At 37.2% G+C, this 72,089-nt stretch overlaps 2 protein-coding genes across 4 annotated transcripts; both read left to right on the top strand.

The window, feature by feature from the left end:
• Window positions 1-25,745: 25,745 nt before the first annotated feature.
• On the top strand, window positions 25,746-44,424 carry LOC109475889 (homeobox protein Hox-C9a-like). The gene is made up of 3 exons (XM_019776706.1): window positions 25,746-25,774; window positions 41,122-41,747; window positions 42,283-44,424. Exons 1-3 carry the CDS (start codon window positions 25,749-25,751, stop codon window positions 42,546-42,548), a joined length of 918 nt encoding a protein of 305 aa, XP_019632265.1. The 5' UTR covers window positions 25,746-25,748; the 3' UTR covers window positions 42,549-44,424.
• A 2,490-nt stretch (window positions 44,425-46,914) lies between these two features.
• On the top strand, window positions 46,915-57,337 carry LOC109475781 (homeobox protein Hox-D8-like). Of its 3 annotated transcripts, none has more exons than XM_019776538.1 (3): window positions 46,915-46,991; window positions 54,416-54,909; window positions 57,050-57,337. In XM_019776538.1, the coding sequence occupies exons 2-3, from the start codon at window positions 54,537-54,539 to the stop codon at window positions 57,313-57,315; spliced, it is 639 nt and encodes a 212-aa protein (XP_019632097.1). In that variant the 5' UTR covers window positions 46,915-46,991; window positions 54,416-54,536; the 3' UTR covers window positions 57,316-57,337. The 3 variants fall into 3 exon arrangements, with proteins under 3 accessions (XP_019632097.1, XP_019632098.1, XP_019632100.1); XM_019776539.1 differs by lacking the exon at window positions 46,915-46,991 and adding an exon at window positions 52,402-52,460; XM_019776541.1 differs by lacking the exon at window positions 46,915-46,991 and adding an exon at window positions 52,503-52,574.
• Window positions 57,338-72,089: the final 14,752 nt, after the last annotated feature.

Raw genomic sequence — 72,089 nt, 5'->3', positions numbered from 1 at the left:
ATGAGTGAAACCACGAAGATAGCTCACGAGCGACGTAACGATTGGTTGATTCAACTTGATTGGAAGAAACGGCTGATACAAAAGCTCAGGAGATATTCACAGGGACGTCATCTTTTGAAGCCTGATTGCTCGCTATCTATCAAGGAGGTCACCCACGCCTCAAGACAACATCTAAGAACAAGAACGCAAACGAAGACACAAGATTTGCAGGAAGTACATTTATCTGTACTAAATGACAGTAAAATTTCTTACAACAAAGTGTTGCAGTGAAAAAAATATTATTTTGATTGGATGAAAATATGATGATTTTTTTTTCAGACATAAGCCTTTGTTTACTCATGATTATAATCACTTTTCGAAACTGAAGCGAATGACTTTCATCATCTCACTTCTACTGGAAGTAACCTTGAACTTGTAATGCCAGGTACCACTCTTAAATCAATTATATGGTTCAGGTTCAAAAGTGCACCAGAATTGTGGACAAGAATAGCATGAGAATCAGTGAAAAAGTACCAGTGTATGTTTTTGTATGTTGCAGGAAAGGGCATGATGTTTAGGTTTATTAAATTCATAGCAAAGAGTTAACGTCAAAAGATATCATTTTAAGATTTGATAGTAGATAATTGTGATAAATGATAGCTTCTTAGCAAATTTTTGTTTACCTAAAAGTTGGTCGGAAACTAGACAAAACCTAATTCTGTCGCCTGTTTTGATAAAATGACTCAAGAGCCAAAATGCCAATCATATTTTGCTATAAATTATAAAAAAATAGCCTACGCTCATTTATTTCATAACCAACGGAGCTTTTTTATGGATGGTATTAACACCGAACAGTGCTCATATGATGGAACCCTTCTTTGTACCAAAAAGCAACTATTTTTAGACCTGTCCACTACATCTGTTCTGAAAATCCGTCCATCCTTTTTGTCAGTCATGGAAAATCCCTTCTTTGTGTCTTCCCTTTCCTTTATACACCTTTCAATCATGTGACAGCTTTGCTTAGCAAAAACGTCGGAAGTCCCTCTTACAGCATTTACGTCTTGCTTCAACTTTAGACACGGTGTCTCGCCAGTGCCCTTACAAGACGCGAGAACATGGTGATAAGTGTACGAACTTGCCCAAGAGGTCAATTCAAAGTCCGTTTTCCTTCATGCTAAGGTGTTCCGAAGACAAGCCCTGCGTCGTGTCTACATACACAAGTCAAGTGCTTTTAAATCAACAAGTATCAAAGTGTTTATTCTGGTTAGGATACGTCAAAGTCAAAGTCATGGTATTCAGTGGATCCAATTTAAACAATTTGTCTCGCCTGGTGGAGAAATTGCAGGATAGGTGGCGCAGGTGAGCAGCAGTTGTGTGGGAAATGTTGGAAGCTGTAAGCAACTGCATATGTTGGATAAAATAGTTTAAACTGTTGCACACAGCGATTTTTGGAACTCATAAGATAGCTCAAGTTTACGATTCCTTCACATGTCGATAATCTTAAAGAATATAATAGACAGACATTTAAGTAAACTTAATTAATCATATCTATTGTATCTATTGACTTTTAAAATGCCTTGCTTCTTTTGGAAAAGATATACCATTCCAAAGTCAGGAAACATTTGTTTATTTTATTTCAAACTCTTGTAAACTATTGATTTGAACAACTGCTGCATGTACAGTATGCCAGTACCAAAATATACTATAAGGCCAAAGGTACTGAATATCATCAAGTTATCACTAATATGGAAATTTGGAAAGTTAGTTTAGTAAACTATGTTGGGGTAAAAATGTTAAAATGTTTTTGTATAGCTTCTTTTTAGATTAATTATCAAATTTATTAAAAGAAGTGTGTTTTAGCTTTAAAATACACTTTCAAGAATCCAGGAACAAAACTGCTAGGAACAGCATTAAAGTTGCTTCTTTTCATTTTATTTAGACATCGAAAAAAATAGATGTCTACTTCGGTGTCACAGTGTATAGCCAGTCAAAAAGACGAAAATGGAATATCAGTAGGTGACAATTTGCCCAGTCCAATAATAATACTTTTGTAAGCTAAAAGTTACTTGAAAAGTTCACGTTCCTTACTTGAAATAGAAGATACGGAAAACGAAATCATGTTTTCCTGCATTTCAAACTGTGCCCATGTTCATTAGCTGAATCCATCTGTTCATCTCGTAAAGTTGTTTTCCAGAAAATGTCCCAACGTAACTTTGGTTCTTTTGCCGGGAAAAAAAGAAATACTAGATGATAACATTCGTCTCAACAAAGGAACATTTGGCGTTTTATCACACATTGTGAGAACTTGTCCGATCTATTTTAAAGGCTATACTTATGCCATCAACTTTATTCGCTTCATGTAACAATGGATGTTCCCTTCCTATAAAAATAACTTTTATCGAACCATTTTACAACTTGTTGGCAACACCACCCTTGTCTGATCTGTCTGGCTTTTTTCATTTTGTTTTCTGCTTTTCCGTCTGCATGTTTTGGTGAGTTTTACCGCTCTGTGTGCCCGCATGCAAATGTCTGCTAGTATAAAAACGAATGTGTGTATGAAAGTCACATCAAAACGAAGTTGAATTTAACGGGGAGAGGACTAGTGTCATGTAAACTCTGAGAAAGAATAGAGTATATTATGAGGATGCAAATATCGTTACAGACTGGAATATGGCTCTCTCCTAAAGCAACTCTTTCCTAGAACCAACTACGGAAAAGGTATTTCGTTACTTCTGTAAGAAAATGACCATGTTTTACTATGTCATCTTTACTTTAAGATGCGTTTAGCAACAATCTTATTCTCTGTTAGAGAGTACGTAGGTAGATACCAAAGCAATATATGAAAGAAATAATAGAAATTAACAAGATCCTACAGTTTCATGATTGTGTTACTAGCCTAAGTAGTTGTCATACCCCGAATTAGACTTGTACAATAACTCTACATCGAACTTTCAACAGTTCTCTACTTCTCTGTAGATTTCCAACTAAAATATCACAGTCTTTGTATCAGACAATCTCAATGTGGCTAAAAAATTCTAGGTTTGCTTGTCATTGATATACACAAATAGCATTGTGGTCTCAAGATAAGAATTGTGGCCACACATGTCCCTCAAATATTCCTCTTAACTGTATTCGTTTTTTTTTTGTTCATGGCAAACTATGATCTACCTTATCTATTCTATTTCTTGCTTGAACGCTTTAGACAAAATCATAAGGAATGTTTTTGCGCCAGCACAGAAATCCCAGTATCCATCTTTCTCTGTAAAACTGTGATGCTTGAAATATGATATTTTTGTCTTCAAACAGCGTTATAAAAATAGTTTTGGATTTGTGGATTTGTTCACAGATAGTGCGTATAAAACACGTTAGATGTAGGTCAGCATTTGACTGGCACTATTTCGTTTAAACCGTTGCTTCTGACCCACAATGTTAGAAAGATCGCATGTCCACGTGTCTGTATTGTAGCATATTCTTTCTTACATTTTCTCTATTATCTCTCTCTCTCTCTCTCTCTCTCTCTCTGACATATAAAATAATGTTTCTTCCAACCTTATCCTATTCATGGATTTCAATTCTAAAAGTCTAAACGAAAAACGGCCCGACACCCAAGTTCCTACATGACCATACAAAAACCTACTTCACTTCATTCACTTTCTTGATTTGAAGCATGGTATGAGAAATATACCAAATTTATTCTATTTCAACCTCTTTCAATGTGTACTCTTACTGTAGTACTTCATTCATACCTTCTCTATTTTCTAGCATTTTATGACAACGTTTTCCGCTTTTTGAATAGAGTAGAGTAGAGTAGAGTAGAATATCTGTTGTCGTCTGTTATTCGAATTGCGTTTCGCAACAAATGTAAATACAAAATTTAACGAAACATATTCTTTCTGCAGAAGTGTAAAACGATATAATACCAATTGTCATCTTGATAGTTTGTTTTCTCTGCTTTGGTGTGTAAAATTAAAAGAAAACCTTAGGTCTAGTTATTCATTTCTTGATGTTTTCGTTGAATATATATAAACGTCTCTTCTTCTTCTTTCAAGAAGGTGAAATTGTATGTTCCGGACTACCTTTATCTCGGTACAGAACAGAACAGAGCTGAAACATTTAACACCTATGTATTCCATGGACTGTGCATCATAAATTTGCAAAAAAAAAGGTTTAAAATGCAACGAATTTATAGCACAGAGGTGCAAATGATATGCCTTGTGGCATCTGTCACATCATTTAAAGCGTCACCACAAATAGCATACTATTATACTCCTTACTCTTAACTGAAGTCAGTTGTTCTTTTTTGCAGGTTTTTGGATTACCTGAGGTTTGGAAGAAGAGTGAAAGAAGAATCTTAAGTCAGGTTTGTTTTCAACTTATAAATACAGTAGTTCGAGCAGTAGAGTGTCAACTTTAAACGCAACACAAAAGTGATCCAAAATATCTCGGCGCTCGCAGTGTAAGGTGATTATAAAGGTACGTCGTGAAGCTAGCTAGCTTTCTTTCGTTGGGAGCGATGTGGGTAAATGATGTATTAAGCTATAAAACTCGATCAATATATGCTGAATATGCTTTGGGGATTGATATTAATATTCTACAAACGTGTGCCGTGAATTATGATCAGTACACTTGTTAACAGAACCTACCCTTCACTACACTACATGTTAACCTATATGTAAAATTTGGATAGACTCATACCTAAACCTTATTATCTGCCATACATTTTACCTGTTACAATCTTTGTGCAATAAACTTTGATTCGACTTGAGAGCTAATTCTTATCCATTCACAGAATTGTGAAGACATCTGTTGCATGTTGTAGGCAAATATAAAAACTTGAGATAATATTTCTTTGTCCACGCAACAAAAAGCACACTAAACTTTGTAGTAAAGTCAGACTACAGAATACAAATACAAAGTGAATGTTAGGATTCTACCGAATAAGAATAAGGAAGAAGTAAATTTATAATATGAGAAGCTCTGAGAAAGGTGTCTAAAAGACATTGAAACGTAAGCAAGGTAGGAAGAATAAATGGTTGTGTATAAGAAAATCTCAATATCCAATCTATAATATTGCTACATACATATGCGAATGGTTGATTTTCCTCAGCAGACTAACTTTATAACTGCCACGCTTTAAAAGAAATCTAAATGAAAAATTAATATTTTTTCACTTCTGATGAATGAGCAACAACGGGCTATTGTAACATATGGAACGTATCTTTGCAAGTTTGTTGTAGGTTAACTTAACAAGCATAGTAGTCATAGCATGGAAACATGCATGATTAAGTCACTCCAAGTACAATATATGAAGATGTAGATGTAGATATATATAAAGTGTTTGACCACGTTTTTTCGGTCTCCAACAGTTTCATTTAACCAAAACCCAAAACAAACAGTAAAAAAGACCAGGAACATTTCAGTACTGGACAGTCAACCTTTGGAGCAACTTACTTACCACAACACGTCAAAACACTTTCCACTCCATCTACCATTACAAAACAATTTATCAAATGATAAAAATAAATCTGTAATTAGTTTGTATATTATGTCCCTTTCGTTTGTATATAATGTAAACTTCATTTTATGCCATATGTGTGTTCTATATATTACCATCTTGTACGTATGTTTTTATTTTTGTATATAATGAACCATATAAGACTTGCCATTTTTGGCTATTGGGTATCGAAATAGAGACAACAAATTTAATGTTTATGACTTTACTATGAGATGAGACTTACATTGCTTTTGTAAATACAGTAAAGACCTTTGACATCTGCTTGTTTCTAACTAAAAAATTCAAAAACAAAAACGCTCCATTTGCGATGTTTTATACAAATGTTAAGTCTTTAAATAAACATCAAATAATGGTCTATTCTGGTTATAAGGACAGGTGTATCGTATTTGATGATTTTAAGAATATCTGGAGTCTGTTCAAAAGTGCAAAGTGCAGGCTAGGTGGCGTATGTGAGCAGTCCTTGCAATGTAAAGTAATAACACATTAGAAACACACATCAACAGTAACATGTGCAGTAAACATGTTATGGTCATCACTATTTTTCTTCATATAACGTCCTCTAAGTATATAACTGTATTTCATAATGTGTCGATCGTTTGGAAAAATCATAGCGCTGCTTTCAATCCTTGTCAGTTGAAATGTGTTGCAAGAATAGACTAGGTAAGAGTTCAAAAATGCACGTCAGCCTTAGATAGCATACTACAAATATTCTGGATGTGTGCATCGGTTCAAAATTCAATATCATGTATGATAAAAAGTGTCTGTAATATGACAACCAGGCTGTTTCACAAAAGTATGCACCAAAAGAACTATGCTCTGGCAAATTGACAATGTTAAATGCACCACGACATTGGACAAAAATTGTGCAGACCTTTGCATCTGCGTTAAAGGTTTCAAGTTTCCTCATAGATAGTTGAAATTCAAGTTAGAACGTTGTTTGGTACGGTTGTAAGTTATATGGTACGGTTTCGTTGTAAGTTGTATGTACGTTGTATGGTACGGTTTCGTTAACATAATCATGTTAAAGAACAGTTTGGGGGAGGGGCAAATTTCTTTCTCATCTGCTTGACCGACCATAATTTGGCTCTCCAAGCCGATACTGTCAGAATTATGTGTTTCAAAAACACAGTTTCGTCATATTCACTGGCGACACTACATACTTTTCATATTCAGTCTATTATGTCAAGGAAGGGCAAGTGTGTAACCTACTTCAATTTTTGGTTCTGAGTTTGCTGCGAGACGAAGAATTGTGATTTTCTATGTCCCGGTTTTGTCACAAATGTCCCCAAAAATTTAAGAATATTACATACTTGCCCTTCCTTGACATAAGAGACTGAATATGAAAAATAGTATAGTGTTGAGAGTGAATATTACAAAACTATGTTTATGAAACACATAACTCTGACAGTATCGGCTTGCAAAGCTAAGCTATGGTCGGTCAAGAAGATGAGAAAGAAATCTAGCAACTGGGCACTAGATTTCATTGAGAGAAGCAAAGTACCCTCCACCAGGCCTTCTAAAGAGGTATCATAGTAGATAGTAGGTAGTAGATATATGACTTGTAGAATTCTACTCGAAATAGAGAAAGAAAATAAATCTAGGAACTGGGCACTAGATCTCACTAAGAGAAACAATGTAGCCTCCACCAGGCCTTCCAAAGAGGTACGGATTGTAGAATTCTACTAGAAATAGAGAAAGAAATTTAGCAACTGGGCACTAGATCTCACTGAGAGAAGCAAGATAGCTTCCACCAGGTCTTCCAAAGAGGTACGGATTGTAGAACTCTACTAGAAATAGAGAAACAAAGGGATCTAGCAACTGGGCACTAGATCTCACTGAGAGAAACAAGGTAGCCTCCACCAGGCCTTTCAAAGAGGTACGGATTGTAGAATTCTACTAGAAATAGAGAAAGAAATCTAGCAACTGGGCACTTGATCTTACTGAGAGAAACAAGGTAGCCCCCACCAGGCCTTCCAACGAGGTATGGATTGCAGAATTCTACTATTTAAAACTTGAATGAATGTCAGGAAAGTGAACTAGTTAGTTTGTTAGCAGAGAACGGCAAAACTGCGTGATAGTGTGGCCTCAGCAAAGGAACATTTGGAGTTTTATCGTCCCCTGTGGGAATTCGTCTGATGTGTTTATAGGCTGTACTTTTCCCGTCGGCATTACATGCAAAATATCATAATGAATGTTCCCTGTAAAAAATGGAACAAGAAGTTTTATCAATGTAAATTGGTGAACCATTTTACAACTTGGTGGCAACCCCTCCCTTGTTTAAGATCTGTCTGGCTTTTGTGCCAGTTTGTTGTCTGGTTTTCCGTCTGCATCTTTTGGTGAGGTTTTACCGCTCTGTGTGCCCACATGCAAATGTCTGATAGTAGAATAACGGCCGTGTGTATGAAAATCACTTTACAACGGAGTTGTATTTAACGGGGAAAGCACTGGTCTAACACGTAAACTCTGAGAGAGAATGGAGTATATTATGAGGATGCAAATATCGTTACGGACTAAAATGACTATCCGAAAACAACGCTTTCCAAGAACCAACTACGATAAAGGTATTTCGTTACTTCTGTACGAATATGTAACCATATTTTACTATTTCATCTTTACTTTAAGATGCGTTTAGCAACAATCTTATTCTCTGTTAGAGAGTACGTAGGTAGATACCAAAGCAATATATGAAAGAAATAATAGAAATTAACTAGATCCTACTGTTTCATGATTGTTTCAGTTCCGTAAGTTCTTGTCATACCCCGAATTAGACTTGTAAAATAACTCTACATTGAACTTTCAACAGTTCGCTACTTCTCTGTAGATTGTCAACTGAGACGTTCAGTCTTTGTATCAGACAACTTCAGTGTGGCTGAAAAAATTCTGCAGTTTTGCTTTCCATTGATACACACAATATCTGCTGTGGTCACAAGATAAGAATTGTGGCCACAGAAATCCCTAAAATATCAGTCGTCTTAACTGTATTCTTTTTTTTCATGCCAAACTATGATCTACCTTATCTATTCTATTTCTTGCTTGAACGCTTTAAACAAAATCATGAGGAATGTTTTTGCAGCAGGTCAGAAATCCCAGTATCCATCTTTCTCTGTGAAACGGTGATACGTTTATGAAATATGATATTTTTTCTCTTCAAAACAGCGGTATGAAAAGAGTTTTGGTTTTGTGGATTTGTTTTACACGCACAGATAGTGCGTGTAAAACACGTTAGATGTAGGTAAACATTTGACTGGCGCTATTTCGTTTAAACCGTTCATTCTGACACACAATGTTAGAAAGAACGTCTGTTTTCGTGTCTGCAATGTAGCATATTCTTTCTTACATTTTCTCTATCATCTTTCTCTCTATCTCTCCCTCCCTCTCTAATATATGAAACAATTTTATTCGAAAGTATGGATTTCAATTCTAAAAGTCTAAACAAAAAACGGCCCAAGCTGAACACCCAAGTTCCTACATGACCATACAAAAACCTACTCCACTCCATTCAGTTTCCTGATTTGAAGCATGGTATGAGAAAAATCGAATTTATCTTATTTCAACCCTCTTCCTATTAGTACTCTTACTATCGTACTTCATTCATACCTTCTCTACTTTTTCGAATTTTAGAACAACGTTTTCTGACCCTTTGAAAAACTGTTATCGTCTGTTATTTGAATGGCTTTTAGCAACAAATGTCATTTTTGTAAATACAAAATTAAAGAAACACATTCTTTCTGCAGAAGTGTAAAACGATATAATACCAATTTTCATCTTGATCGTTTGTTTTCTCTGCTTTCGTGTGTAAAATCAAATAACCTCACGTCTAGTTATTCATTTCTTGATGTTTTCGTTAGATATATAAACGTCTCTTCTTCTTTCAAGAAGATGAAATTGTATGTTCCGGACTACCTTTATCTCGGTACAGAACAGAGCTGGAACATTTAACACCAGTGTCTACAAAGATTGTACATCATAAATTTGCAGAAAAAGGTTTCATATGCAACGGATTTATAGCACAGAGGTGTAAATGATATGCCTTGTGGCATCTGTCACATCATTTAAAACGTCACCACACAAATAGCATAGCATTATACTCTTAACTGAAGACAGTTGTCCTTTTTTGCAGGTTTTTGGATTACCCGAAGTTTGAAAGGAGTGAGAAAGAAGGTTCTTAAGTCAGGTTTGTTTTCAACTTATAAATACTGTAGTTCGAATGGTAGATTGTCAACTTTAGATACAATACAAAAGTAATCCAAAATACCTCGGCGCTCGCAGTGCAAGGACTATTATAAAAGTCGTGAAGCCAGCTAGCTTTCTTTCGTTGGGAGCGGAGTGGGTAAATGATGTATTAGGCTATAGAACTAGATCAATATATGCTGAATATGCTGTGGGAAGTAATATTCTACAAACGGGTGCCGTACATAATAATCAGAAAACTTGTTATTAACTTCACTACATGTTACGAGAACTAGCATTCTTATCCATTCAAAGAATTGCGAATGAAGACAACTGTTGCATATGGTAAACAAATAGTAAGGAGGTAAATAACATTTCTAAGGTCAAACTACATAATAGAAATACAAAATAAATATCAGGATTAAGGTATCAAGGTATCACGGATTTTACGTAAAAAGAATAAGGAAGACGCTTCTAATACAAGAACCTCTGAGGAAGGTGTCTAAAAGACATTGAAACGTAAGCAAGGTAGGAAGAATACCTGGTTGTGTATAAGAATATCCCAATATCAATCTATGATATTGTTACATACATATGCAAACAGTTGATTTTCCTCAGCAAACTAACTTTATACCTGCCACGGTTTTAAAAAAATCCAGATATACATTTTGCGATGAAAAATTAATATTTTTTCACTCCTGATGAATGAGCAACAACGGGCTATTGTAAAATATGGAACGCATCTTTGCAAGTTTGTTGTAGGTTAACCGAGCAAGCATAGAAACATGCATGTTTAAGTCACTACAAGTACAATATATGTAGATGTAGATATATATAAAGTTTTTGACCATGTTTTCGGATTCTAACAGTTGCATGCAACCAAAACCCAAAACAAACAGTAAAAAAAAGATCACGAACATTTTAGTACCAGGCCAGACAGTCAACCTTTGGAACAACGTACCACAACACGTCAACACTTTCCACTCCATCTACCTTTACAAAACAATTCATCAAATTCATCAAACAATGCTAACTCTGTGATTAGTTTGTATATCATGTCCTTTTCACTTGTATATAATGTATATAATGTAAACTTAGTTCTGTGTCACATGTTTGTTCTATTACCAAGTTATCTGTTCTATGTATGTCTTTTTACATGTATGAACCCTATAAATAGTATACATTTTTGGCTAGAGGGTATCGAAATAATGACAATAAAAACAATGTTCAAGTCTTTACTATGAGATGAAACTTACATTTTTTAGTAAATACAATAACTCTTTGGCATCTGTTTGCTTCTGACTAAAAGAAACAAAAACGCTCCGTGCCATGTTTATACAAAGTTCACGTCTTTGAATAAACAGTTATGAAATGGCCAGTCTGTTTATTAGGACAGGCTATCATATTTAATATTTCATATGTACAGTCATCTTCCACAACAAAGGAGTACCAAGATTTAAACGATTTTAAGGATATCTGGAGTCTGTTCGAAAGTGCAGGCTAGGTGGCGTATGTGAGCAGTCTTTGCAATGTGAAATAATAACACATTGCAAACATGAAGCATATACAGGACCATATACAGTAAGACATGTTACGGTCATCAGTATTGTTCTTAATATAACGTCCTCTAGAGTAGAATATATTAGTGCATATCATAATATGTCAAACGTTTTGGACAACCAATATCTCTGCTTTCAATCTTTGTCAGTGGAAAAGAGAATATATATAGAATAATGCACCACAACATTTGGTACGTTCAAAAAATGTTCTGGATCGTTTCAAAATGCAATATCAGGTACGAAAAAAGTGTACTTAATATGACAACAGGTCTGTTTCCCAAAAGGAAGCACACAAAAAAACCGTGCTTTGGGAAATTCACAATGTTAAATACACCACGACATTGGACAAAAATTGTACGGGCCCCTTGCATCTGCCTTAGAGGTTTCTAGTGTCTTCATAGATAGTTATAATTAAAGTTAGAAGGTTGTATGGTACAGTTGTAAGCTGTACAGTACGTCTACGTTGTAAGTTGTGCACGTCTTAAGTTGTGTGCAAGCTGTATGGTACGATTTCGTATACATAATCATATCAAAGAAGGGGGAGGGGCAGATTTATTTCTCATCTTCTTGACCGACCATAATTTGGCTCTCCAAGCCGATACTGAGTTGTGTTTCAAAAACACTGTTTTGTCATATTTACACGCAACAGTACTTTTCATATTCAGTCTCTTGTGTCAAGGAAAGGCAAGTTTGTAGCCTACTTCATTTTTTTTTATTCCAACATGCAATCACCGTTGAAGATGTGGTGGGGGGACACACTCAAGTTTTTTTCAACTCATATTGATGCCGCCAACAACACATGGGATAATACAATACAATACAATACAATACAATACAATACAATACAATACTCATTTTCACCTGAGCGAAGTGAGTAAAGTCGTGTTAAGTGTTTTCCCCAAGGTCACAAGATCGGTGGCATGTCAGGACTCAATTGCAAACCCGGGACCTCTTGGTTCCGAGTCGAGCACTCTGTCGTTGCGCCACGCGGCCCCAGAGAATGCTTCAATTTTGGGTGGTGAGTTCGGTGTCACATTTGTCACAAATGTCCCCAAAATTTAAGTTGGTTACATACTTGCCTTCCTTGACATAATATGAAAAATATATAGTGTTGCGAGTGAATATGATGCAACTGTGTTTTTGAAACACATAACTCTGACAGTATCGGCATAAAGAGCCAAATCATAGTCGGTCAAGAAGGTGAGAAAGAAATCTAGCAACTGGGCACTAGATTTCATTGAGAGAAGCAAGAAGCCTCCACCAGGCCTTCCAAACTGGTATGGCGTGTAGAAACCTACTAGAAATAAAGAAAGAAAATGAATCTAGCAACTAGGCACTAGATCTCATTGAGAGAAACAATGTAGCCTCCACCAGGCCTTCCAAAGAGGTATGGTTTGTAGAATTCTACTAGAAATAGAGAAAGAAAATGAATCCAGCAACATAGCGCTTGATCTCACTAAGAGAAGCAATGTAGCCTCCACCAGGTCTTCCAAAGAGGAATGGATTGTAGAATTCTACTAGAAATGGAGAAAGAAAAAGAAATCTAGCAACTGGGCACTAGATCTCACTGAGAATAACAAGGTAGCCTCCACCAGGCTTTCCAAACAGGTATGAATTGTAGAATTCTACTACAAATGGAGAAAGAAATCTAGCAACCGGGCACTATATCTAACTGAGAGAAACAAGGTAACCTCCACCACGTCTTCCAAAGAGGTACAGATTGTATAATTCTACTAGAAATGGAGAAAGAAAAAGAAATCTAGCAACCGAGCACTAGATCGATCTCACTGAGAGAAACAAGGTAGCCTCCACCAGGCCTTTCAAAGAGTTATGGATTGTAGAATTCCACTAGAAATAGAGAAAGACAACAACCGTGCACTAGATCTCACTGAGAGAACAAGGTAGCCTCCACCAGGTCTTTCATGGCCATATGAATTGTAGATAGTAGATCCCTTCAGCCAGGTAGGAAGTTTCTTCCCGTTGAGGCTGCTCGTCGCTTCAACGGATCATCTTTCCCGGTCTGTGCGGACAGTCTGAGGCCGTATGGTGGGTGATATTCCATACCCTTGTCAAGTAGAATTCTAGTAAATAAAAGACATCTAGCAACTGATGTCACTGACAGAAACAAGCTTAAGGTAGCCTCGACCAGGCCTTCCAAACAGGTATGAATAGTAGAATTAGGCAAAACTAGAGTGAATAATATGCTAGGAGAGTGAACTAGTTAGTTCTTATGCAGAGAAAGTCAAAACTGCGTGGTAGTGTGGCCTCAGAAAAAAGGGAACATTTGGCATTTTATTGTCCCCTGTGGGAATTCGTCTGATGTGTTTAAAGGCTGTACTTTTCTTGTCTGCATTATATGCAAAATATCATAATGAATGTTCCCTGTAAAAAATGGAACAAGAAGTTTTATCAACGTAAATTGGTGAACCATTTTACAACTTGGTGGCAACCCCTCCCTTATTTAAGATCTGTCTGGCTTTTGTGCCAGTTTGTTGTCTGGTTTTCCGTCTGCATGTTTTGGTGAGTTTTACCGCTCTGTGTGGCCACATGCAAATGCCTGATGATAAAATAACGGCTGTGCATAAAAAATACACCTCACAACGGAGCTGAATTTAACGGGGAAAAGACTGGTATACCGCGAACTCCTTGGGAAAGAATGGATCATAGTATAAGGAGGCAAATATCGTTACAGACTAGAATGAGCATCAGAAAGCAACGTTTTCGCAGGACGGATCACGATAAAGGTATTTCGTTTATTTTGTGCCGAGAAGTAAGCGTATTATATTCTTTCTTTCCTCTTTACATTTAAAAAGTGGTAGATATGTCCACACATACATTTAACATTAGTAGAATAAAACGTAGACGCACTTTATATAGGAAATGATATAGAAAATAAGTCCCTTCCCCCTCACGGCCATGTGAGTAGCGTTAGTAGTTGTTATACCCGGGGGTACCCCGAACGAGACTAGTATAAATAGTAAAATAACTCCACATCAAAACTTAACACGGTTCTGTACATACAATATGTACTTCTGTGTTATGTTTTCGACAGAAATGTTTCAATCTTTGTATCAGACAATTTTAATTTGGTTCATAATCTTTACTGAATTGGTAAGCTTCCAACCAATGATGCCTTGATACCTTGATACGAGTATATGCACAAAAAGCACTGCGATACCTTGTACTGTTGCCAATGTAATGTTGCTAACATATAGCCTCTAGCCTCTGAAGTATTCTCCTAAATGTTATTTTCGGTTGGCAACTATGACATTCTTTATACAGTTCACTTTACTATTACAAGTCAAAGCTTTATTTGCTTTAACTCTTACGATAAAGGTATGCAATTTTGCAACAGGGAACGGAAGACCACAGGAAAACTGGTATACCCACAAAGACCTTTCTTCGTAAAACGGTGATATGGAATATGGCTGATTCACGTTTTCTTGAAATATCATTACAACCAAATCATTTTAAATTCCTTGACAAACATGTACAGATGTATTGAGTAGAATGAGATACATATGTCAGCTATGACTGTCGCCATTTCGTTTAAATCGCTTTTTCTTGAAACAAGGTCTCTAGTCCAGAATATCCGCTTCCATACCCGTCTTGCAGCATATTCTTACATTCTCTTTATTATCTATTCTATGTATGAAACATTCTCTTCTATCGATGATATCAAAATGACGAATTTCAGTTACAATATTCTAGTTGCAGAGAGGCCCAAACTGGCGACCCAAATTCATTCATGACCGAAGAATCTACTCTGTATCTGTATCTGTATAGCCGGTATAACCGCCCTTCGGCGTAACACACCAGCTTTATACTCTATACAATATCTTAATTTGAATCGTGAAGGTATCGGACTTATCCTATTTAAACTTCTGTTGTTTTTTATCTTTATTTCATTTATTCCTTCTCTGTCTTTTAGCATTTCAGAACAATATCTTCTGAATCTTTGTAATCTCTAGAATGCTGCTAGCAACAAATGTCATTTCGTAGCCCAGAAATATAAAAAGATTGCTTGTTCCTTGACAAAGACACGTATTTCTTTTTAGAAATTTCATTACTGCATAATGTAAAGATACAGTTCCAAGTTTAGTTGTTTTTCCTTTTCTTTTGTGTATATAAAACTTATTAAAATATCCTAAGGTCTAGTTATTCGTTTCATGGTGTATATGTTGAATATGTGAACGTAGTTTTCTTCTCCTATTTTAGTATGCAATAGGAGTTAAATTGTAGAGTAGAATAAAGTCTACCGCCATTTTAGCACAGCACATCACACATTGGACACCAAACGCACGTGTGCATGTTTGGTGACGTTGCACGAAAAGGTATGAAATGTAACGAATTAATAGCACAAAGGTGCAAATGATATGCCCTGAGACATTTGTCACATCATTTATAAAGTTGCCGACAATAACATTATCTGCTTGTGGGCTAAATTCGTTTTGCAACTGTTATAAGGCTTAGAAAATGCAAGAAAATGTGGCGGAATGTTAAAAATTTTCGACACTCAATGTTAGGTGTGAGATTTTTACAGAAACCATAGTGTCAGCTGACTACCTTTTTTTGGAAAAAGATATTCTTTTTAAAACATGTAAAATATGTAATGATCAATAATATACAAACCTGTACAGTGTACTATGACCAGTAAAAATATTAACAACAGCTAACTCACTGTAGGGTTGAGCCAAACCAAAAGGCATGCATGAATTGTGAGGGCCTCTGTGCACATGTTTACATGAATGCGGTGTGTGCAACCCAACTCAGATCCTGATGTAGTTGACATAAACCTTTAAATGTATGTGTCATAGTGTAGTAAGTCTGAACTATAATTTCCAACACAAAGAATTGGGCTAGCTCTCCCCAAAATTTCGACTGTACAACTCCAGTCTTTGTCAAGGAATGAACAATCATTGACAAAGACTGGAGAATTTGGGTAGAGCTAGTCCAATTCCTTGTGTTCAAAATTACAGTTTAAACGTACTACATTATAACGTCTACCAACACAGATGAACTTTCATGATATATGTCATATTTTTACACCCCTAACAATACATAGCATCACTAGTACTAGTTACTAGTAGAGTAGAGCTGACATATTCTAGCAATGCATCCTTACATTTTGATATTTGTAATCTCTTCTTTTGCGTTCCACTCAAAAAACTGTATCGCAGTATGAATACTGGTCATCACCAGAATAGTACAAAATCAGGGTCAAGCTATTGACTGTGCTAATTAACTCAAAATAGTTTTGAGAAAATCGCCAACCTACACATTGTTTAAAATTGCAGGATAGGTGGCGCACGTGAGTAGTCTACCTGAAGTAATGCAAAATGACACATGCCATATACACAGTTTTGAAGACATGTTCTGATCATCACAATTTGTATGACCAAAAGTTATAAACTCTGTAGGATTTTTTCAATCGTCCTAAGATCTGCCTTCAACTCTATTTCATTGGAATGACTGTTGAAAAAGGTACTGTTGAAAAAACTGTAAGCCTTACTTGTATACCCATGCTCCATATGTGCATACTGCAAATGTTGCGAATAGTTTTTGTACGTCGTGGATTTTCATAGCCATAGTCAGACACTTCTTTGTTTCAAAATCCGTATGTAAAGTATGGTTACATAGTGATATAATAGATATACACGTATCTTCTTTTTTCTAAATACCCTATCAAAGAACAGTATATATGTTTCAACTGCGTAAAAAACGGTCTTCAATAGAATTTATATGGTGACGTTGCAGGCAAAAAGGTACAAAATGTCACGAATTAACGATGAGTTTGAAACTTGAACTGTTCTCCAACTAAAAAAATTGACTCACCGGAATTTCTGTGTCTACGGGGTCAGAAAGCTAATAAAGACCGAGCATTTCGGTTAGAATTTCTGTTCAGTCAATTTTTTTTTAGTCGGAGAATTTGATTTTGGTGTAATTCGCGAACTCAGTTCAACTTTCATGCTAAAAATAAGTGTTCTATATATATATGCCAAGCTGTTTTTAACCTTGGCAAACCACTGTTATACCTGCTGTGGTGTAGAATTAACCCACAAAGTACGTGTCATAGTCTCTTGACCTGTGCTAAACGGGTACCATCATAAATTCTCTATAACTAACTCGTATGAACATGTTTAACCTACTTGTTGTAACACGAGTATAGGGGTACCAACATTGGTCCTTGTGGCTCAATCACTACCTAATTGATTCTTATTTGATTCTATAGTTTAAATCTTGAAACTATCACATTATATTATCTATTTCACATGTGTACCAGACCGAAAAGACTACTCTACTCTACTCATCACTTGTATTATCTATTTCATCTTCATGTCGTTAGATAACCTTTACTCGTCTACTTATATTAAATGAAAGGTTTTCGGATCTATCATGACATTATATGTTTTAAAGTTTGTTTTTATCTTAATTTTTTGCGGACGCTTCTTTGACTTTGACTTTAGTGGCTTGAACCACTGATAGTGCCCTTTGCTAGTGCCAATATTATAACAACTGCTCCATGTCAACATACGAATGTCAAGTGTTGGAATCAACAAGTATCAAACTGTTTATTCTGGTTAATAGGAAATGGCGGTGTCAAGGTCGTACCGTAGAATATGCCACGTTCAAAACTATGCAAAAACTCAACTCGTACGCTTCAGGCCCTTTTCCACTAAAAGAAGATCGCAAGCACAGCGACCAAGTTTGTGTGTAGTACAATATGTGAAAGTAGTACAAGATGTAAAAGTAATAGACAACACAACACACAAAAACTAGTAAAAAAATCTTTATTTATAAATGATTTGTCAAATATAGTCAGCGGTCGCAGAGTGTAAGGTCCCTTTCATGTGGGAAGTGCTTCCTACATTTTGCCACAGACATTTCAGATCAAAACATGTTAGGAAAAATACAGAAACTCATGATCAGCCCCACTTGACTGTTTTTTATACTAGCACTTGATGTTTTAGTAACCAGGATGTTAAGTTTCATTTTATACTCTTTTCTTTTTGTAGTATCATCAAAAGTCGTTTCCATACATTGTGCCATGTACAACCGTCGTGCAATAAACAGCATAAGTTGTGTGATCTACAACTCTATTGGATCATAGAATTGTTTCAGTGGATTCGAGCTAGGCTTTTAATCTATGTTTCGTGGGAAAGACTGCAGCAAAATTACACACACAAATCCAAACTGAAATATTTGACTCATGGTCTTTCTGCATATTGCAAGTGTAATATCTGTACGTTGTAGATATTTTCATTGCCGTATACGTAGTCTATCACTTTTTTGTATGCAAATTTGTTTTTGTCAAGTATGGCTGTATCTCAATATAATAAAGAAGCATCTGGTTTATGGTTGAATATGACAAAAATGAACATCGAGGTATCTTAGCCTTAGCAACGTCGGCGTCAACAATAGTACTCGTACATGCAACAAGACATTTTACCTGACTCCACTCTAGTCTAGTGTATCGGTACCAGTAAAATGCTACAGATATGCTTTTAACGTATTTGATAAACGTTTTGTGCTAAGGAATTCATAAAAATTTTGCTGCATGAGCAGTAGATACAGTATAGTAGCTGTGGTATTATGTTACGATTTGGATCTATTTTCTATTTTCCATTCTGACTTTACGTAAAATCGCAGTGTTATTCTGTGAGCCCCAGACACAGTGCCCCATAGCATTATCAACTGTTATATTCTGACAGAGAAGAGTACAGATTATCTACTTTCATATTCTATATTTTTCGCCCAACAAGGAGTACACAGCCCTGTATGAAACGCAGGTCTATCCAGCCAACTAGAGCGAATACAGAAATACAACATGCCAGGTTAGAATAATTCTGGGCACAGATTTTTGTTCTTGCTATACAGAATTACCATCTGGATTCAACCTCTGTACATGCCATGTACAAATTAAAAGAGTAGAGTAGATGTCTTTGGCCACGTAGGAGCTTAGTTTCCAGTTTAGGCCGCTCATATCTTTAGTGCACAGACATCTCTGGCTTCTGGGGATGGTCTAGAGCTCTGTAGTTGAACATCAGGGTTTTTTTTTCTTTCATGTGCGAGTCCAGCCTTTCCTTGAAAGGAAAAATCACTGTGTCTTTCGCAAATTCTATGCTAAATTCACATACGTGTCGATTTTAATTGGCTGCCTCCTACTTGTATTGAATCCACAATAACGGCTTATTGTATTCCAGATGCGAACTTTAACCTTTTGCTAGATCCGACAGGTACAGAAATAGACTCATGTATACCCTACAGACCAATATGTTGTGTCAGTGTCCTATTTGATTGGCAATTTTGAATGACAAGAAATAGTCATGCCTTCAAGTACGAGAGTTATCAACCAAGAATTGAGGCGTTCAAAAACTCAATCTTCCCTAGAACTATGAGTGGAACTCGCTGTCACCAAGTACAGTAGAATAATTATCATTAGATTGCAAAGTCTATGTAGTTTTCGTTGTTTTTTTGTGTTTACAGTAAATTTGGCAAGGGTGTTATTTTGTACGATTATTATACCATTTCTTACATAAAGTCCAAAGCTGTTGGTTTTATCTTCTTAGTTTAAACCCACCTAAAATTTAGATAACTAAGAAACTATGCTTGAAACGGACTGCTTCCGACCGTCTTTGAAAGATTCCTATGTGCTATGATTGCCAAATAAAAATACTAAAATGTTTCAGTTTTTGTACAAGCCAAATCTGCTTACATATTTAGTAATGTACAACTAGAAGGACAACACACATGGACTAGAACTGTTTTAAAACGGAAGAGCGGTCCCAACTATGTACACTAATTCCCACAATCCATATATAGCACTATATGCCGAGAAATCCATGTCCACTAAAGTTTTAACATTGTAGTTCGTTTTTATGACAAAAATTCTAAGGTAGTGAACGTAGGTCAGGTCATATGGATATACGTGTATCTTCAGCAAAAATATCAAAAGGAACTTGTCTTGTTACTTCAGAATGTGTCATTTTTGCAAAGACATGTACTGTAGACTACTTTTGTAGACTACCAATTTATAAAAGAAAATTTAAATTGTTGCTGTGAGATTTTTTAAATTTATCTCCAACGTTTGCTAGAGCATTGGCTAGACTCTTAAGATAAAAAGGTTGGATGAAAGTTCTGCACTCCTGCACAAATCCATTTTCATTGCCAAACATAGTCTTTTGCTACACACATGTATCTGTGACCGTATATTGCCTGTTCAACTGGTTAGTAGGATATTTGTGGAAACAATCCCTGTTGTCTCGGTCTTTAGATAAAAGTACAGTCATTCAAGCTTTCAAACCCATGGATAAAATATATCTGGTTCTTTGGAATAGGAAAGATGCCTATATGGAGAAAATGTGGCATTGTTGCTTGTCGTGGACAAGTACATTCACTAGATTCAGGTCTATGTTTCTGCATTGTTCTTTAAATACTATCCTTGTAACACGTTCTCCAATATGTCTAAAAAGAGAATAACCCACACAAATACTGCAAAACCCTGACAACGAGTTTTTAATCTAGTGACCAAGAATTATCAGCGCCCAGAAAGCCTTATATCCTGAAAAAGGCCTCTTTCCTGTTTTCAAGAAACCTGGTATTTCTGTAGCGTTTCATAGAAAACATACTGTACCTTACATCTATGTCCTAGACAATAAGGCTAGTTGAAGCAAAGCTACACTTTGAAATAAAAGACCATACAGTTACAAATGTTACTCAAACTTCTATATGTGTCGCGGTGCAAAAATCGCTTGTCATAGACCTTTGTCCGATGCATTTTAGTTGAAGAGTACAGTAGAGTAGAATAGAACCTTCTTCCAGATATAAATTGTGAATTTCAGTTGGGTTCTCTCTTCAAATTTGGTTTGTGAGGGTCCTGCAGAGCCTTGTAGTTGTGCTTCATATTGGGTGTCTCTCCATAGGTTTGTGCAATTGTATATGTTCACGTTTGTAGCAGCATCTACCTCCAGAAAAACGAAAAAAAGCACATACAGTATCTCCAGGTCTGGCCGTTTTTCAGTAGTTTATCAACGTTTTTTGAAGACATGTGTCTTTCAGAAATAACTCACAAAACAATGCTATCTCTCTAAATTAATAGTTAGAATTTCTATCAAACATAAATCGCTACGGTTTTTGTGGACATTCTATTAGAAAATACATGAATATCTACCACATTTTCGAGTGGAAAATACATGAATATCTACCGCATTTTCAAGCAGAATATACATGGATATCTACAGAATTTCCAGTAGAAAATACATCGATATCTACCACATTTCCAAGTGGAATATACATGAATATCGACTATATTTCAAGTAACAACAAAATGTTATAGACAAGGACTATATGAAAATTTATATAGGGTGATTTCATTTGAACCGTTTCTTTCTCCACATATTGGTCAATTTTTTTAGCAAAAAAGAGCTTCTACCTACATATCTTATATTTTGTGTTAAAAATCTATACGTAATATACTGTCTTTTTACCGGGTATATCTAATTCATGGGCTTCAATTTCAATAGTCATTTTTATTTTGTACGGGGTGTACGAAATATCGGAGATATCCTTTTTAAAACTAGGTTGATCTCAATTCATACTTCTTTACCTAGTTCATAACTTCTCTGTTTTCCAGCATTTTAGAATACAATTATAACAACATCTAGAATAATCACTATTCTTAGCAAATGTCCAGATTGCCACAAGAAAAGTTTTAAATGTTTTGTAACAATGTAAAATATATATGATAGCAAGTTTCATTGATAGATTGTAGATTCCTACCTTCGTACATACAACAATAAACACATGTGAAGTTAGACCTTTTATTCCTTTTCGCAACATGCATGCCTAATATGCACACTCAGAGAAAAAGATGTATCTTGACAAAAAACACTATGAAAACAAAACATTATACACAAGTCTTCAATGGACATGTGTACTAAACTTTCAACGCCAGATCAAATTACTAACTACTTTCATCTGAATTGTACTAAAAGCTACCTTGGAACTCCTAAACTTAAAAAAAAAGAATTTAACAATATATATCGAGAAATTCGATGTAACAAATGTTTAGCGGTTTTTTGCATGTTTCAGGAAAAGGTACAAAATGTAACGAATTTATATCACAGAGGTGTAAATGATATGCCTTGTGACATCTGTCACATCATTTACGAAGTTGCCAAAATCAAAATAAATTGCCCTCTAGATTAATAAAAGGACAAGTGTGACCAGGGATTAGGTGTTTTGCACGTTTTCCATTACCTGAAAGTTAGAAACAAATGAGATGGAGTTTTCAATTGTCAGGATTTATTAAAAATGAATAGTTCAAAGGACAAAATGTCACGTCGTTATTTACTGGAGGTGATGAAGAATTAGACCTCTTAGTTAAAGATTACCGCAAAAACCGAGGTGTCAGCTTACTTTCTGTGGGAGTGAAACAGGTAAATGTTATTTACATTGCTATACGCTGATATGTGCTCTAGACATCAATACACAAAAAATATTAAAATTTAATAGTTGCCTCGCTTACCAAATGTCATGGCATATATCTAGGATGCTAGCTAAAATTTTAGATTTCATTTCACCATTTCAAAGTTATTTCATTGTAAACTATACGTTTTTTAGTTGATAGTTCACATGTGTTATGATCATTTCCTGATAAGGTTGAGTCCTCTGCTTGCTTCTATTTTAAAAGTAACTCTGTTCTTTTTTCATTTGCAAGAAGTTTTCGTTATGTTTTCGTTCACACTTTTTTTTAGTTTACCTGAAAACTTTGTCCATAGACACCGAGCAACTCTAAATCATGTAGTACCTAAGTGCTTCCTGCATTTTGCTTTAGCCACAGACATTTTGTCTCGCCAACGCCTAGAAGGCTGTTCAGCTATGACAAATGCAGCCTGTGTTCAAAAGGTCGAGTGCAAGTAGTTTTTCTTTGCTTTACCCTCATTCTAACTCTTAACAAAAACACTCCTGTGCCTTGTATACGTACACAACTGATGTACTTTCCAAACTGTATATTCTGGTCTAGCTGTGTCTGTATCTGTATAGCCGGTATAACCGCCCTTCGGCGTAACACACCAGCTTCGCAGGCACGCGGCACAGCAGCAACTGGCTACATTACACCGAACAACTTGTTACACCTAACCCTTGAATATCTAACTCTAAACATTGTTTAAAGCTATCTAATGATGATGCCCCTACTGTACTTGGTGACAGCGAGTTCCACTCTGCGATAGTTCTGGGAAAGAATGGTCAATCCTTGGTTGATACTTTTACACTTGTGACTAAACCGTTGGATTGAGTACTGTAAACGTAGGTTGTAGAACTACCAACAAATGCTCTGGATTTTTACATTGTAAGATACCAATATAGAAATCTATCGCGTTCCTTAAAATTCATTTTGTGAAACATAGTTTCGTTGCAAATGAATTCGACGGAAACAATTTAGAGGCGAATTTGATTTCCCAGAATTATATATCTTATATATCTATGGAAACCAAAATAACCAAGTTAAAATGCCATGTTGATTTTTAACAAAGTAGTACAATGTTGGAAATTAGAAGATGTCTTTTATTTTAACTTGGAGGGTAAAATGTACCTGAAGTTCAAATATTGAAAAGTACGTTTAGCTCAGTTCCGTGTATCGAGTATTTTATTTATGGTATATTACATTGTAGCGATTTCGTTCTTTTTATCTACAACACACATTGGCAATTAAACCCAACCCAGCCAAAAAACAACAATATTGCCTGCTTGATATAATTTAGTATACTCTAGGTTCTAGGTATGTCATTACATTTCTGCAAAGTACTAGCTGTATATTATATATGATAAAGAAGCCAAATCTTCTAACGGATTTGTGTTAGAAATAGATATATTTTACTACAGTGATATAAAAGGTACTGAATGTTGTTTTTACCCGTTTTTATTCCTCTTGTAGATATACAACAATATTACATGTTAAATTTATATTATGGTAGAAATTATGGTAGAAACCCTAATAATATAACATCACTTGTAGTTTGCTACATAGAAAAACATCTACCGAACGGTATACTACCCTAGCAATGATTTCATTTACATTTACCTACGATATAGTTTTAGCCCAAGGAAATGTGCTATATAACTTGTGCATATATAACACTAGTATAGTCACTAGCTGTAAAATAATATAGAGTCCACGGGTTGCAGGTTACAATGTTGTACTGTCGTCCCATATGGTAACAACTAACCCAGATATCACACAGGTGGTCCTAATGTTTTCTCTAGAAATAACAAGTGCTAATGACTTGGTATGGTACTCAGATGTTTCGGTTCTTCTCTAGTCCAATCTGTTCTTGACTGGTTGAACATTGCAGGCTTGAAACTGGCTGAATAAGCAACTTAGATACAGAGAACAAACGCTAGTAATTGTATCCAAAGCCTTCAGTTGTCTCCTTTGCATCCGGTATAGGATCTTTTCGTCAAGTTGTTTACCAGACAATGTTCCAACGCTGAATTCCCTGTGGAAAAAAAAAGAAAAACAAGTGATAACATTCGTAACAGAAAATAAAATCTCATCTGTGTTGGTAGAAACCATAGTTATAAAGTTTGAGCTCGGTTCCAACACAAAAGGGGAACTTAAAAGGAAATTTTTTTTCAATCGTAGACTGTGAGAATTCATCCGACCTTTTTTCATGCCTCCACACACACATGCAAAAAAAGATGATTCTGAGACCAAAAAGTTCTTCCACAGATATTTATGAAACTCAAAGAAGTTTTACAGACTTAAACAACCAGTAAATAGGATTTGGACAGGACCAACCATGACAAATACATGTTCATACCATACCATAGCTAGTGACAAGAAAGAAGGCAGTTATACACTCAACAGAAAAACTTAAATTAGATCAATCATATCAACATTATTACTTCATCAATAGTATAGTATTATGTATCATAAGAAAGCGTATTTATCTGCTCTTTACAATGAAACCATATTTACTAAGATCATGGATTCGAATTTGAAGGTCGAATACCTGAACTGACTATGCTAGTGTGTCACTAAACGAAAATGCCAACACAGTGTCTAACATTGGCATGGAAATTTCAGCATTTTCAGTTATGTTGCTCACTGTAAAAACAAATAATAATGATAACATTTCATTTCAATTTCAAAGAAAGATTCCATAAGCTTGTATGACACGTAATAATAATTAGAAAAACAGCGATTTGATCAGCATTTTGTGCATAATAAGATAATATCATACCTCGGCATATTGTTGCGTTTTGTTCGCCATCCCAGAATGTGAAAGATATATATCCACATATACGCTGGTACAATTTATGGTCACAGCAATTGATAGTAATTAAAAGTAAAGCACGCATTCCCAAGACCGCGTTTAAAGTATTATGAACTGTTACATCCCGACAGAGAGCAGTTAAATATATCTACGTCAAAAGGTTGCCAGTATCAGTGATTTATCATATGATTTATCACATACACAAACAGAAATATACACCGGATATGCGTGCAAGAGAAACAAGACATGTGCTGGAATACATACGGTCACAAGTGAGGTTTTTTTAAATAATTTTTGAAAAAGAAAACATAGTGTAGTAGTAGTGCACGTAGGCTAGTTGAACTGAACTCGGTGAAAGCACATTTCACGTGCCTTTTACTCGTACGTTGACATGTACTGTTTTGCTCCAAGTGTTGCACTGTGTTGATACAGAACAGAGCTAGTCTCTACCAGACTAACTACGCTGGCTTTATATATAGGAGAATAATTGCCAGGGGAGTTTGTCCGCCTTGTAGGTTTGATTGGAGGGACAGAAACTACCTCCCCGCGGCCGGACTCCCTTGGCCAATTCTACTCTCTTTTTTTGCCGAATTCTACGATCCGTATTCCCGTAGAAAGACCTGGTGGAGGCTAGCTAGACCAGAGCTTTCTAAGTCCATGTTTAGCATTCTACACAGTCCCTTTTCTAGGCGAGGGCGACTTGTACAAAGTGATGAATAACATGGCATGAATTTTTAAGATAAAAATGTAAAGACGAATGTTTTCGTGGGGAGACATAAATGCCAGAATCCATCTTGCTTTTCAACCCGACGTATTTTGGACATTTTGAATAATATTACGATTTATAACTGTATCTGCTTTCACCGGGTAGTATGATTTTCATAATTATTCTTTATGTTCCATATTTTTTACAAAAGTGTCATGTCTGCTTTTTTTCTGTTCGAAATGGTGATATGAGGTGGCTTAACATCTAGTTTAGTAAAATGCCACGCAATACCTTTGCCATATTTTTGAGGCCAAAGTTGTCACGGTTTGCGTGTGCATGAACTAAATGAAATTCCCAGTACCCAACAGCCGTTTTATTCTATAATTACATGTCTTTTTGTAGTCACAAATTGTGTTCCTCTTTTCAGCATCTGTTAGCTATCCTAGCGTTGTACATATGTAGACTTCTTTGACGTAAGGATAGAGTAGAGTAGAATAGAGTACAGTAGAGTAGTCTTAATAGATATCGACAGGTAAAAAAAACAGCCCTTTTTGCTGCCTTAAAACATGTCCTGCGTTTGATCTTTTTCTAACACAGGCAACAGTTTTTCTATAGAAGAATCCCAGCTTGTTAATACCAACACAGTGTATGTACATGTATATTATCATATGATGTGCGGAACAAGGAATATCTTGAGTTTTCCATGAGTAAAGTAGAGTGGAGCCATTCGATCTAGTAGGACATATCTGACTCTTTTTCCTTTCTCTTCTTCTTTCTCTCTCCTTTCCTTTCTTGTTTCTGACTGTTTTTAGAGTCTAAAATAAGTTTAAAACCTAATACATATTTTGTATGCTATTCGAGGCTGTAGAAATACTTACTGCAACAGACATCTTTTATTGTAGCCATAGCTGCAAAGAAACAGACACACAAAAAAACGAAGGTAGAATTCTGGCCCAGACATTGTTTTGCATTTGGTAGGACGGTTTTGGTGTACATTTTTTGTCTCAGGAACTAACAGTAGGAATACAACATTAACAAATATATTTCATATGTTTGTAGACACAGACATCATGAAATTGACACACAAAAACTTCCAGCAAACATGTTGTTTTAAGTTAAAAAGTTGTGTATTTGGTAAGACGATTTTGCTATACATTTTTGTCTCAGAATACAAATGGCATTTTGCAGGGTCTTGTTAGAAGTTTATATTGTATTATACTACGTTATTCGAGGGTTATTATACTATGGTATTCTATGTTATTCTGTATGTCAATGGAAAACACTACAACAATTTTTTTACGTTCTGTGATATTTGTAGAAACAGCCGCCATGAATTTTAATATGAAACAGACCCACAAAAATAGATTTTAACTTAAAACGTTTGTATTCGGTAACACGGTCTTGTTATACATTATTATGCCAGTTTATTAACGGGATTTTGTAAGACCTAGATAGTTTCTCGCTGTGTTCGTTGAATTAACCGTTAACAGTTTGAAAATTCAAACTCGAATCCGTTAAATTCCTGGGCACGAGAGGACGTCTGTCTGTGTGTGAAATCGACATGTTTGTTCCCCAGGATTACCCTGTAGATCCGGACTTGTGATCACGTCACAACACAAATCCGATTTACAGGTTAGGCCTGGGCAACGCCAAACTACAAAACTTTACCAGCAGATATAGACAACACGTTAGAGTAAGTAGAATAGATCTCTTCTTCCGCCAATGTTTCGTTGTTGTTCTTGTTGCTGTTCCCGTACTGCAAGATTCGTTGAAATATTTCTTGTTTGAAAAGCAGAGCACACAGCGTTACCAGTAGATATTATAAAGAGAATACGTTAAAGTAAGGTAGAGTAGATCTCTTCTTCCGCTTATGTTTCGTTATTGTTGCTGTTCCCGTACTTCAAGTTTCATTGGAATATTTCATGTTTGAAAAGCAGAAAACATAGCGTTACCAGCAGTTAAGAATACTATAGAGAATACTATAGACAATACTATAGAGTAAAGTATAGTAGGACTCTTCTTCCGCTTATGTTCAGTTATTGTTGCTGTTCCCGTATTTCAAGATTCGTTGAAATAAATCTTATTTGAAAGCAGAAAACACAGCGTTACCAGCAGTTAACCACAATACTTTAGAGTAGAATAGACTAGAGTAGATCTCTTTTCCACCAATGTTCTGTTATTGTTGCCATTTCTGTACTTCAAGATTCGTTGAAATATTTCTTTTTTGAAAGCAGAATACACAGCGTTACCATCAGTTAACCACAATACTTTAGAGTAGAGTAGAGTAGAGTAGATCTCTTTTCCGCCAATGTTCCGTTATTGTTGCTGTTCCCGTACTTCAAGATTCGTTGAAATATTTCTTGTTTGAAAGCAGAAAACACAGCGTTACCATCAGTTAAACACAATATTTTAGAGTAGAGTAGACTAGAGTAGATCTCTTCTCCGCCAATGTTCCGTTATTGTTGCCATTTCTGTACTTCAAGATTCGTTGAAATATTTCTTTTTTGACAGCAGAAAACACAGCGTTACCATCAGTTAAACACAATACTTTAGAGTAGAGTAGACTAGAGTAGATCTCTTCTCCGCCAATGTTCCGTTATTGTTGCTATTTCTGTACTTCAAGATTCGTTGAAATATTTCTTTTTTGAAAAGCAAAGCACACAGCGACGGGGGCGCTTTTCAAGCTAGTTGTTTTTCCCCACCAAAGAAGTGTTATTTTTGTCAACACACTTGTCTGCTTTCTCACATGTAGTTTAGCGTGAATTCTCACAGTTGTACCCAGTGTCATAATTGCTTAGTAATAAGCTTTCATACTACAACCCTACTGCGTTTTCCACTGTGCACCGTGTACCGAAAGCGTGCCTTTGGGAGTGATACTAGAATTAGCTCAACTACTGCTGTGTTGCGTGATATATTTCAAACGTGGGGCGTCATTGCGAGAAAACGCACATGCATATTCCGAGTACCCTACATGAGTTCTTTAATTTGAAGGCCAGGACTATTAGTCATACTTACTGTGACCTCTATACACGTCTGTGTAATGTGTATATTATTCCAAACATGATCCCCCCACAGAAAATGTGCACACACAGAGACGTGAATGCATACTAAAAACTCGCTAGAAAAAAAACCCTGCAGTTCCCGTTAATCTAGATGAATGTTAAGCAACATTTTAACAAAACTCGCGCCAACTTTTGGTCCAACTTACCTGTGTATTGTGGAAATGTATATATAGCTAACGCACTGTAACGTTTAATTCACGCAGCTCATTACTTCTTATATACATATTTTTGGTCGGATTATAAAAAAATTAGACACGTACCGAATTCACAAAATGTTCTGGTGTCTCGCCATGTTCCCGAATTGTGTGACCTCTGCATTTTGGGGGAGTTTTGGGCCGATATTCGGGCTAAGTCGCGGATATTTATCACCTTGTGACAGTGCTAGGGTCACAGAAAGGTGAACATGGCCGTTCTGACTTCGTTCAGTCCGTGAGGCATAATTTACGGGGGCCTAGTTTGGAGTTGGCTGCAACTCTGCCAAATGTTGCAGAGAGTTTACTTGTAACGCTAAAGTCACATTTCCAAACCGGGGTCCGGCCTGGCTGTTTGTAACGAAAAATTAACAATTCATATCAAGAACATACAGACATAGTGCCCATGGTTTCATTAAAAACTTTTCTGTGTTTTGTTGTCTTTTATATCGTACTTTTCGTTCCCAAAAGCTACCCGGCCGGGCCCCGTGTCGGAATTGTGACCTCAGTATAAAACAGCTTGCTCGTTTTGCACGAGCTGAAAATATAGTGTCACAATGTTGGTATTTCATATCTTATTTAACCATTCTCTTGCCAAAATAGAGAAAATTTTTTACCGTCATCATTAGTTAGATATCAATATTGTTTTAGGCTTTAGCTGTTGCTTGTTCGAACTTGTTAGAACTGTATCGAAGGTAATTATAAGAAATAGCATAAATTTGTGTCGAATTTTCAGTTTGGTACTTTGGGTGTGTGGTACTGTGGGTCACTACTTCAAATCATTCCACCAACTTCCAATCCCATTGGTAAAGAAGCGTGCTCTTATGTTCCTTTTTTTGTGGTGGCGCAGCTCAAGTAAAAAAAACGACAGTACTAAAACATTTAAGTAAAGGGCATGAGAATAAGGTGAAACTAAGGTACAAACTTATAACAAAAATATGAGAGACGTACATGTTCCATTTCTGTCCTCCCATGTGTTTGAAATTAACCTATACATAGTAAAAATGGAATGTGGTCTTGTTTAATAACATAATAACATACAACCTAGCCATATTTGAACCAGCAACGTCCTTGGTATAATATTTTTATTCTTGAGAACTTTAGAACTCTGTATTGTTATTTTTCTCGTTTCAAAAAGTGTTTTAAAGTGTGTTTACAATTGGAAGGCACGTAGTTTTTTACGTATTATGCAGCAATGTTCAATAGGTGTATATGACAACTTTCTAGTCGTTATGTCCAGGACATTTAGACACCTTTGCGGTTATAAAAGTTATCTTGCCGATCTGCAATATGTTGCAAACATACAGATAATGTTATCGCAACCGATTTTGGAAAAAAAATTCACGTTTCACAACACTTTAACGACCAGTTGTTGTGATATTCTGAGATAAGTTTGTGTTAATATGAGGCGTTGATATCATCAATCCCGCAAGCAAAACTCAATAAAAAAATTTCCATGACTGATTCTCTTCTAAAGCGCCTTTTCCTGAAAAAATGTTTTATCGACCACACGTCGGGTTCAAACCATGAACGTTGATTGCGTTATGCAAGAAATCGACAGGACTAAAGTTAGCTCACATTTGTCAAACTGTAGTAGCATTGATTGGACTAGCCATTGGAGGGAACAAGAGGGAACAGCTTACGCCTAAACAAAAGATCAGTGAACAACAACAAAAGACTGTTTTTCTACAGCAACAGAGTAGTAACATGGTGGAACAGTCTACCTGAGGAGGTGGTGTCAGCCCCAAGTGTGAACAGTTTTAAAAATAGACTGGACAAACACATGAAAAGTCATCCAGTGGTGTACAACCCCCGGGCACTGGACAACCCCCACAAGATGACCATGTCAACGCAGTAATAATAAACTACAAGGAGCGGCTCAAAGTGGAAGAGAACTTCCTACCGAGACGAAAGATCTACTCTACTCTACTCTACTCTACTCACATTTGTCAAACTGTAGTAGCATTGATAGGACTAGCCATTGGGAATAAAAACGACGCTGACAAATTCATATTTCGTGGGTTACAAAACAAAACGTGCTTTCTACCGAGTTTTCAACAACTGCTATCACACGTGCAGAATTAAATTTTGTCTCGCAAATTAAAAACGCGTTTATAGTACATTTTCTGTACATCTTCCTTGTGACCTTTGAACCTACATAATCACATATCACACACACACACACAACTACTGAACTAGTTCAACCACTCAGAACTTTTAAGCGTTCCACTAGGTTCTCCACTAGCTCACACAACTTCGCCGTCCAAATTCCTAGTTCGAAATCTTTTTACAGTGACAGTTTCTTTCCCCGTACGGCCAAGCTTTGGAATTCCCTCCCTGACAAGTGTTTCCCCACCAACCTACAATCTACAGGCTTTCAAATCAAACGTTCACCGCCATCTCTTTACATAGCCATGTTTCTCTCATCTTTCTAGTTCAATGCCGAGAAGTGGTCGTATAGGCTAGGCCTTGCATTGAACTACTCCGTTAAAAAAATCTGATATATGATTAATTTATTTGCATGAGACGGAGAATAAACATGGGTATATATAAATCTATCCCAACTGTAAGCTTTAAAGTGTTTTCCAGCTATTTTGAAGTGACCACGCATTTTTTTTATTTATTCATCAACACATAACAATGCAATAACAAGGAAAGTGTGGGCTGCACTCAAGTTTTTAAACTTATTTTAACAGCGACACACAACAAAACACAATTGACATATACCAAGCCTTGCCATTGCAGAAACCAAACTTACATAGTTGAAATTCATGCTCTCCAAGCAGAGGTTTGATTTTTGACTCATTTTTAGAGTGTTTTAGGCCTTTTATGGGGTTTCTATTTTTGCAAACGCCGTAAAAATACAACCTCCAGTGAAAAAAAAAGAAGAAATCCGGATAAAAAAAACTAAAAGCACGCCAAAAATGAGCCAAAACCCAAACCTCTGCTTGGAGAGTAGAAATTCTTACCTTGGGCATTCTAGCCTGCATGTCTGGAATTGTCAATATGATCGTATCTGGGACTAATTTTCTCAAATTGACTTGGGCTTCAGAGTAGTTATCCCCTGACGCTAAACCCAAGTCTGTATAACCGAATTTTTGTTCCATGCCAGATTCTAAAGTTACTGAACTTGAAAACGTTTCTTATTTCAACAGAAGTTGACATATGACAGACATGAATTCTTTGGTTACACAAAATGTGTTTCAGTACTTCGATGTTAACCTATGTGTTATTATATATAGCTAGTATCATAAATGTCGTCATAAAAGGCAGGGTTATGTAATCATATTTTACAGCCGTCACTAATATTAGTATCCCCATAACTCAGTTGTTATGCAACAACTACCCGTGTAAAGTCAAGGTTACTTCGTTTGCGGTTCAATTTTCCCCGACCAGGAAATATTTCATCGAAATTTATGGTTTGTCAACAAGCTCCATAATTTGTGGCTTTCGAATGTAGCCCCGGTATCGTATAGTTGTCAAGTCGAGGGTTAGCGACATTTCGTATCGCTTACATGGCTTGTTTTAGAGAGCTGTAAACAAGTCAACTATATAACCTTCTCGCACGAGAATCTCTGTAGGGAGATAAATTCACGCCAAGACTGAAAACGATAGTACTAAATCGTAATGTGGCGATTTCGTGATCGAGCGAACCCCTTGCAATTTTCAGGAATAAACTAGTACTGCATGGTTATAATGATTAGCTTCTACCAGGCTTCGGAAGCGGCTGGAAATGGTAGAAATTGGCCAAATAGACAGGAGTACAGTTTGGAGGCAAACTTTCCAGCCTTTTCTGAAGCCTAGTAGAGGCTATTGCACGATGACCTCTTCTTCAGAAGGTCAACGTTTAAGAGTTACAGTTGTTAGAAATTTATCTGTGAACTCCTGTACTTAAAAGGAGCAACTTTTGGCCTAGGTTACCCTGTTCCTAATGATTACACTAAGCTGCTAGTGGTTTTCTCGTTGGTGGCAATGTATGTCGACTATAAATCTAAAGACACATAGCTAAAGTGGTAGAAAAGATTTGGAGGGGAGGGGGGCACCATACTTGTACATACAGGACATATCTGTATGTCTGGGGTAAAATATACCGCGTTCAGAAATAGAAGTAGTGGTCTAGAGTAGGCACAATATATGGCAGCAATGAAAATAATACGTTGCGTTAGCTTTTCTTTAAAAGTCAAACCGTAACACAATTGACCCAAACCTTTCAACTAGGGCTGACAATGTAGGATTTTGTTTACACTTACTTCTGTGAGTTTTGGGATATTCTCTGTTTGCTTGCTTCTTTGTTTATTTGTCCTTCTGTCCAAGTGCTCTTCAGTGTATGAACTGGTTGGCATTTTAATTATTTGTACACCCTCTTAAGAAATATTACAGCGGGACAAATATTAGAAAAATAAACAAAATGGACCAGAAGAACAGATTCAGATAATATCTTCCAAAAATTAATCAAATTTAAAATAGTTTGTTTCCAGTTCTGAACGATAGTTGTGCTTCTTGTATTTAGGACTATGTAGAATGTAGTTTGAAGCATTCCGTGGTTGGTTTTGATGAAATAGTTTCACCACGCGACCTTTGCTCGCTACGGTTAAGCCCTGCCGCCATTTTGAGATTTACGAGACTGAGAGTTTGTGTGTTAGCCAAACGCCACCGACAGAGAGACAAGCTACAACCGTCACGGGCACACATAAACAGGGTCACTACCACGGTTATACTTAACTATCCACCCAGAAAATGGCCCTTCCGACCCTAGAGTGGAACAGCACGCAAATATGGCAACACATTTGGCTGCTCGCATGGACCAAGATGCCAGCACAGATAAGACACATTTGTTGTTCATTACGACTCTCGGCTCTTTTGGCAAACGGTTTGGCGTTCTCTACTATTATGACTTGTGAAAATTGAATTCTAACCGAAACTTAACGTATTCATAATTATACTTTTGAAATAAAGTTTTATTTAGCGTTCTGGACAAAGTTAGACTATAGGTTAGGTTTGTTTCATTGCGTTTACGGCAATAAATGTTGCATATCTTAGCAGCACAAATTGTTTTCTGGATCTTTTCGCTGGAATGTCTTCTTTTAGAGTAATCCTAATTCCTAGGAACAAAATATATTCTTCACTTTCGTAAAAATATCAAGATCAAAACAGACAATTATTGTTCATACATACAAGTTTTTTTTACGTATTTGCGGTTGATATTTCAACGTGTACAATAGAGTAGAATAATCGGCAAGGTAGTTAATACGACCGATTTTTTTGCTGTTGTTTTGTTTATTTTCTGTTTAGTATGAACACGCCACTACATCCATGGCCTCCAACCAGAAAAAAATGACTTGATGTATAGTTTTGATTCTTATCACTCTGTCTGAGTTATATCTAAACTGTGTGTTCTAATGTTCTGGCAAAGTAGTTTTCCCCTAGAACACCCTCCAGCAAACCTACCACGTGAGATCTTTTTAGTCAAGAAATCTGTCTTCCCTTTACTCCCCTGGTTTTCAAACGAAGTGAATAAAGAGCTCTAGTTTCTATTTCCGAAAGGAAAGCAGGCTACCCAAAATACACCATTCTTATCATTCAGAAAAAGCCCAATATCAGACAAAAAAAAGCCCAACATCAGATAGACTCAAGTAAAAAAAAACATTAGATATAAGAAATACGTAGCTATTCTTTATATATTCTAGTATCTGCAGTGAAAATCTAGCCTGGTATCTCAGCATGATATATTAGTAACTTTGTTGTTCAGACTGTGTTTGATATATTCAAGGAGATTTTGAACCCCCTTGATATATATGTAACCTTAGCCTGATTGAAACCGACAGCTTTCAGAGTACTCTATCCACTGCTCTCTTCTCTTTCAGAAAAGGTCTCAAAGTCTCTGTACTGGAAGAAAAGTTAAAGCTAGCCAGTTGATACCGAGGGTTTTTTTCTCTTAGATTTTTCTGTATGATACGTTTCCCAATCTTTGAACCAGACTTCCTTTTTTAACATAAAACCAGACGTCTTTACTTGAGTTTGAAATTCTGTAACTTTGAAATGAAAACCGGTCGGTTTCTATACGTAGCAAGAGCTAGATTTAGTGGGACTTGAATTGGCGTACTGCTATCTTGGTTGAGATTTTCGCCTACCCTCGACTAATTTAAAACGTTCCGTTTAGAGTTGTCATAACAATTCGTTTTGGTATCTAGTGATGAAGAAAATAAGAAGTATATTAATCATATCCATACGGCAGTTATATAGAAGTCATAGTACACAAAACTACACCATATGCCTCCAATGTCAAAACGGTTCAGGGAATGTAGTAAATAGCAATATATATACCGCGCGCTAGTCCATTTCTGTCCCTTCTAATTCTCTTCTCTGCTTCAAGTCATCAAAATAATTTAGCATTGAACGTAAAAGAGCGGTTTCCTAGAATTTATAGGTGGTATTTCTGGTTGAATTATGGCTCACATTTCGCACAGAATTGGAAAATGAAACTGGAACTGTCCTTGCGGAGCAGTTTTGCGTGTTTTGCATCCACATAAGTGGCGAGAATTCGGAGTGTGTGTGCACCAAGATATACTATCTTAATCATAGCAAACATTACTACACGATATACGAGTATTTGGGGGATAAGCTGCACGGTAAAATACACAAAATATGTACTAATCATAGTATATTTCCTGCATACATACATTTATCCCGACCTATCCCTACAAAATCTGCAAAATTATGTTGAATTTCATGACAATTTCTTTCCTTTAAGAAGTAAAAATACATTCCTTTTCTTTTGTCGTATCAACCGAAATGAATGTACTGTATCTCATTGTAACCGGATTGTTTCCGTTAAAGTTTAATTGTATAGAAGTGCTGCAATGAACCCGATTTTTCTTCGTTTCATGCAAAACTAGCTACAAGAAAAATGATATTGCCCGGTATAACTACATCGAAAATGCTCTTGTTTCTTCGTTAGTGTTTTATGCTTTTGCCGATAACGCTTCTAAGGAACTGGAATTTTTCATTGATCTGTTTCAAATCTACTAAACATATGTATTACAACAGATTTCGATTCGGACAATTTGTGTTGGAAGTGGTTGTATTTCTGCTGTGCAGACGGTGCATTGGATGGAAAAACCAAGATGGCGGCCGTGTGTCAGGCGTGTCAAATTCTCGGTTCGGAAATAAAAGAGGTTGACACAACCTGTCACTTTCATAAACACCAACCGTAAACACCTAGACGTGTACAATTTGACACAGCTGCTTGCACATACCCTGTCGTATCAATATACAGGCGTATACGTCGCATACAATATTAATAATACCTTCACTCCTCCAACCGCCCTCGCTGAGCGTTTCTCGATTTTATTTTGGAAAAATGTCGATAAGAAAATATCGACTGGTGGTTCCAAAATGTGCTGGAATCGACTCGGTCTTTTAGACCTGACCAAGAGTTTATGACATATCTGATTACAATCGACAACGCCGTAAAAAACCGTGTCCTTTTCTTACTGTGTAGCCCATTTTGGCTTGGTGGAGGATATTGTAACAAATATGCCTATTAAAGCTCTACAATCAGAGACCTACATGGAAAAGCTAGCCCCGCATTTGAGTATTTTGCAATACCCGTACTAGGAAAAGTAATACAAGGGGCCATGGTATAACTATTCTCTTTCTGCATTACCTATCTTGGTCAGCCATGTTTGAATTTCTGAATTTTCGCTAAACGAACAACAAAAGTAAACAAACAAAGTGTACCGTAACTTGACTGTTTATTTTATCTTTAAACTGAGCAAATATATCGCAAGAATGAACAAAACATGATCGAACCGTAGTTTGAATTATATTTTTTAATATCATAACGAAAATGTACATCGCTTGTTGTTTACAATGAATATATATCCGATTTGCTGTTAATTGTAAATGTGCTAGAACTAGGAAATTAGTAAAGCTGCTATGCGTATGACCAAATACTCATCTAAACACCATCGTGTCACCACACATATACCATACTATTGACAGCATATCCACCCAATACTAGAATACAGACCCAACACTAAAGCAGCATCTATAATACAAGAACAACATAACAAGGTGCGATACAAACAAAATGGTCAACAAAAACGGGAATACAAAAGTTTGCCTAAAATTATCACCATGTACAATGTTAATAATATTCTTCTCGTCCTTTGTATATGATTATTACAAATCAATCATGAGAATCGTTTTGGAGTCTTCGATCCAGAAAAGTTGTAAGAAAAACTGTTATATAGATCACAGGTTACTTCTCTAGACCTCAACAGCACCCTTGCCAAACCGCAAGAATATCTAATGTGATTTTATGAGCGCGGGTGTCACTAGTAGGTCAGGGGAAATTTATCACCGGGGGATGCCATAACGTGGGCCGGCAGTTGGCTCTCGAAGCGCCGGAACAGTCCTCAACTATCGCAGGTTCATCTAGATAGCGCTAGCCTAGCTTCCAGATCATGAGATACCGGGTAAAATTTATATTCGAGTGCGGTTGCATGTAGGTGAACTGGAAAAACTGCAGGGTGCTGTATATAAAATGACGGCGATTTTAGTTGTTTTAAGACCAATTTTAATCAAGAGTTGATATGTGAAAATGAAAATGTTATTGCGCTTCGTTTACACCAACACTTGACTGCATAGATTTCAAATACAGACCGTAAAACTTTGTAAACTTTGCTTTACTCTAATCAACACTACACTACACTACTCTACACTACACTACTCTACACTACACTACTCTACACTACACTACTCTACACTACTTTACACTACACTACTCTACACTACTCTACTCTACACTACACTACTCTACTCTACTACAAAACAAAAAATATATAAAAGAATTAAAGATTAATTTTATTGCACAAAAATTGTAACAGGGACAGAGTATGGACAATTGGTATCAATTCTTCAATTGATAAAGAATAGACAATACATGCATTTTCGTAAGAAAAAAAAACAATAAACTCAACATCATTAAAAGTATATATATGCGTATCGACGGAGTATTTATGTAGTGAAAACAAGCGTTACGGAAATAATATAGGTCAAATGTGGTGTCATATGCTAGTCCTATCACGTGCTAAGCAATAAATCATTTTTGTCCCTTTGACGTCAAAGAAAAAGCCGACATTTGCATCTGATGTGTTATCCGCTACTTTTTCACTCTAGACAAATCATAAATAGTCTAAAAAAAACCCTCAATAGTACGTTTGGGAACAAGTTTGAAATTTTGTCATTTGGAAGGCTAGTCTTTTTTTGTTGTTGTTGATGGCGTTTTGCTTGGAGGTTTCGCGCGGAATTCTGGGATCGTGACCCTTGCACCTGATTGGGCGAAGGTCCTGACCTTTGGCGCGTTTTCTCCTCTAAACTCGTTATTCTACGTGCCTCACACCTACACTAATTACACATAATTGGTACCTTAAAAAGTCAACTGGCTACAATCTGAGCGATTATGACATTTCGTTGGCACCCAAAGGTTGGCGCCCCATAGCGTTCACCTTAGAAACAAGTCATAGCGAACAGATCAGAGTTTTCTTTTGAATATGACAGAGAATGGAGATGTCAATATGCCTTTGTACATTTTTCTTTCGTTAGAAAAAAAAATTGCTGGTATAGGTTCTGATTTCAAATGTTTTAAACTATCTTTGAAAAACGTATCTAACAGAAAAGTGCGTTTGTTGTAGCCTACGAACGAATTTTTTCCTAGCCATATGAAGTAAAATCAGGCTAAAATCTAGATCCAACAGCAAAACAATTTTCAGTCTTGAAATCGAAAAAAAATATTGTTTAATGCCTTGTTGAGATATATTTTACAATAATGATATGCAAAAAGTAGTACAAAAAGTTAGTTGTACATGATTTTCGTGGTATTGCTAGAACCGCTTCCACGTACATTGCATCATATTTTACCAAGCATAAAAATGATAAAATCAATTGTATCTTTCAATCTTCGTATTTTTTTAATCATTATTGGGTCAAATTTCTCCATCAACTATATACAGTCTCTGGGGTCTTTTCCTGAGAAGTCGGACTGATACAGTCAATATTTAGTATCCCCTTAGCCTTTCCACACATCAAAACAGACACCGCTATATTGACATATCCTCTCTAAGATTTGCGGTTAACATTTCAGGTTTCTTGGCACTATCCTGAAGTAGTTCCTCTATGTTTCTTGTATTGTGAGCGTTCTTACCTCAAGAGTCAAGGTCGTTAGCGACAGTGTCCGTGAAGACGTGTGGTTATTTACGTTGTGTCCCCCCAGGGAAATTAGATACGATCTGAGTTGATGAGGCCGTGATGACTTGCCGGCGCCGACCGGGGGCCTGGGTGCCTGTGTGCCGGGTGGACTGAGCCTGGCCCGACCCTACCATGTCAATGACCTCCGGACTATATCACATGTCACAAGGGGCAAGCCGCGTGGTCAGTAAATGACCACTGACCAACTGTTGTCTGTAGTTAGCTCTCAGCTCATTTGAGTACTGTAGAGTACAGGGTAGGACGTTTTAAATCGTTGTGTCTGTATCTGTATATCTGCATTGCCGTTAGAACCGCCACGTACTTTTATTTGTTGTCTACCTGAGATGTTGTTATATCCTTGCTTTGGAATATTTTTAGAAACGATATCTTCCTTCTCTTGGATCATACAGATTTATCTCTGATCACACATACGCTAACACTGTCCTGAGGAGAGATCTTTCTTTCAGGCCAAAGAAATCTGCAGTACTTTTCTCTAAACTGAAAGAAAAGTTTTGTAGATGTCCGTTGAATACGAATTGGAATTCACGAGTCGCGTTGACTGTAGGGGGGATGACTTTGTCCTCAGTTCAGTGGGCTGGCATCAATCGTTTTCCCTCCGCTTTTGGCGATAAGGCACAGATGCAATATATCACCCTGACGGTTCCTACTACCCCGTATTTGCTTTCGGGCTTGATTTGTTGCCTCTCGTGTTTTGTCCTGGATTCCATGACAGCGCAGTGATGGCGCCTGCCGGTAGGGGGCAGCACTGAGCGACGTCCCTGTCCGTAAAAGGCTGCGGCGCGCGTCTTCCTGTAGTAGTAAAAAAAAACGACAAAACAAGAAAACGTTAGGAAAACGATTCTCACTTCTCAGAAGTCGCCCCGGCTGAATATCGTGCGTTAATTGCGCCCCGTCTGTCCCGGGATTGATTGAGTGTGTTCATTTTTGGCGCTGCGTGGAGAGAAAATCGACGTCGGTAGTATTGGCGGCAGCGTTCTACCATCCATGACTAATGGCGACATAAATCGCCCCTACCGTGAACTCTCAATGAAATATAGCAGGTTGTAGCTAGGTGAATGCCGGGCCGGTGTCCTCCGGTTCACCCCGGCTATACTCGTGTTTATTTTGATGATAGTACGCACCTGTATACAACACGGATATAACGTATTACTCATGTGTAGATGTGTTATATATAGAGAGGGGTTGTGTTTGTTGGAAAAGGGGGATTTTGAAGTTACCATGCCAACACGAATTTTTGGGCGTAGTATGCAGGGAAAGGAAAACAACCTGCTCTACGTCATGTTTTTTGTTGCATACTTAGCGATTCCCTGGTTTGCCATTGGTTGATGAGTGTCATGTGACCAAATCAGCAAATAAACGTGCATGTTCTCTATTGCTTTTATTTATAGGCATCGTAATGGGCGTAAAGCTCGGGAAACCCGTGGCCTGAGACTCAACTGTCAAAACACGGCTATGATGACATCGTCCGGGACGGTCAACCCTTACTTCGTGGACTCTTTGATTACAAATGTTGGAGACGACGTGTTTAAAGTACGGGGAGAGGACCCACGACTAGGCCTGCCCTTGTGGAGACGAGGAAACGGCGGGCAGCCCAGTGGCTTTCCGAACTGTTCGTACTCCAATAGTGCAGGAGCGTCGTTCTACTATCATCAGTCACCGGAGCGGTCCAACACAGTGTCCTGCCTGTACCCTGCCGCCTACCTGCCGCCCCGCCATCTACCGAACGACGGTACAGTAACAGACGGCATCAACCCCTGGTCAGACCCCGTGCCAAACAATCAGCAACACGCCGGCAACTCCTACTGCAACGGCACCGCCGGTCTCCACGCTTCCGCCATGCAGGTCTACAACAAGACCTCGGACACCGAGGCCGGCAAGACCACAGCCCATCCTGGCTACGGCGGCTACTCCCAGTCCTACAGGGACCTGCAAGCTCAGGGAATCAGCCTCGTCGACGGACAGATGAAGGTGAAAGCCGAGCAGGAAAGCCCAAAGAACGGAGAAGACAAGAACGGTGAGACCCTTTTACTATGCCGTAGTACGAACCCTACCCCTTGATTCCTCAGTTCGCGTAGTACTATAAACCTCCCATTCACCCGTGGCGTGTAGGGTAATAGCGCATACGGTAATGGCCCAGGCGCTAGCACGACCGATACACCACGCCGCACCGCGAACATTTGAACTTGAAGCGGGAAAAAAATCCAGGTTAAATAATGCAAAACAACGCCGGGCCTGGCCAACTGGGCCAAACGTAAGGCGACCTCTTGAGTCCACGAGTTTTTTATGGGGTACACACAACATGGCGGCCACGCGGGGACAGGGCCCAACCTTCCCTACATTATAGGATTACTGACCAGATTTATGTTCCCACTAGGCATAGAGGTTCCATCTGATGAAAACACGTGATCGATTTGCCATAAAAACCCCTTTTTTTCCTCACCATTTCCTCCTATCCTTTGTCTACAGTGTATCTGTTCTGTGTGTACGGTGCGTTGTGATCTACTAACACATTTCTGTGTTTGTGTTTTTGTTGTGTTTCTTCTCGTTAGGAGCAGCGGTGGTGGCGAATCAGCCAGGCTGGATGAACAATCATTCGTCCCGGAAGAAGCGGTGTCCCTACACGCGCTTCCAGACCCTGGAGCTGGAGAAGGAGTTTCTGTACAACATGTACCTCACGCGAGAGCGGCGCTACGAGATCTCGCAACACGTCAACTTGACCGAGAGGCAGGTCAAGATCTGGTTCCAAAACAGGAGGATGAAGATGAAGAAAATGAGCAAGCAGCGACAGGAGCAGCAGCAAACCACGCCGCAGTAGCGCCAGGGTTTCTTCCGGCGTTGGTGGGATGCTTGCTCGATCAGTGACAAATACTGTACCCTGGCGCAAGCCATCAAATATCTCAGGTTCAAAAAAACAAGCACTGAACTCAATTCACTACCTCAGTTAATCAACAAAGAGAAGACATTCTCTTGTGAAATGGGCTTCGCTATTTACCAATTTTTGATGTACAAAAACCAAATCATAAGTTATGGTGTGTGTATATATATTCTATCTAAACCACGGAAAAATGTCTATATCACTTGTAGTGTTAGTTTATTAAACGGTAGGTCGGAAATTTAGAGGATATTATTCGTATCAAAAACACGGGTATATGTGAGCACTTTTGCTTAATCTTTGTTGTTTACCACTATCTAACTTTTATATTTCTATGTTTTGTGTCACTTAAAACGTTATTTCCTTTTTTTATTTTCCTAAATATGTTCTTATTTATAATCTAATAATTCGGTGACTTTGCAGGTTTCTATCTTGTTCATAAAACTATATGAACTTGAAAATAGGTTAGATGATTTTTGTTTTAACTTAAAGCGTTGCTGTGTTGTTGCGTCTATCGTGTTATAATATAAGGGTATTTGTTCACAGTGCAATTTATTGGCGACTTTCTGTGGTATAAAAGGCGTAACAACGAAGGGTCACGCATTTAACCTCTTCAGTATTATTCCAGTAGGTGTGAACCCATTTTTGAGGGAAATTCTAGTAAGAAAAAAAGAAAGCCGTGTATGTGAATCTGACTCGTAAGCGCACAGAAAAGTATTAACCGTATTTGTCTTTGTAAATGTACTATGTTATACTTTAAAGAAATGAGAAAAGAATATCAGTTCAGTGACTCAGTGAAGATAATAATGTTATTTACCTCAAGGAATCGTTTGCAGATAATCAGTAAGACCAGTGCTATTTTCATGTTGACCCAAATACGAGCTTAAAGAGTCAGTTACAATTGAAATCGAGACATTTTGTCAAGCGTAAACCATTCTCAATTGAATCTATAGAGACTTTGGTATGGTACAGTGGAAGATAACTTTGAAAGCAACGTTTGCAATGACATCACCAAATGCTGTGCACATGTTCCAAGTTACGTAATCAACATTTGTAGTTGATTTAACGTCAAATCATTTCACCAGATGGTTCTAATCGTTTCAGTCAAACGAAAGACGACTTAAACTGATCCAGAACACGCTGCAATGTTGTTCTTGGGTAAAAAACGAAAACGATCTAAATTGTTCCAGAACACGTTGCAGTGTTTTCTTAGGTATAAAAAAACACAACTCTCTTACACTATTTACTAAATGTGCTAAGGCATGACAGAGCTTTCGTGTAAAAAAAAATCTCAATTACAATTGTAACTGACTGAATTCTACCAATGAATGTTCGAACATTTCCATTTTTGTACTTCAACTAAACCAAATATCAGTGCTTTTTTACAAGAATCTACTTGATGTAAAGGGCAAATATTTACAAGAAATTGTAATTCTTACACAGACATATTGACATTTGTCAACAATGTTACTGAGAAGTTGTTAAAAATGCCATTTTCTAACCCAAATAGGAAGACAAAAGTGTACGGGAGAAGCTACTAAATAGGTGCATGAGATATATCCGGTGGTATACTGTGTAAGTTGGAGAATGAGTACATGTGTACAGGGTCTGTGCACCGTCCTATGTTCAATAATAATCTCAGGGTGATCGTGTGTATGTAGTTTATAGAGCCTTCGTTCCAATTGTTCAAGAACAGAAGGCAGTGCCATAGCGTTTAGCTAGCCATTTAACCAACCAAAACAAAAACCATGCTTCCACGAACAAAAAATAAAATAATGACGGTTGAATAAAAGTGAGAAGTAGGTTTGTTGTGTTTCATGTATTACAGAAAGATGGTTTTGCCAATTCCCTTTTTAGATGAAAAATATTGAATGTATCAGGGAAAAATAAAAACCATCTGAGTTACAATCAAACCATGGCTCCAGTGTGTTCCTATTTTTTTCACAATTTAGCTCTAGTAGCTCAAGATGATCCCATCTTCCTTCCAACAAGCGACCATCCGTATCCAAACCCTCCCCCAAAGAATAATCCATTGCTGAATAAACATCTATCGGAAGCCCCCCTCCCCCATACGAGGGTAAGTTTTACCACACGTTGTGCACATGACAGTCCAACTTATGTGCCAACATCACTACTACTTTACGTGCTTCGCTGAGCAAAAATAATGAAAAAAAAAAGTGGACAAAAACAAGAGATTTTCACCAAGCAGTTTGGGCTTCGGCTTATTTTTGGCGTGTTTTCGGCGTTGTTTTTTTTTTTTTTGTACCGGTATGCTGGTACAAAAAAATACTCTAGTACCTGTACAAAAAAAGAGAGCCCAATGAAATGCTTTAAAAAAACACGCCAAAAATAAGTCAAAGCACAAACCTCTGATTGTAGAGTAGAAGATTGCCACGAAGCTATCCTGCGATTGTTTCTGGTGAAGTTGTGAAATGATGACAATGCCCACCTCCCACCGATACACTTCCTCTCACTATTTCCTGTATGTGTTCGCAGAAAAGAGGAGGAAACCACAGTAGTGTCCTCCAGATTTTCCTGTGGACAAAATAATTTTTAAAAAATATGCACATGCCTCAAAAATAGCGAAAGCGCGCACTCTAAGGCCTACCAACAACTTCTGGCAAAACAATTCCTCCTATTTGGCCTTCCTTGTTATTTCAGTGAGCCCCTTGCACGGGATGTACGTACTTGGGAGACGCACGGTTCTTTCCGCTGTGAAGCTCGGGGGGAATTGGGGTCACTCTCTGTTCGTACACCGTGGCTAACTCCATCTGTTCAGACCTCCCCCTCACGAATTACAAGTACAGCGTAAAATACTGCTATTAAACCACGTGAAAAAATTATGAATCCAGAAATGAAAAAAAAAACGCATGGTAAGAATAGCCAGAAACAAGCGAGAAAAGCACTACAAAAATGACACTGAAAATCGTGCAAGGAAGAGTTTTTTGCCGGCGATTTTGTAGGACACACACCTCGAAAAAACACCCCCACGAGATTCAGATGGTATCTTCCTAAAGCCGGGGACATTTTCCCAGGAGACTTAGAGGTGGACCCGTTTTGACAACCACACAAATTTTCCCGCCAAAAAAGACACCCACAACGCCCGAATTCGTGCTACAACGATACCAACTTCAAGTTTATGAGAAAAGTTTTCATCGTAGCAAGCTTATTGTCACGTGGACAGTACTTATATATTTATTCTAACTTACTACAGTTATGACGTCATGAAACGACTCATTTACATATTCCACCCAGATTCTTATGAATGAAAATTAAAAACTTAAATAAAAGCTATGAAATCCCGCAAAACACTAAGATTTGTGTGCGAAAATCCGATACGGAAACTGCCGAAATTATCACCAATTACCCAGAAGTCTCTTTTTTGGACTGTAGCCTAGAATACGGGACATCTTTGCAGCGGCTAGACAAAGAACAAAAAAATCCTTGATTTTTCTACAGAACTAGAGGTAAAATCGGCCAGCTTCTTTCACACAGTTGTTGGTAATAGCATCACAAGCCTAGAAACTATTGTTGTTTTACTTTAAGCATTAGCGATGAAAAGATTTCGTTAACTTTTTATTAGAAAATCAGTGACCGCTTTGTTCGACTTCCACTGTATGTGCACCTTGGCGGCAAAATTACCGGAAACTACGAGAAAAACATATGTTTTCAGTAAAACCAAAACACAACAGCATTCAGTACCATTCCTCAACTTACATGATCCGTAAACTACCTGTTAGAATAGTTCAAGTAGATCTTGGTATCAATTTTATTCTGTTCTACAGAAAACTTGCGTTCAAAGGCCCAACCTTCCGAATAACAATGCGTTCCCTACACTGGCGCCAGAAAAAATTAAATATGTGTTACCACATTAACGTATTGGACATTAGCTGCAAGGGTGAAGCAAAAGCCAGAAATTATCATTGTACAACCACACAAAGACAATGTTTTGAAGGAAAGGTTTGAGCGCATCAAGCTAGACTATCTGTAGACTCGATATACAATTACAGTTGCCTACATTCTAGAGTTGAGTCTACGGTAGCCTCCGTAGCAGGCTTTAGAACTGGGGGTTTGGTGGTCTTCGACTGTTTTCTGACAAAAAACGGGGGTAATTCAACCAGGCCAGCTATGTTGTCTATATGCAAAAAATATGCACATAAAAGATCCCAAAGACCCTGAAGACCCCCAAAAAAAGTTTTTGGCGTGCTATGGAGGCTAAGTCTATATATGACATCATTCTGGCTTCTAAACGTTCCAAATTGTCTATATAACTTAAAAGCGAAGTTTTGTTCAAAACGGAGTTTTTTAGGCTTTAGAAGAATCATCAAGAGAATCCGTTGTTGTGCCGATCTAATGGATTCCGTATGGCTGTAACCATGTGCAGAGGTAAGGCATTTTTACTTCGTGTCAAATCTACATAGACCACACCTGTTGTACAAACTAAACAAAACAAAACGACATCGCATTCGTAGTTACCACTCCTCTACTGTTCAATAATCCTTTGGTAAGAAGAAAATGCCTAAGATAATCTTAATTTGGATTATTTACTTTCACATGCCATGTAGTTTAGACAAGAAAACCGATATAATACAGGCATCTTCAGAAATTAAAAAAACACTCTTCTACTCGAGGAAGTTCGACACAACCATTTTTACACAAGGACCAAAAAGATATTATCCTTTCTTATAAGGTGTCATCCCTAAAATTATTTTTGATGATTTTGCGAAACTTTTAGATCCTAGTATAGCTTTTAATGGGATTATAGGGAAAATATAACATTAACACAGTATTTTGCCCCCCCTCCCCTGGAACAAGTAAGGTAAGTGTTTTGGTAAGTGACATGTTCTCTTGTTTTTTTCTTGCAATTCTAGATTTTTTCACGATAGTGAACTTTTAAAACAACATACCACACACTAAATGTGCCTTTACCTGAAATCACAATCAAACTATCAGCAAGTATCATCAAGTTTTTAATATAAAACGCATCTGGGCGAGACAAAATTTAAACTACTTATGTTTTGATTTCGAACAGTACACTTTACACATTGCACTTGTTGTACGTATGTATTAGTTGTGAAGTCGTTCCGATTTAAAAATCTACTTCGTCCGTAAGTTTTGTTAAACATTTTTATCGTGGTGGTGTAAAAATGCGTTGCTATTTTAACTAATGTACAACACAACACTGTATATGTATTATTAATATTACTACATGTGTGCTACTGAATAGTATAATGTGTTACTTCCAACACAGATTTAAAAAATTCAAATTTTACCTGTATTTTTCTAACACGCAAAAAAGTTCTATAACCCCTTTTAACATGGCCGACACATTTTCCTTTCATTTTCGTTTTTCATTTCGACATTATTGCTGTTAAAGTAAGCAAATTTTCTCATCGATAAAATGTGTACAAAGTACTAGATTCTTTACAGTTTTTTTACGAACAACTTAATGGCCCGATGGCAAGTCATACAATATTTATTGTAAACAATATGATTGTAATACCTGTAGGAAATATGGTACGTTGGGCTAACAAACAATCTATTCACATCTATCCTCATTGTAATAATTTTTTAAAGTCTGTACAGTGAACATGCAACTATATTATGAAAAATACATTTTCTTTCAAGCCACATATAACACCTAGACAAACATTAGGCAATACTTTAGTACATATACGGTTGGTTCTAAAAAATGGTGAAATGGAGTACGCACTTGATGAATAAAGCTGTAAAAGATATACAGAAATTTACAGTTTGGTTTTGTCTCGCAACAGGAGAAGAAAAATAACAAGCGCTGGTTTTGTTTCTTTCTGAATAGATTTTCGTGTTACTCTTACTTCCCTGTCGATAGGAACGGAGATATACTTGTGTTACTTGATGTAGTACTTAATGCTTTTACCTGCTTGTCGGTTTAGGTTACGTTTTTGACAGAAAAAAAGTGTGAACATGTTTCACGTTTCTTTTGGTTTATTGAGGTTTGTTTTTTTGGTGAATCTTTCTGGCTTACAAAATTGGTTTTGGTTGTTGTTGTTTTTTTGGCAAGGGGGGGGGAGTTGTAAGCCGAAATTTAACCTACGCTACCTTTACTTGATTTAACTGCGTTTTTAGCGTGTAGGTTCATGTTCTTTCTCTTCTCACTCTTAAAAGTTATGAATCTTCATGAAAATGCGTGGAATACACACACACACACACACACACACACACACACACACACACACACACACACACACATACATACATACATACACAACAGTATAGAAGAGAGTTGAGTAAAGTAGAATCGACGGTTAGTTTTTTTACCACCTTTCGTGTTGTAATAAACAAAAAAGTCACTCACGAAAAATATAACCAAAAGGCCACCCTAACTGTACACAGCATGCATAGTTGACCAATAAAGAAGATAGGTCCTGTAAATTTATTTTAAAACTACGCACTTGCAAACTGTATGTAGTTGGAGAGAGACATTCTCTTCTTCACAAGTTCCGAAGAGAACCCCACTTTCTGTCTATGCACAGATAACACAACAAGGTATAGGGTAGTGCGCACCGACACCAATAAAGAAGATAGGTCCTGTAAATTTATTTTAAAACTACGCACTTGCAAACTGTATGTAGTTGGAGAGAGACAGTATTTCTGTTCAATACGAAGCAACGTTAACACACGAATTCTGTAATGCGTAAAGAAAATCCAACGTTTTCACCAGCAATGAGAGGTGCTGTAAAATCACCACAACTGGAACGTTTTATAGCTGATGTTTAATGTGGACCACACAGTTCGATGTACTTAGGCTTGCCTTGCCAAGTTGCGTGCTACAAGTGTGACAAAGGTCGCTATGGTCAGGGCAAGGGATCATCACACGTGCTCTTGGGAATTAGTACACACCATATACTATCCACACAAATCACATAAGCATCCGGATACACACACTTTTAATACGATGTAACATGGAGACATGGAAGCTTGTTTGTTTGTTTCTTTGTTTTTCCGGTTGTTTGTGTACAGTTTGTGATGTTTTGTAAACATAGTTGCAGCAGGTGCGTTCTTGTAAAACGTGCTATGATTTTCCTTAGTATCGCAGTAAATTTCAGGTCTTGAGTTAGTATAACATTTAAAAATACGGTTAGAATAAAACCTGCCATCAATTTGTGAAACTTTCCTGACCAACGCTTTAGTGTATCAAACAAATAAGTACAAATTATTTTACAAAATTGACCACCTTATTGAAGATACAGCTTCATGAAGCATCGTTTAAAGTACTCCTAACTCCAAAGTTTACTAGATCCATTGATTGACTTTACAGTAATGTCAGTGGAACCAGAAATACCAGCAAACATATACATAGCAACCCGTCATTTCAAAACGCTTTTTGAAGCAGATATTATATGGCATAAAATGGATGTTTCCATTTTGAAATGGCTGACACTTTTACGACAATCTCTTGCTTGCTTTTCGTCCACTTGGATTTTCTTACAAAGCAAAACTACTGTAAATTTATAATCTTACTTTATACGATTTGTGACACTGCCGTCCTTTAAGTATCGAAGAAGTGTATAAAGCGCATTTTCTAGAGTGTACCGGATAGCTAGGTACCTCTGGATAAATCTAGATATTAAGAAAAGACACAAAACATAAATGTAGCTTAAAGTAGAATCATCGACCAGGCACGGACGCTCACATTTTTATGTGTAAAATATCAAAGCAATTCTGAATCCAAATTTTCCCAATTCAAAGCACTCCGAACTCCAAAATAGAGAAACCATTATGCAAAAAGCACCAAAAAACGAATCTTACTCCAAATTCCAAAATAGAGAAGCCATCATGCAAAGAGCACTGATGTTACATATTTCGGTTACAAAATTGGTTGTTTTTACTCAAAAAAAATACTTTTTATAAAACATACAAGAACTTGTGTTTCATTCAAATTTATAATCTTTGCATATTTCTTGTTGTTTATGTCTAATAAATTTGATAGAAGAGCTATATATACGATTACAAGAAGTTTGTGTTATGCCGTGTGTGGCTCCAAGTACAGGACGGGAAGTTTTTTTCGCCCAGGATTTTCTGGCCGGTCCCTCGTCACCCAAATGGTAACGCAACGCCCTCTATCTCGCAGCGAGAGAAGGGAAATAGCAACAGCCTTCAACTTCCAGCAGTCTGGTCTCAACGACTGTCAACCGAACCACGTCACATTTACTCTTCTTCAAACTCATCATTTTAAGAATAAAAATCATACACAACTTCATATTTTTTATAGATAAATGTTTTCTACGAACTCTCGCTCAACTAAGGTTTGTATATAAAAACTTTCGCAACAAGGACGAGCTTCGATGCTTCGAAGAGAGGAATCAAGTTGCAGAGAAGACTTGTTGTAGACAGAATCACGACTTTTTGCCTGTCTTCTAAAAGTTGGCACTGGAATTGTTTTTATTAGGGGTACCGACTAAACAATGACCTGAAATACTAGAGTGTTTGGATGAAGTTATATTTAGTTGCAAGTAACTATGACCATATGGAGTTTTCTACACAAGAACACTTTCTGAACGCATTCTGTTTTCTCTCGCAGAATCTACCCGCTAACTAGAAGAATTTATCTTCGTTTAAAGCGATTTATCTGCACATTACCCCTCTCCTTGATTTAGGTCTATGGCGACTAGTGTGCCCACAGTCTTTGCAATTAGCACTCCCTAAACTGCGAGTAAAATTGGCGCGGATAACGATGAAAAATACCAAATGTCGCGATAGGTGAACAAAAAAGTGGAACGCAGAGAAATATTTACCTCGTTGTAGAAAACAGCTAGGTCAGCTGAATGATTAACTTCTAACTTATGTTTATGAATTCTACTTTTAATGTTAACGTTATGCTTATGAATTTTTGTGGAAGGTTTGGATATTACATACAAGGAAATGTGCATGTATGTATGAGAACCGATACATTTTTACTGAGAGGGACATCAAATCAAATTCTCCAAATACTTAACATCTGAAAATAAACAATATCATATTGATGAGCAGAATGACAAGATGATATATGTGCTGTTTTACTCCACATGTCATAGGAGATATCAAGTATCAAACTCGTGAATATCAGTATACAAACATTGTATGGGATATATATAGGTATCGGGAGGTATGTTTTTCAGTATTTTTGTTTGTATCAACAATAGTATCGAACTCGAAAGCATCAATAAGCAATAAGCTCAAAGGTAGATGAATGATATTAGAGAGAAGAGCCCAAAACTTTGTATGATGTCAAAACGTGGGTTTTGGGAAAGAAAACCACACCCCAACATTTCCAATTCTGCCTTGTCTTCCAAAGTCATCTGTAAGTGTCAACCCGCCTCTGCACGTAATGGAAAAATGCGGCATAGATGAATAGCATTTTTACGAAACACTGAACATCCCACAAAGTATGGCACATGATTGGGGACATGTCAATACGCCGAATTGAACAATTTACAGTCTGTAAAAGTGGGATATCGAAGAAATGACTTCAAGTCTTGTCATCCGTCAACGTGTCAGGGGGGTGTGCTGGCATTGCCAGTCAAGATCGATCATCAACCTGGTGCGGATCGGTCTTGAACTTGAAGGTAGACAGGGCTCACCTGTCATCGGGACGACGTCAACATAATATAGGGTTAAAATCGTGCGGAGTTCGGCGGAGCTGGTTACTACGGGGTTCAACTCGCGGAGAGTTCCCCCCACACAACTTGTCCGACGTTAGGAGATGGGGGATTTGCTCGGGTCAATACTTTGGGCAAGATATTCTTGTTCGCCATAAGAGGCGGGGAGCCGCTCTCATTGGCGCGTCCACGTCATTCAATCTGGCTGGCAGAAAACCTACTACAGGACGATCAGGTAATGACGTGCTCGCTCACTTTGGTTTTTCTCCCAATCCCTTTTTATAAGCCTGAGGGCCGGGAGACTTCGTAGGCAAGCGGTGTTCAGCAGTTTCTTTAATCGTCGCCTCAGGTACGTACGTTAAACTCCCATGCTAAGTCTAATGCAGACCTCGTCAAGACTAATGTCGGGGTCTGATTTTCATGTCCAGGTATGTGGATATATATATATATTAGGGGGCATTTTTCTCAAATTTATATCAATTCTGACCTTAGGTATGTCCCTTTCGTTCAATCATAAACCGCATGTGAATATACGGTTGTAGACAGTGATTTCTTTAAATCGTAGATTTCTTTTCATATTTTTCTTCTGATGTAATTGACTAGTCTTTTCTTACCCTGATCAATATAAGACATAATGTAGTTAGAAGTAATAGAGTAGCTTGGTTAATGTAGTTGCATGATGTGGTAAAACACGTACTGCGGTTTGGGGAAAAGGAGACAGTGTTGAAGGTTTTATTATTCTCTCAGTCCACGTTCCAAACTCCTCTGGGCAGTTTCGTTTACGGTTGTAATCCGCACACAGTCAGGGCGGAGTAGTAAAAACCAACTGGTGTCCAACTTTCACCAGCGTTCCACAAATATTTAGCGAATTCAAACTCTTTTGTACAATCAAAACATATCTTACAAATTAAAACATTCAAGGAATATGTGCCCAGATGTTACTGGCAAAAAAAACACAAAGAAAGACAAAAAAAGACTCTACTTTAAAGAGAGAGACTAAAAAAGGAGATTCTTGACCAAGAGTTGGAATCGTGGCATTGTGATATGTTTCTTTGGTTCGAAGGTCAAGTTAAAAACAGAAAAAGTGGGAGGGACTAGTCCTGGTGGTTCCACGTGTAGGAAATAGTGATGTTTATAAAAATCTGCCGGGAATTCTTCTAAGAGAAAGCGTTGAAATGTTTTTCTAGTACGCTTTTCTACCCCAAAACGCATTGCAGATTCGGGCACTGTGTAACCAACCTGTATATGGTACCAGACACTGAAAAATCTACTTGGACGCAGATATCCTGAACATTTTGCGTTGTAGAGGAAAAACAATATTGTTAGAAATCAGGTCCCATAACATAAAAAGCAACAATTTTGGTCTACTCTCTTCGCTTTTTACACTGCTTCAAAATGAAGAATTCCCACAAATTTAGCCTTTACCTTGTTCGCGGAATCTATATCCTTCCAAGTAATCTGAAGTAACTCAACAGAGACTTCCAGTGATACTACGGTATCAGTCTGTATCAGCGATACACCGTGTTAGATGGTACTCCAATGAGCAGTAATGCAATAAAACCTTCACATGTATCTAGATTTGGTACAGAAAGTATTTCGTCGGGAGATTCAGGTACAGATTTCGAGTAGAAGTGGAGTAGATTTCTTTTGTGGGGGTCGCGGAGTCAAAGATGCGGCTTTGGGAAGCGCGTGGCAACAGTTTTGTTCAAAGCATTGATCTCACTGCTCGTTTTCAACTGGGCTGCAGAGAAGTATTTCAACATAGCACTGATCGTTGAGAAATACACGGGACGAACTGATTGGCAATTTCCTCGGCATGATAAAACCCTGTCCGCGGGCATTACGGATAACAGCTACACAATCCCTCTATAAACCCCACGTAAAACTCAGTAACGTGTTTTTCTTCTCCTACGTTAATGTCCTAGGTGTAAAACACAGACATACGCCTCTAGGTCTTCTTCAACAGACATTTGTAGCAAAACTTCTTCTTAGATGTTACTGATAACAAAATACTTTAAACCCCTCAGTAGGGTTATGACATGAAGTTATTGACGATATTGGGTAGAGTTGGAAAATGTTTGCTAAAAAAACTTACTTCGGGTAACTTCTGGGTGTTGTTTCCGATTTCTTGTGAAAGTTGGTTTTCACCAATGCATTTCTTCATCTGTATTTCTGTCTCTGTCTGACTAGTGGTGTTGGTTTGAGTGAGAGAATTGCAGGCTTGGGACCACGATGCAGTAGTCGACACCTGATTACTACAACGCCAGAGCGAAGAAGTGACGATTTTCTCACCATCTTCTAGAGACTTGCGATGAGTTCGTACCTCAACAACACCATGTACCAAAGAGGAGAGACATTTCCACACGCGGGTGTGAATTCTACGGTGGGAAACCATCACCCGTACTACAGTAGCTGGTACGGGTACCCGGCCAACTTTCGCGCGGACAGAGACAACGTGTCGCCCGGGTGTACCTATGCTGCCGCCGCTGGTGTAGTCGGGAACCACGGTCAAGTTCAGGACACTCAGGCGCCGGAGAACTGTTGTTGGAACGGGCAGGAGCAAGGTGCTCCTTCGGCAGTGCAGCAGCGACCGTCATGCCAACAGGAAGAAAAAACAGCCACGATGGGAATGGCAACACAATCTCAACTCGCTATTCCATTCTATCCTTGGATGCGTACAGCAGGTAAATCATCCAGGAATCTTCTTAAAGTTGTTACCACGATCATATCCATACTGTAGATGTCATACCAATGCCATGTCCATGAAGGTTAGACATCTAGGTAATGACATACACATGAAAATAGAGACTCAAAAAACTGAATAGATTTTGAAAACTGCCAGACGTTTCAAGGAGCAGCCACTACTTGTCTTCAGTAAAACGTCTGACAGTTTTCAAAACCTATCCAGTTGCTTGAGTACCTGTTTTGTTGTGAATGTCATGTACATTTTACATCAACGTGTGTCACTTCGACTGCCTACTTGTGACTACGCGTTGAACAGCTTTGCTTGCTAGCTTTTTCCCCTTTTATTAGTAGTTGGGTGGGACCTATACTGGTGAATTTATGCCTTTTAAAACGTTTTCTTAACGTCAGGTTGTCGTGAGAGTAATTGTCTTCGCTGTAAATTACCAACTAGCCATTATGACGGTCACGGAAAAAGTCTACAAGCGTTCAGAGCCAAGTGCCACACACCAACGATGACATATGGCAGATCGCGAAGGAGAAAATTGAAATTGCTCTTGCTTCGTAAGAGAACCAACCTCTGCTTTTTCAGAACTATTAATCTAGTCCAACAAAAAAAGTTTCCCAAACAAAAGAAGGAAAGTACATTTCAACAATGGCACAGCCGCCAAAACGTTGTGTTTATCATCATAGTCAGTGTCAAGATCGACGACTATGAGTGGATACGAGCAACATGTACCTAGACCATGTTTACTACAAATGTACCATTTTGTATACACGTTTATGTGTGAAAGTTAACTGCAATTCGAGTGTTTTGAGTGTCAAAAATTAGCACGGTTCAGTATTTTACTACCAATTCTAAGTGAAGACATTTCAGTAAAGAAAATCATAGTATATAGACATTGACAGAATGTCTGTCCACATTTTGTTGATATCTTTACGTTAGATGAACAGGTTGAATATATAGGTACTAAATCTTCCTTTGTACGTTGTTATTTGGTTGTTTTCTCCGACTATTGTCTGTATATTTAATTAGGAAAACAGCAAAACAAGTAAAACACACAGATTTCTATCGCTACTTTGCTATGCGCGGCCACAACTAAAAGAGATCTTCCTACTACTAGTACCTGGCCGACTGAATCTCACTCTACCCCTACTCTACTCTACTCTACATGTTGCTTCTAGGAATATACGTTGGCGATATGAAAAAAAAAGTATATTTTAACCTGTATTTCGCTTGTTTACACAAGTAAAGTCTATCTGTACTCTACTCTACTCTACTCTACAAGTTACTTCTATGAATATACGTTGGTGATATAGAAAAAGTATCTTTTAACCTTTGTTTTGCTTGTTAATACAAGCAAAGTCTTTGACACAACTACATATATGTTTGCTGTCTCTTTGAAGATAAAACAAAAGTTAGATCGCAAAATCCAGAAGGAAGTGTCAAATTTCTAACTTGTTTTAAAAGATCGCTACTCTACCCATGTATGTCTTGGCAAAGAAATTTAACAAAGAAATTCAACTTTCGAAAATAGAAAAATTAGATACAAGTAACATGAGGTATTGGTCTAAAGTGTTGTGGTATACTAGCTTTCGTTTTGGCTTGTTTCATGTTGTGTTCATATTTTGTATCTGTAATGTGTATAAGCATGGTAGAAGTGTATCTTTCTCTGCTGTATACTGGCATATATATGCTTGTGTATACTTGTGTCAGAAGCTCTGAGGAAGGTGTCTGATAGACATTGAAACGTAAGCAGGTGAGATACCTTACGGGTTGTGTAAGAAGAAAATCCTTAGATCCTATGTCCTACCAACCTGATGAATTTTTTTTCAAATTTGTGTTTGCCGTGTCTGTGTTTTTTTATTATTATTATTATTATTCAAAGAAACAATGAAAGAAAAGGACGAAGACGAAGTGGCAGCCTACTCAAGTTGTGTACAACTTTTATTCTAGTCGCCACTTGTACATTCAAAATGAAATGTTTGACAAGTCACTAAAACAATACATGTAAATACAATAGCTTTAATGTACGCGAGTCTGAACCCATCCCCCCATGAAAGAAAGTATAAAGAACATGGAAGACTAAAAATGTTTTGTTGCTATGATGTGTTGTTGTTTATTGTTTGTGTTTACTACAGGACCAGAACGTCGACGTGGGCGTCAGACATACAGTCGGTACCAGACCCTGGAACTGGAGAAGGAATTCCACTTCAACAAGTACCTTACCCGCAGAAGGCGCATAGAGATCGCGCATGCCCTGGGCTTGACAGAGCGACAGATCAAGATCTGGTTCCAAAACCGGCGGATGAAACTCAAGAAAGAAGCCGCCATGTTATGCCCACCTAAAGCCGAAGAAACTGAGAAAAACTCCGACGGACAGTCGGAAAAATCAGAAGAAGTGTAGCTCAAGGGTTATCTAACCTAAATGTTGCCAAAAATCATGTGAAGATATAGCCGTAAGATGACAGTTTGTAATGTGTCAGGATAAGAATGGACTGTGCTTACCCGTGTCAATGGAATATGAATGGAACATATTTGTATAAAATGTATGAAGTTACTATAAGGAAAATTGGAATCAAGGTTACTCAAATATTACGAGAACTTCCAAAGATGTTAACTCTAATTTTGAGCTGCAAGTGACTTAACGTAATGTCTTAAAAGAGGTGTGAAAGAACAAAGCTTCGCTGTATCTTCGTTTAGGTCACCTAAAAATAAAACACCTACAATCTAGTTACACATTTACACTCAGTGAGGATTTGTGAGTCAAGTTATATCCCATTCAAATGTAATCACTTAAACATGATGCTGCAAAAAAAGAAAATGTAAAAAAATCATATCAAAACTCAATTTGTGTAGAAATCTACATCATGTAAATGTCATGCGTCGATTTTAGACCATTTCATGCATTCCAAGTGCACTTGTCAACTTATATTGTTTGTCATGGTTTTGTTGTTGTTGTCGTATTCATATTATGTTAGTAACATACGTACGGTTGCTTTGTATGATTTGTTTTTCAAAAGCATGGGTGCCAATGTGTATTCGCTGCAAAGTCGATGTTTCTATACCGTATGTGGTTGTTGCTTCTTGCAGGTAAAAAAACATGCGATGTGGAAATGTTAAGATGTATATGTATTTATTGGAAGAATATCTATGTGAACAAAAATGTATGGAATAACTTGAAATCGAAGACAACCATGTCCGTCTATTATTTTGCCTCTTTGATTCAAGGTATAATATCTATAAACTTTACTCTCATATCTAAAACTAGCATAACAATACTTGTTGAAAAAATACTTTTGACACCATCTAATTTAGCAACTGTTTTTATATAAGTAAATATAAGTAAAGTATGAAAGATACACTTTTAAGTATAAGAAATAGGTACAGTCGGAGTACATATAATACGTTACGTATAAAGTATACTATTGTCTATACATTAGGTGCAATGTAACTAACTTGCCATACTTAACGTAGATTGCAGAATAAGTTTATTTAGAAAGAAAGCCAAATTATTCCTATGTTCTTTCACAGAAAGTCAGCAAAAATCTTTCGTAGCCTCCACCAGGCCTTGTTAAGGGGTTATGGATTGTAGAATCGGGTTAAAATAGAGTCAATAATTAGCCAGCAGAGTTAGCAATAGTAATGGTAACAAGCACTCCTTGGTAGATTGTTCTTCCTATAGCGTAGTTAGCCTGGTGTAGACTACATTTTGGCCAATGTGGACGGTGAAGACACTCGCGCAACATCTTCAAAAGGTTATTGTAGACTTCTAGGACAGATGATACACAAGTGCTGTAAGGTTGATGTAGAAAGGTCTACACAATTTGCACTTTAAAAGGCGGTTGAAGTATTTCTTGTCCCCCACGGCTTAGACCGAGAGAGAAAAATTGGTAGTTTTCCATTCAGAACTGCGAAATTGACGAATGCATCTTCTCCAAGCCGAATTACCATTTTTATTCGCTCGGTAACTTTCAAGTCACGAAATTGTAATTCAAAAAGATGCCCGTACCTGCTTCATCGCTTGGGGGATTTGGAATTGACTTGGTGAAGAGAGGGTCATAAAGGTGATAGACAGGGCACACACGAAGCTGAAGTGTTGTTCTTGGTCCTGTTAGTTTCTTGTGAAAATGTTATGTACTACTAGTATACACCTCTACTCTATGAAAGAGTACATACCTACGGTATGAGTTTGCGAACTTCAATCCAAGATGGCGGACTTGTTCACACACAAAACAAATAGCGGACTGATTTCTGGTTGCCTGAAGACAGGTGCATGTATTACTGCCGTCCTCTCCCATCGGTTTTGTTTGTATTCGCTAAAATTATACGGTTCAAGGTCACAGAGCCCACGGTAAATCATGAGCGTGCGAGGAATGCCGGGAGTTTTCCCCTGGCTGACCCAACCGTCACAAATTCAAACATCAGTACTTTTATGACACGCTAATAATTAACAAGCAAAAGTCACTTCCTACCCAAAGTACGCATTCAGCATTCAATATGGTCTCTCCAATGGCAGCCCGCCATTGAACATGAAGCTGCAGCAAGAAAGGGGGTTTTATGTACTTTTATAGCTACTTAAACTTGAACGGGCGACATTCGAAACGACGGATCCCCGTGGCCCAACCAATGACAGACAGATCTTCCTCATAATTTTTGACATTGTTAACGATTTACAGGCGACCTGAGGGTTGTGACGCAATCTATATACTATCACAATAATCTTTAGTCTGCATTTTCGGCTTTCCAACCTCGTGTGTAAAATTCTGGGCGCAGGGTGGGCCGAATTGGGATTATTCCAGACGGGATTCGCCTCTTTCTTCTGTTTCCCCGCCGTTTTCTGACAGAAAACATCGTCCATCAGAGGATTTTCCCGCGCGGGAAACACCACACAACTTTTCGGCGAAGCCCGGGAAAACTGATGGGCCGCTCCTATCCCACCCTCCACCGAGGGAGAGAAGCCACACGGAATATGTTCTTGTCAAAAAATGGGGAAGATATTTTGATGAATGTGATGAAAGCGTCTAGCATAGAGGTAATGTCTTCACCGTCCTCCGGGTCAGGACATGACGATAATGTCCGCATCTCAATCCGGCGGTCTTGGCGAGGATAGCGAAGTGAAGCTTGCTGTCAACTGCAGGGCCAGGTAAGCAGCATCATCCGTCTTTCTGCGGCGGGGAACGGTTGGATGTATGACGGGATAGCCCGCAATCTTTCTGTGTCAGTTTACCTCTAGCAACTTTCGTAATGGTCAATTTTCTCAGCATATGCATCTCCTTCCACGACGAATAAAAACAGTAGGAAAACAAGAAAGTCAAGAAAATAATTCCAGATTTCTTAAACGTTGTGTTAGGAATTTAATCATTACAAGGTAACTGCGATTCTTTTATATATTTTGCATTATTAATTCTGGCCGGAATTCTTGCACAAGAAGTGGACAGAATTACGGGACACACACATGTACTGGTAGCAATTTTTAAACGAAATTTGTCGCTGGGTTTAAAAGCTTTTCTCCCGGACGGTTTAGTCGTTATTTTAATGTGAAGAAAAATTGCGTTGTCAGCAAAGCAAAGATAGTCGTTGTAGGGACCGTATTTACAACAAAACAGCGCAAAGTACTTAATATAATATGACATATCAAAACAGTAAGGTAGCTAAAATATAGTTATCAAATGCTCATATAGTCATATATAGTTAGTTCATCTCAACATGTTTTAGAAGAAAACAATATGGTTTCTCATACAAATACAAAAATCTGTGTCAATTACTAGGATTTAAATCTCAGTGTCGAAATCATAATTAATCGGTTAGAAACAAGTCTATTCTTGAGTAGTTTGCATGATCAGGAATATTATAAGTTCAAAACAAAAGCGTTGACCTGGCGAGAACAACGATTTGAATGATTCAACTTTATTGATCCAAAACGTTGCAAAAGTCATTTGCAGCGAGGGACGTACCCTGGCTGGTGTAGGTCTGGGTTCATACAAAGGACACCACGAAAATCACGGCAATACATAGAGCCGCTATGATGTGGGATGTGCGTGTATGACAACCACACAATGCCAAACATTTTCTGACATCTTTGAACTTTGTGTGCTATTATCCCCCCACGTTCAAACCTGACAGTACTCCTCTGATGTGCTTCATTTTTCAACCTAAATGGCAACTTGCCATATCGGTACATAGGTAAGGGAACAATAGAAAGAAAAGACTTGTAATATCATCTGACAATCACAATCTATTTCCATACAGAACAGAGCTCTTTAACTAAACAAGGCTCAAGAGAAAGCTACTCGTCTTGCTTATAGTTCTTAGATTCTAATGTTACAGACTTTGTCATCTTTTGCTTGTTTTATATAACATTGATATTTTGTATAAAACGGGACAAATGAGTAAGATAGAGAGTCAAGAAGTTAGAGCCGGTTTGGAAGGTTCGAACTTGTTGCATCAATGTGGAGAATGCGAAGGTTAAGGACACTAGTACTGGAGGGGGAAAATTGATGAAACTGGTCCATTTGTGGTTCAAAGGAGCGGAAAAGCTGTGAGCATGAGCGATTACACATGTACAGGGAGGTCAGAATTTCCAATATCGTGTAATCCCGTGTGCACAGACTATCACAGGTAAGGTGTGTACATACATACATACATACATACATACATGCGCGCGAGCCTTGTGTAGCCCTCAAGATTTGGACTGAAAGCAAAGTTAGATTACTGGTACTTCCCAGGCTATACCACATCATAGTTCTCACACGGAAAACCTACAGAAACACTCCGGTATGTTCTGAATGCGAGCATATCTAGATCACATCGACAGAACTTGATATTCTACTCTACTCTACTCTACTTTAACATACAACAATTTTCGTCTGTGCCACTTGTAAGCAAACGTATCACTACCCGAAACAACCAAATGAAAATGAATGAATAAGTAAATACTGTACAACGGTTTACCATTTCTTTAGAATATCTGGCTATCACCATGTTTTTCGGTATCTGGTTAAGGCTTTTTGTATCTTTTAGCTTCTGTATTTTTTGTATTTTGTATCCGATCCTAGCTCTGTACTTCCATTGAATAATCACAAACTAAAACCGAAACAGTCGCATGAACTCAATTACAAGACGAAGAAGAAGACAATTCTTTTTACCCTTGTGGATACACTAATGTTTCACATACAAGCAAAATAGGACAGCAATAAGGTAAAATATCTGTAGACGAGGAATATTTGATGTGAGGTCTTAGATACTTTGTCTTTGTAACACTACCAGCAGATATTGGGCTGTTGCGGTATACAACATTATAAACAGCAAAATAAACTATGAATGAGTGTTTAAAAGGCACAGTTTAAAGAATGTCACTGTAACCTATTTCTGTGGCATGTATTTCCTGACATGGACGTCTCTATTATCACCTATGAAGCCTTGTTTACTAAACATTCTATCAACAAATGTCTTACGAAGTTCACATTTCCACCAACTCCGCGAAAGACAATATCTGTACTACTTATATTGTTACAATTGCTGTTTTTGTCGTAGTAGCATATATTTACCCATACCTTCAAAATTAAGCACGAACTCCGTTACAATTCTTTTCCCCGTATTAGATATATACACATTCAAACATTTAATTACATATAGGTAAGAAGACCAATGACAATTTGTACATTAGCTTTTGTAAGCTTCAGTTCTTATACTGAGCTGAATTAATGTAAAATGACCATTCCATGAAAGTATATTTTGTCTTTTAAAGGTTCAATCATTTCAATGACGATTGTTATGTCAGAAATTACTCAAATCGCGTGTAGATATTGCTCGTATGTATGGCGTATTTTATGCAATATAGTGCTATGTATTTCTACTTTTCTTGGTTGTGATTTCTTTATAAATGTCCATACAAAAAATCATCTTCGTTCTAGCTGCACAAAAAATGAGTACATATATATATATGTGTGTGTGTGTGTTTCTATTTTCTTTGACTCTAATATGTGGTCTAAATGTGTTTGGTTTGCAAAACACATTTGAAATCATACATGTGTTGGGCAGAATATATCTCTAACACAACGAAAATATACTTTGAATGCTTCAATGTAGTTTTATTTTAAAATGTAGACGAGGGTATAAGCTCTTATTTCTTGGTAGTACTGTGTTTTGCTATTTATCTTTCATTATATCATACTAGTTTTCTACGAATTCAATTTTCATATTTCATATGGTTTGAAATTGATGAGTTTTTCGATTTCTATTGTATTCTATTTGTGAAAAGAATTTCAAACATATAACTTTGAAAAACTGTCATTTTCTGTATCACAAAAAAACGCTATTGCAAAATGCAGTTAAGGAATACTTTCTTACCTACAGTAGTATATTTAGAAGAAGACCTACAGTACCATATTTACCATATAGGAAAACCGTTTACTTATTTGATTACTTGAAAAATAGATTTAGTTATCTGAATATATTTTACCCTGGATAATTAAAAATTAGTTTAGGTACAATGTAAGGTAACTCAGCTTTTAACAGCTCAACAACAAACGATGGAATTAAAATAAAACTTTTTTTTTCATAGTTCAACTCTAAATCTTACTCTGAAGATGTGCTTTTCAACATATGGGATTGTACAGAAAACTGTAGCAAAAAAATATTGAAGTATTTGTCTTGGGGTGACAACTTCACAAGTCAATCGGTGTGTGTTTTTTTTTATTTGCCAAACAAAGTAGTAAAGTTTGAACCCAAGGTGGTATCTGTATGTGAAAGAAGCCATAAAACACACCAAGATTTTACCAAGTTGAAAAGACGTGTCGACAGTAATGTATGGTATTGTAAAGAAGACATCTGTTCCAACTTGATGTACGACAAAGCTAAATTATTAAGAATAGGATGCCGACATTTCTTTTTCCACCATTGTATGCAGTGCTAGAAAGATATAATACCCCTGGACCAACCAAAAAGCGAGTACAGTTGACAAGGTTTCTTTCACACCGAAATTGCATGTTTGTTTCATATTATTTATAGTTGTGTTGTTTTCACGAGCAAGGCTGTAACTGACACTGCCGGCGTGAAAATTGGACGGAAGTTGAGAAAATAAGGTGACAAGGAAGAGTTACTACCGGTAGTGTTTTCCCAATGTTTTTACGGCATCACCCGACTATATAACCGTCTAGGCGGCTTGTCTGGGCAGTTTGGGAAGGCGAGTGTACTGGCAACTTCAGGAGTAACCTACACCATGAGATTTTCTTAAATTTAGAGGTAAGTCAACTACATGAACTAATAATAATATCATCGTTTCAACGCTAACCTATTCAATGTACATCATCTTCAAATACATTTTCTAAGTTAATATACTAATTTAGATTCAAGACCAAGACCACTGGTAAATTTGCTTATACACAATTTGAAATCATCTTTATAAAAGTTTATCTGCTTATTGTCTTTGCTACCGTGTTTCTAAAAAAAACACGACAGGTTTGGTAGACCCAACTTGGGCGCAACTAAGAAAAGCTTTTTAAATGTTTGCACGTGTGAATGTATTACGACAGGTTAAAGTTCTAGTCTAACCATATGTTCACCAAATGGTTATACTTACCAAATGGCCATCTACCTTAAACACTTATTTTCTGCCTGAACTATACGGCAAGGTATGTCCCTTTTGTTTAAGTCAGTCCTATGGTTGCACAGGAAAGGTACAATTCGCTTGTACCAGTCCAAATCTCACGAAAACAGAAAGAAACCTTTACGATAGGTTAAAGTTCTAGTCTAGCCATATGTTCACCAAATGGTTACTCTTATTTTTAGACACCATCTACCTTAAACACTTATTTTCTGCCTGAACTATACGGCAAGGTATGTCCCTTTTGTATAAGTCAGTCCTATGGCTGTATAGGAAAGGTACAATTCGCTTGTATTAGTCCAAATCTCACTAGAACTGAAAGAGAGACGGTTTCCTCTTGCTAACTGTGATGTCAGTGGTGCTTTAGTATGTTTGGTAACAAACATGGGGTTTATAGTGTGGAAGGAAACGGGCTTTGCTGTCAACACCCGCGGCAAATACTACGATATGTCAAACCACCTCGGTCAAACACGTTACAGATGTACTGCGTATCAATAAGATACCTTTTCATGCCATTACTGAACTTGAAAAACAATATGATGACCAAAACAGAAATTAAACCGTCGGGTAGGAAAAATGGTTACCAATAATCTTTATACCATTTTATTGCAATGGTGACATAAGGGTGGGGTATATTTGGTCCATAGTTTGTTGTTGTTTTTGCCAAATACGTCTATTCCAGTAGTAATGCTTCCTTGTCTTCATCATGCTTATTTGCACTAGATAATATAATACTTAGGTCTAAAATTAGGAAGCCAGTGTTTTGCTGTTTCAGTCTCGGATGATAATGCTCATTGTTGAGGCGGCAAAATGTACCAAATGGTCGGTCGACACCGCGCTTCTTTCATGCCTTTTCCTCCACTCATATTTGTAACACATTCTTCCAAACAACGCTGTTATACTGTATACCCTTTGCAACTTATGTTGCTGGATTCTCTGTCAGACTTGTACTATGTAAAATTACCAGATAGGTTGATAGTATTACGGCTGTGTTTTTGTATACGTTGTACCGCTCTAGTCAAACCACGAACTACAGTTTAACTCCCTACTCCTCTATTTCTGCAACGCATGTAGGGTTTTAGAAAACACTGTATACCTAGGCGTATATCTCACCTGGCCGTGCATTTATATATAATATACTCCTCCATCGTATTCAATTGTTTTTAATTTTGTTTGAGAAACAGAAAGCTTTGCATAAGCTTAAAATGTAGACTGTGTTGTTTGTTGTTGGTGTTTGAGTATAGTTGTTTTCCTCTGTGTTGAGAAAAGAAAAACTAGTCATTGCGGTAAAAATTGTACTTCTGGATTTATATATACTGGGACAAAATGTTATCAAAATGTAGAGGAAAGCATAATTTTTGAAATTCAGAATAAACGTAGTAACTCGGTATATTATAACTGATACCGCGTTGACACTAACTACGTCGTGCGAGGTTACAAATAATATGAAGTATCACTATTGTATTAGCCCTATGTTCTCGTATTCTGTATCAAAAATCTGTTATGATTTTTGAAAGTTTCGGAATTGTGTTGGGTGTAAAAGAGTACATCATAGCTGCAAAATCGTACATAGTTCTAATATCCTGAAAAACATGGGGATAAGGATGGGGTATATTTGGTCCATAGTTTGTTCAAATGTAGAATAAATATGGCTTATAAGTGATATGACCAAACCATCAGTAACCCTCACTTTCCTTACACATTCTAACACGTCGTTATTTATTCATAGAGTGCTTAACTATAACACAAACGTACATGTATGAATATATATATCACACCTTATATTAACAGTCGTCCGTGCCGAAAAATTGCAAAATTTAGGTAACGTTCGAATTCATTCTACACAAATCTCAAAACCAGAAAATATATACAATGTACGAAGACTTGTAGTACATGAATATATATAACATCCCGTAAGTATATCAAGTATAAAGCCTTAGGGAGGTTGATTTGATGGAGAAAAAAGCGTACGCACCTTACGGCCTAAGGTTGCGACCGTGTTCCAACTACTGAGGAAGACAGCCAAGAGACTTCTGACCCTGATTTCAACGAATAGTTCCAGATGTGCATTTAAATACTCCCTTCTCTAGTACTGAACTTGGAACTTATCGAGTAGATTCATACACTCTCAAACTATTGTCGATGTATATAAATTTTTCATAACTAGATTGTTTTTACTCAGGGTTTCGGTGTTCTAAAAATAAAACTGATATCAATCATAGTTGCACCTGTGGCTTTCATGTACAAATAATGCCATTAGATGTATTATAACTAGAGTAACATATGGTGCAGAGTTTGAAGTATGTCAACATGTTAACGTATGAGAAGACTGATTTCAACTGCTAGTAAATACAAACCGAGAGGGTCACACAGTTTGCTAGGGATCCGAACCCGTAACCTCACAGTGCCGCGCTTGCCCCTACACACAGCCAGACGCAAACTCCAGCACATTGTAGTTGATCATTCACCCTAACACTTCCAGATGCGCCGTATGACCTTTCCACTTGCCTTTGACCTTGTGTTAAGGTATAATTTCTCCATTATATTACTAGAGGGGTTCCTCCCGCCCTTCTTTGTACTAACTACAACCTCAACTAAGCCCTGTACCAGCCTTACCATCCAAAAATCTTAACTAATGAACCAAGCATGTTGGTAAATATTTTACCTCAAACACAGACGTCACACCAAACGTATTGGAGATATGTCTTGCCCCAGGCTTTACAAAAATACATAGAAAAGGAGTCATATGTCTAGGGTTGTTTTGATTTATAGTAAATATTATCCTCTGTCTACCTACTACTACAGAGTAGTTGGAGAATTGATTTAGAACAGTTTTTTTGTGCCCTAACAAGTTTGCGTGTCAATGCTTTGCGCCCTCACCCGTTATATTCACGTCTGAATGAGTACACTTTAGAAAATTTGAAACACGAAATGCTGTACAAGACTTATGTCCTTAGGTGCCCTTGCAAAACAAGAAATGCTAGACATTTTGTTGTAATAAATAAAGTAGTACGTACGGTGTCGGCACTCGTATAGCTCGTAGGATAGCGCCCAGTCTTCAGACATGCCCGTGCGTAATTTAAACCATACCTTTGGAGTTGGTATATCAACGTATACACTGAAATCTAGGTCAGGTTTTAAAATATAGTGCTAGCCTGTGTGCCACCTAAATAATTTAAACCTTACTGGCGGCAACTTGGCAAGGGTTGCCAGACCTTTTCCTTGTATGCTGTGCCCTCGTTTCCTATGTTTGTATCTCGGAAGGCTTATGTACGGTACCTTATGTACTGTGCCATGCATTGCGCTAGCCGACAGGTCCAGAGCTTTGTTTTGACTTGTATACACGCAAAGTTCACCATAGAACAGAGTACGTTTTCAAACTAAAAATAAAATTGTCTAAACTTGAAAAACACACTCAACTTATAGAGTGGTAGATTTGGCACAAAAAAAAAACATGGGTAGGTGTTTTGCGACTTCTAATTTGTTTACTTATTTCTTGTTTTTTTTTTCAAATGTTTTATTTTCAAATGTTTTATTTTCTTGTTATGAGCCAGATTACTGAAGTTAAGAAATTTTTCGGAAGTGAAGGCGACTATGTTGAGCATGTTAAATATCACAAGTGTGGTTTACACTGTATAAATAACAGTCAAGTATAGGCTGAGGAAGTTTTAAACCCTGGCACCGTACACATGTAACAGATAAACTTTCTGACATCATTTTCTTTCACAAATATTGCAGAATTATATTGATGTTTATACAAAACAATAAGTTAAAACAAACACAGCAAGCATTATGCATCTGTTTATTAATTTGTAATTTTGCTCTATTTGTTTCAATACATGTACATTCTCACTGTTCAAAGTATGCGGGTTTAGAATTACATCTATATGTTTACATTTGAGATGACATCTGCCCCCCTCCCCCATTTTTTTAATCACATGACTACTAACCTTTGGTTGTTTGACCTTTGTGGGACACAAATGACATTGAACATGATGACGATTACGATAATAATCCATTATATTTAATAATGAAAGCACTGCGATTTAATATGACGTGTAATAATCACCCTACCATATGTTTAACTTTGTGGTATGTCGGAAACCATAACAGCATTTAAACAAAGATAAACAGATATGGTGAAACACTGTGACATACAAATTGTTTAAACACTTATTCTAATATCGCTCTACATGTAGACACACTAATCTTTAGGTATATAAAGTGATACTTTGTAAAGGTTGACTCAAAACTAATATTATAGAGTCTATTATATACAATGTGACCCCTATGCAGCGAATAAATGTTCAACACATATTCATTTTCCAATTTTTCTATAAGCCATAATTGCATACAGTCAGAAAAATTCGAAACATTTTAGCAAAACGATTGGTACTTTTTTTTTTCAAGATAATTCAGTAAGTACACATAGTTGCACGGAGCAAAATAGTATATTTAAAGTAATGTCAACTGTTAAAAAGTAAAGGTATTTCTGTTTTAGTTTTTAGTATTAAAGCTAAGAATTACAAACGCGTAGACCACAGTCTAACATTGTACTTACTGACTGTTGTTTCTAAAGAAAGTCCCAGTGTTTTAGTTTTTTTTCAACAGCTAATTTAGCAAGTATACATACTGTACTTGCACGGTACAAAATAATATGTTCAAAATAAAGTCAACAGTTACAAAGAAAATCTATTTCTGTACAAAGTTTTAGTATCAAACCTAGGAATTAGTTTTTTCAACAGCTAATTTTAGCAAGTATACATACTGTACTTGCAAACAGCATGTGCAAAATAATGTCAACAGTTACAAAGAAAATGTATTTCTGTACAAAGTTTTAGTGTCAAACCTAAGAATTATAAAAGCGTGGACCAGAGTCTACCAATTGTACCTACTACCTGTCAATTCAAAAGAAAATGACAGTGTTGTTTGTAATGAATACTGCTAGAACGTACAAGTAAGTATACGTTGTCACAATGCTGTAAATCATCATTATTTATACTTCAAAGGTTACATGTTGTCCTCTCGCGGCCTTGGGTAATTCTTTCTTGACAACGGCTCAACTTTTGACGTAACAAAACTTTTTCAGATAGTTGCCTCTTGTGTGGCCAAAATAAGCTGTAGTGAATACATGTAAGATTCTATTCAATATACATGCAGAGAAGGTAAGAATTCTGGTATTTCTACCTTTTTACTGTTTTCATAGATGCAAGGACTCAAATTTTGACGTAACAAAACTTTTCAGATAGTTGCCTCTTGTGTGGCCAAAATTAGCTGTAGTGAATACATGTAAGAGTCTATTCAATATACATGCAGAGAAGGTAAGAATTCTGGTATTTCTACCTTTTTACTGTTTTCATAGATGCAAGGACTCAACTTTTAACGTAACAAAACTTTTTAGATAGTTACATCTTGTATGGCCAAAATTAGCTTTATTTGACTACAGGCAAAATTCTATTCAATATGCATGCCGTGAAGGTAAATATACTGTTGTTTCTAACTTATATCTGTTTTCATGGATGCTAGATGATACGTGTGTTTATGGAATTTTGCTGACTGTCAGAAGTTCTCGTTAAAAATAAGACTATTTATGACTTATTTTCTTTTGGGGTATAAAAGTACCTTCGCTATTGATATAATTTCTATAGAATCGAAGATCCCTTTCCATATTTAGGGTAATAGTAAGGGATGACATCTTTAAGATAGTTCCAACAAACGTTTTTTCCGGCCCATCCTTTTTCCTAAAAAAAATACAGATAGTTTCTGACGCGTTCTTTTGAGTCGGAGCCGATGGGAAGAACTTGGGCGAAAGGATAAGATTCTTGGACATAATCCCCTATCTCTGCTCTCACTTTGTACATTTACGGAGAGATAGATTTTCGCTTTGCCTCCCATTTCTAAAAGCAGGGGATAATGATAGCTTTACTCAGAATTGCGTGAACAAAAAACATTGAAGGAGAGTAGATAGCGCACTGGCCTCGGCGAGATAGTGTATTATTTGGGCAAATGAAACGTATCAAGTCGAGAAAGAATTGTGGCCGACCATTTCCAGCGAAGCCTATTTGCCGTGGCATCTCCAGAGCAGTAAAAATGGCGCCCGGATACTTGAAGGGGTCAGGGGTCAGTCATCTGCCCCGCTAGAGCTTGTATCTTATCGACCCTGCATTGTTAGCTTGATACTTTGTGGCCGTAAAGAAGACATAAAGCGATTCTACAAATTCTGGAACCAAATCTCGCCGAATGGTCCCAGCCGCGAGAGTTTTCGTTGGTGCTTTGGGTGATATTGCTTTGTTCGAAGCGGTTCCTTCGAATAAGGTTGTGATAAAATATCGTAAAATCCCCGAATTCCCGCTAGATATCGACCGAGACTAATGCCGGTTTGAGCCTCTTACGAAAGTGGAGTGAAAAAAAAGGGAACGACTTTGAGAAAAAGAATCAGATATTTCCTGGGGTGTTTTGTCATGCGTCTGCGGTGTAAGCCAATAGCAAATGGCGTCTGAGATTGAATCTAGGGTCAGAGACAGGACAGATCAGTCTTGTCCCTTTCACATGTCACTTCCACCATTCTGTGTTGAGCTCCAGCACAGTCACTGCCATCAGTTACCACCGTATCGTAAAATCCTACAAACAGGAGAAAAAAAAGATAAGTCGATTTTTTTCTGGACAACTTTATCTAGAAAAACTGTTCATGTCTGTGTTTTTAAACTTTCAGCTCGTGACAAACAAGTTTTCTTAAACTCTCCTCTGGAAAGAACTCTTCACTACTTCTTCAAAGAAAACTTTTGCTATGAAGCTACAAATTATTATTGTTTATTTCTAAAACATTACAGACAACAAGAGGAAAACCAAATACAATTATTAGTTATATCGAATGCCATAATATTAAAAGAAACTACGAGCAAACAAACGCTTGTCGATAAATAAAAAGCTAAGATTTAGATAGCAACTTACTAGTAAGTCGAATCATTTAAAAGACTCAAAATTCCCCATTACAATTTCCACTTCTGTTTTTCTATGTCCTTTTCATTTGTACCAAAAGTAGTAAATAATTGGTTAATTACATGACTTTTACCTTGCTGATAATACTTAAGATCATTTTTCTGGGTTTGCCATATGAAAAATTATCGTTAACGTTACAATCGACAACTACTCGTTTTATCTAGAGTTTACTTTTGTTGCAAACATTCGATAAAGAAAACTTCAAAATGCGGATTCAAACTTTCTAAATAGCTCTTTATTCTGTATCTATTACAGACTAACACTACCAAAACAACATGGCGTTTTCTGTGACAGTTTTAACACTTATAAAATGACACCTCTTCAAATCCGACCAGACAAGTGTGTAATTTAGGACGAAACCTGTAAACGTCGCCCTTATCGTGGCTAATATGCCCCCACAACGTGACACCTCTTTTTGTGATCCGACCCCCACATAGACAAGCATTAAAGTATCCCGTTTCAAACCGTGATATTTTTTTTAAATCAAATGCTCTAAAACAGAAAGATATAAACTTTGCTAGTGGAGTGTTGACATGTGAAAGTTTAGGCGTTAATTTTAGAGTGCAGTGTGGTTG

This window comes from Branchiostoma belcheri, unplaced genomic scaffold (genome assembly GCF_001625305.1).
Source record: "Branchiostoma belcheri isolate BF01 breed outbred unplaced genomic scaffold, Haploidv18h27 scaffold35, whole genome shotgun sequence".
NCBI classification, from domain to species: Eukaryota; Metazoa; Chordata; class Leptocardii; order Amphioxiformes; family Branchiostomatidae; genus Branchiostoma; species Branchiostoma belcheri.
The sequence above is the reverse complement of the archived record's forward strand: the minus strand, read 5'-3'. Positions and strand labels throughout refer to the sequence as shown.

Bases quoted from the DNA above. Each gene is read 5' to 3' on its own strand.
- LOC109475781 (XM_019776538.1), top strand. From the start codon at position 54,537: ATGAGTTCGTACCTCAACAACACCATGTACCAAAGAGGAGAGACATTT. The intron at 54,910-57,049 runs GTAAATCATCCA...TGTTTACTACAG, and splicing joins TCCTTGGATGCGTACAGCAG to GACCAGAACGTCGACGTGGG.
- LOC109475889 (XM_019776706.1), top strand. From the start codon at position 25,749: ATGTGCTGGAATACATACGGTCACAA. The intron at 25,775-41,121 runs GTGAGGTTTTTT...TTTTATTTATAG, and splicing joins TGGAATACATACGGTCACAA to GCATCGTAATGGGCGTAAAG. The intron at 41,748-42,282 runs GTGAGACCCTTT...TCTTCTCGTTAG, and splicing joins GAACGGAGAAGACAAGAACG to GAGCAGCGGTGGTGGCGAAT.